General features: G+C 37.1%; 3 protein-coding genes across 3 annotated transcripts; 1 reads left to right on the top strand and 2 right to left on the bottom strand.

The window, feature by feature from the left end:
- Positions 1-5270: 5270 nt before the first annotated feature.
- On the bottom strand, positions 5271-40122 carry LOC137958951 (probable histone-arginine methyltransferase CARM1). Its single transcript, XM_068806175.1, has 15 exons — positions 39794-40122; positions 39346-39414; positions 37626-37734; positions 37298-37441; positions 35828-35931; positions 35625-35723; positions 35451-35520; positions 29595-29691; positions 28433-28487; positions 27978-28061; positions 27660-27737; positions 27269-27372; positions 12078-12250; positions 11835-11986; positions 5271-5837 (listed from the first exon to the last, which is right to left on the bottom strand). Exons 1-15 carry the CDS (start codon positions 39995-39997, stop codon positions 5769-5771), a joined length of 1611 nt encoding a protein of 536 aa, XP_068662276.1. The 5' UTR covers positions 39998-40122; the 3' UTR covers positions 5271-5768.
- An 18065-nt stretch (positions 40123-58187) lies between these two features.
- LOC137959369 (uncharacterized mitochondrial protein AtMg00820-like) lies at positions 58188-59885 on the bottom strand. Its single transcript, XM_068806768.1, has 2 exons — positions 59800-59885; positions 58188-58542 (listed from the first exon to the last, which is right to left on the bottom strand). The coding sequence occupies exons 1-2, from the start codon at positions 59883-59885 to the stop codon at positions 58188-58190; spliced, it is 441 nt and encodes a 146-aa protein (XP_068662869.1).
- Positions 59886-61827: 1942 nt separating this feature from the next.
- On the top strand, positions 61828-62268 carry LOC137959370 (uncharacterized mitochondrial protein AtMg00810-like). Its single transcript, XM_068806769.1, has one exon. The coding sequence runs from the start codon at positions 61828-61830 to the stop codon at positions 62266-62268; it is 441 nt and encodes a 146-aa protein (XP_068662870.1).
- Positions 62269-72089: the final 9821 nt, after the last annotated feature.

Genomic DNA, 72089 nt, shown 5'->3' on the forward strand with positions numbered 1-72089 from the left:
ATTGGTTATTGTTCATGATAATCATCAGGATCCGATTATTCAAGCACAACCAATAGTTGAAGAACCATCTCATCTTGAGGATACTCCTAAATATCCAGTTACTCAATATTCTCAACCTGAAAATGTTGAAGTACCATTAAGGATATCTTCAAGAGTTAAGAAACCTGCAATTTCTTCAGAGTATGAAGTGCACCTTCAAAAGTCTGACATGGACATTTGTGCTGAAGATTATCCTAATACATTTCCACATGCCATGAGTGGGCATAAATCCACATTATGGAATGATGCCTAAAGGGGTTTTTGCTGTAAATGGGTTTTTAAAAAAAAAAATTTAGGGAATATTAATATATATGGCAAGACTTGTAGCCAAAGGATTTACTCAACAAGAAGGAATTGATTATCATGATACCTTCTCTCCAGTTTCAAAGAAAGATTAATTTCGGATAATCATGGCATTAGTAGCTCATTATGATATAGAGTTACATCAAATGGATGTGAAAATGGTTTTTCTCAATGGAGACCTAGAAGAAGAGGTTTACATGAAATAACCTGTAGGTTTCATTTAAGAGTGGAATGATCACTTGGTTTGTAGACTTAAGAAATCTATATATGGACTAAAACAAGCCTCTTGTCAATGGTATTTCTTCATTTGGTTGTACAGAGAATATCATGGATCAATATATATACCATAAGGTTAGTGGGAACAAAATAATTTTCTTAGTCCTATATGTAGATGACATTCTACTTGCTTCAAGTTATTTAGGATTACTTCATGAGGTCAAACGATTTCTCTCGATGAAATTTGATATGAAAGATATGGGTGAAGCTTCTTATGTCATAGGCATAAAGATTGATAGAGACAGATCCAAGGGACATTAGGATTGTCTCGAGAAACCTATCAACAAAATTCTAGAGAGATATCGTATGAATAATTGTTCGTCTAGTGTTGCACCTATTGCCAAAGGTGACAAATTAAATTTGGAACAAGGTCCACGAAATAATTTAGAGATGGAACAAATGAAAAACATTCCATATGCTTCCGTCTTTGGGAGTTCAATGTATGCTCAGATTTGCACATGACCTGACATAGGATATGCAGTGAGAATGTTGGCAGATATCAAAGTAATCCCGATTTGGACCATTGGAAAGCTACAAAGAAAGTCATGTGATACCTTTAGGGGACTAAAGATTACAAGCTTACATATAGTCGATCTGATCATTTGGAAGTGATTGGATATTAAGACTTTGATTTTACTAACTTCCTTGATTAGAGAAAGTCGACATCAGGATAAGTCTTCTTATTAGATGGAGGAGCAATTTCTTGGAGAAGTGAAAAGCAATCTTTCATTGTTACTTCTACCACAGAAGCAGAGTTTGTAGCATATTTTGAAACGTCATCACATGCTATATGGTTGAGGAGTTTTATTTTAGGGCTTGAAATTGTTGACATAATTTCTAAGCCATTAAGGATTTATTGCGACGGTTTTGCAGTAGTGTTTTGGCCAAGAAAAATAAGAGCAGAAGTCGTAGTAAGCATATTGACATAAAGTTTTTAGCTATTCGAGAATGTGTCAAAGCAAACAAAGTGGGTCTACCACACGTTGCATGTAAGGGACATGTTGAACATGTGAAATTCAGTTCTATTAAGTAATTTATGTAATTGAGATTCCCTTTATGTTTTTATTGCAAATTGTCAATTGAAAAACTCCATTAAGTTCATTTGTGTCTTCTCTTATTTGGTTGTATACATAAAGTTTAGAGAATGACAATATAAGATGATCCTGAATGAGTATTATGAAAGTTCATTCATAAATAAATGTGTTACATAAGGTTCTCATTCAAAGGGGACTGTTGCATTGTAATACGTGGAAGGTAATACTTGCTCTAAAGGGCTTACCGCCATGATTCATGTAATTTAATTTTCTTTGTTTGAGTATAAGGATATTATATATATGGGGAACATTCTTTAATATGTACCAATAATCAATGATACATATTAAGTATGCGCATGGATCAAGTGGGAGAATGTTAGACGATTCACAAACCATCACCTAAGTGACCCATCGTCGTTCCCCTTCTGGGTGGTCGCCGATAGAAAGTGTCTGGTCTAGTAGAGGCAAATTTGAACGTTGCCATCGACGAGCCTCTACGATAAATGAGACACTATGTTCACTAGGCACGATAGACAAGGCACTCTATTTACCGGAAATTGACGACATGTTAGAAGGTACGTTCTTCATGAGTTTTATTTACGTTTTAATGAGAAAGTCATGATATGAGTAATCCTTCAGAAGCAACCTTGCTTTCACCATGATGAAGTAGATAACGCATTTAATAGAAGTTTAGCAACAGAAGCAGCATTTAGAAATGAATGAACACTTCGTTTTGCATAGCACTTTGTCATGATGTGGATGTTGCCTCAATTAGAATGGTAACAAAATGGCTAATCAAGATAGCAACAAAACGAAAATAATCACAGCAGTAACAGAACATAATTCTTGACGATCCCATGAAGATAGTAATCCCAAGAAGTAGCAAATTCACAAGGAAGCCTTGTCATATTGACATGGGTTTTTTCCTTAAACCATAAATGTAACCATAAAAAAATTGATCAACCATTGAGTAATAGCAAGTTTGGAATTGATAACTATGAGTCTTGAAAATTAATCACTGCTTTGATACCATGTTGATTTTCAAGACTTCATAGATTACATCTTGGGTAAAGAAGTGAACACACATTGGGGAGAAAAGAGGAGGAAGAATGGAGTTATGAGCTTATTCCAAACTCTCCCCCTTAAACTATATTATAGATGTTAAAAATACCAATATTATAATTATACGCTTCACCCTAGTAAGAGTGAAAAAAGAGACAAGAAACATAAACTAATTTACATCCATGACACTCTAATTACATCATATCTTCCAACTGAGAGATAGAAGTTTGACTCTCTATTTTAAATCCAAGATCTTCTTCTCGAAAGCAAGTCTTCTATCAATCCACTTTGTGTGGCTTTCATTTGCCTCCTTCAAGACAATTACCTCTTTCTTGAGCTTAGAAATCTCATATAGTTGAGCATTACATTTTTTCTTTATACTTATTTAGACTATGAATGGATTTTTGAAAAGTAATTCAAGTTCATGTTCATAGTCTGAGTCACTTACCTTTTAAAAAGTTGTAGACTCGTTATCAATGTCTTCAATAGCCATGAGTCCATCGTCACTTTCTTCTTCTTTCGAGTGGCTAGACTTTTTTTCCAATGCATCCCAAGCTGAGATCAAAACTTTTTTCTTCTTGTTCTTGGGATCTTTGCTTGAGGATGGGCTTCTTTCTTCTAACGTAGGACATTTGCTCCTTCTATGTCTTGGTTTACCACACTCAAAACACACATCAATTTTCTTTTGAGATTTGTCATTTTGTGTTCTAGATCGGCCTTTTCTGAACTTCTTCTTCTTCTTATAGACTCTTTGGAGATGTCTAGTGATGAAACTCACTTCATCTGAACTCTCGTTACTAGAGTCACTTTCAACACATGTTTTGGCCTTAAGAGCAATGTTCTTCTCCTTAGATTGCTCTTCCTCTACATCTTTTGGTTTTGTTTCATATGTGAAAAGGATTCCTAGTAGCTCTTCTGAACTTATAATTCTAAAGTTAGCATTCTGATGAATGGTTGTCTTCCTCATGTCTCATGACCTTGGAAGAGCCTTGAGAAGCTTGACATTTTGTCTATATAAGGAAATATCTTCTCGTAAAATGTTCAACTCATTTATTATATGAGTGAACCTTGAATTCATCTCAGTAATTGACCCACCTAGTTTCATTTTAAATTCATCATATTGGGTTATCAATAAACTAATTCTAGAGTCTTTAACTCTAGTGGTTCTTTCATGTGTGACGTCAAGTTTTCCCCAAATTTCTTTAGCGATCTTACATGTGGAGAGCCTATAGAACTCATTTGGTCCTGAGGCACATAAGAAGAGGTTTATGGTCTTGGAGTTTGTTTTGAGTTTCTCCTTGTCTTCCCTAGTCAGCTCACTAAATTCTTTTACAATCGATATGCCATTTTCAAGCTTTGGCTTCAAAGGGGTCATTCTTGATTACATGCCAAATGACCCAATCTATGGATTGAAGGAAGAATTCTATTCTTACCTTCAAATATTCATAATTTGTTTTATTGAATAAAGTTGGGTGGTTGGCAGATTGTCCTTCGAGAAGGAGCAATTTATCTTTGGATGTCATTTATCTTTTTCAAAATCAAGGAAATTTTGAGTTTAATGAAGTTCTTGACCTGCTCTGATGTCAATTGTTAGCTCAGGTGGCTTCTCAACATGAGGGTGAATTAAGGTATTCAAATTAAAAATAATTAAAAAGTCATACATAAAAGCAATTTAAAGGAAAGAATAACATTCACACACCACATGGAAAAATTAATTTTTTTCTTATCGATATTCCCCGAGTGGTAGTCACCACCCAAAAACCCTTGGAAAAATTCTACTATTAAGCTCTAATAGCTGGAAAATTACAAAAGAAACTCCTACCCTCTTTGGCCACATGTAGTTTCATACACGATTTAACACAATGTCACTCCCCTCCCGAGAGATTGCTACTAAATTCTAGCTCTAGCTAGGTTTTTCTATCTAGATTAACAAATTCTAGATGAACCTTCATAAATTCATAAAAAGAAAGGGAAAAATACACTCTTACTTAGAGAGAAGTTCCTCCGTGAGAGATTCAAGTTGCCTCTTCCTTTGTAGCATATTGTGAAATGATCATGAAGCTTGTACTGTGATGAATGCAAAGATGATTGAAATAGAATAAAGTTTTTTTAAATGTGTGGTTTTCTTTCTTTCACTCTAGAACACTTTTGATGGGAATGTATTCATAATATATTTTTTCTCATGTACTACATTAAATAATCAAAATATATTTTTTCATTCATTATGTATAAATAACGAGATCCTTTCAAATTACTTCTCCATTATCAATATTAAAATTAATCTCCCACTCTTTTGCATCTATATTGTATTGTTAAGTTGATCAATTTGATTGCATTTTCTTTGAGGGTCCACAATATATCAGAGCAACGACGACCATAACACAAATCAGGTACCATATTAAACGTTAAAATCCAATACTATACTCTCAAGACATACAACGTATACATTGATGCTGTATCAAAAAATATTTCAAGTAAACCAAGGGATTGAAACATCAAAATCTAAAACATAATTTCATTAACATCGCATTATTACCTTATAATATGGTAAAAAAAACATATAAAAATGTATTCCAAGGGGTAAAAAACAGAATTGTAAAGTTAGACGTAGGATCGATTCTGACTTGTGTAAATTTTTTTATGTAAAAGAGGCATAATAAGCATGGTAACATGGGTAGACTGATCCATCGAGTCCCACATAAACTGAGCCATTTCAGCTCATACAACAATTAACTTATGCTATGATTAATCAACACCATAACGATTGAATAATAATATTGAGCAAGGAAGCTACTCCGGAATCAAATGGATCAACCGAGGGAGATGTAACGACTAAGAGCTGCTTATGACCAAAACCGTCAAACTGATTTCCCTGCCCCTTCTAATGCCACTCCACCACTGCTTAAATAGTTTCTAATATACAATGGAGGGCAGTGTATTTGAAGGAATTTGAATGAAGATAACAAACCGCACAGCAACTCTCGCCTAGGTCGATGCATTTTATATGTTACAGAACGATAATCACAGTTGCTACTTGTGCTATATATCATTGCTCTATCCGTTCAACTGAGTTCCCACACCGTGTCCTTGTTGACTCCCTTCTTGAGACTGAAGGCCGACTTCCTGTTCCATATTAAACCAAGTCAGAACTCTTCTTTGAAGGAGACAAAAGTACAAACCCATCAAACGGTCAAATACAAATACAAGCAAACCCAATAATAACACTAGTAATCAAATTTAATAATGGGAAGTACGAACACAACATCTGCACCAGCACAATAGAATACATTCACCATTCAATAAGTATGACAGCCATGCTGCACAGGAAACACTAAATACCAGTGCTGCCAATAAATTTAGCTCATTATTGAGAGAGTATTGTAAGTTTGTTTCAATAAAATGAGCTCATTTAGAAGTTATGTTTCAATTTTCAGATAATTCTGTGAAGTATTGGGAGAGCTATGAGAGTTTGTATATTCACTTGAGGGTTTTATAAACAGGGATTAGGCTCGTTTTTTGAATCTGAAGGAAGGCAGCGACTGTTTGGCTGCTTCATTTCCCATCTTTTTCCTCATTTCTTCTTTTAAACCACTATCTATCTCCCATTTTCACATGGTATGAGAGCTGTGACACTCCATTTTGGAGGCTTAGCACATTTTCTCAAGGTCATTCTCTGATTTCACACGCCTAGAGGCCTCACAAGAGTTGAATCTCTGCCTGGTATGGTAAAAAAATACAAATTTCTTCATATACTACCACAACCTCTTGGTTGGTGGCCCTTACTGCTGATTAACAGCAGTATATGTGCTACTGCCCTCTTTGAAAGGCTTATTATGGATCCTCCTTGCCTATGCAGCCATTACTGGACTGTGCTGTCTTCCATTTTGCCTGCATCTCTGGTATGATGTGCGTAATACCTCCGTCAATGTGCTTGCTTTTGAGCATGCCGTGAGTATATTGAAGTGATTTTTCTGTATTAGTTGATTCAGCAAGGAGAATCTACCCCTTTTTGTTAGTGTGGGACCCACGTGACCAGCTTTGAGTGACTGTTCTTTAATTTGTAGCCCTGGGATTTCAGAACTGATCTCTTGCATACAATTGGAGTGTGTTTGACTGATTGCATGGTGGATTCCAGCAAGCAAGCTGCTGACCTCAAACTTGTTGAGAGCTCTGAAAGTAAGGAATCAAGCTTGGTTCAGATTACTTCCATAAGATTGAATGGAGCTAATAACATAAATGGGTTCCATTCAATTCTCATGTTTCTAAAGGCTAAAAGGCAGGTAAAGTACATTCGAGATGATCCTCCCTACCCTATAGATGAAGACTGGAAATCTGAGGACAACCAAGTCATGACTGGGTTAGTGAACAGTATGGAATCCAGATCTAGTGATCAAATCATTAGCTATGGGAAAGCAAAGAAGATATGGAATACTTTAGCCTCTATTCTATCACATGAGAGTAATCTGTCCCATATATATGAGTTATGTGTTCGGTACTTTAATATGCCGAAAGGTGACTGGATGGTTACAGATTATTTTACAGAGATGAGAGGGGTTCTATAAGAAATAAACACCTTTCACCCCTTTACAACAGGTGCTGAGAAGATTAGGAAGGAAAAGAACCAAGTCCAGATGGCTTAATTTCTTGATGGTTTGGGATCCAAGTATGAAGTAATACGAGCTCAACTTCTAGCAAATGATGATGTGACTACCCTTGAACAAGCATGTAACCGGGTCATCCGAGCAAAGAGTATAGTAGCAGGCAAGGGTGAAAAGGATACATGACTTACCAGTGCTAGCTCTCTCAACTTCCATTCGCCATATAGTAAGCCTGAGACCTAAGGCCAAGGGAGTAACAACAATCGGGATCATGGATGAGACATGTATGCCTAAGGCTGAGGTCACAGTGACAAAGAAGATAGGAAATGTGTCCATTGTGGGAAGACAAATCATTTATCTAAAAAATGTTGCAAAATTTTTGGAAAGCCAACTTGGACTAATTTTTCTGTGAATAGTGGTGGTTCCACCTCTTATTATGGTCCTCAAGAGGAGATTTAGCAGTTATTGCAGAGACTTGGTCAGTTGACCACTACTGCGACACCTCCTACTACCATTGATCAGGATACCTCAACCTCAGCGAATGCCACAATGGCAAGTCCAGGTATACCTCCACTAAATGGGTCTCTCTCCTTCCTAGATCAAAGATTCAAGGACATCTACCCATATGTAAGGTATGGCTTCTTTATTTCAGTCCATTGGTCCCTCTTAAGTCCTATCATCATGTTACATTGGTTGATGGTTCTTCTTCTCCTATTCGGGGGGAAGGTAATATTCAATCCACACCAGATATATTATTACAATCCGTTATATTTGTTATTAATTTTCCTATGAATTTTTTGTCTATATAGTCACTTCACTAAGTCTCTTAATTGTTCAGTACCCTTCTCTTTGACATCAAGTGTCTCTCAGGACTTGAAAACGAAGATGAAGATTGGTTCAGAACATGAGCAAGGGGGTCTTTATTTTTTGGACAGTATCTGTACTTCACAGCCTATGGCACTAGCGGCTACAAAATCTCCTTTTCTATGGCAGTTACGATTGGGGCATCCATCACCAGCGAAACTCCATCAATCTTTTTTATCCTTGCCACCTGATGTTTCACTTGAGTGTGAGTCATGTCAATTGGGAAAACATCATAGAAATAGTTTTCGATTAGTACTAGTCGTAGTTATCACATTTTAGAGTTGATTCATTCTAATTTATGGGTCCTCATAGTCCCCAATCCTTTTGGTTTTAAGTACTTTATGTCCTTTATTGATGACTTCAATCGAGTCACATGGTTGTATCTTTACATGAAAAATACAAGGTCTTTGATGTATTTATGAACTCCTTTAAAGAAATAAAAAATCAGTTTGATGCACTTGTCTATGCTTTGCGTATTGATAATGAGTTGAATTTCTAAATCAGAAATTTAGTAATTTTTGTGCATCTGATGGAATTACTCATCAAACTTCATGCGTGTACTCACCCCAACAGAATGGGGTAGCTGAGCATAAAAACAAGCATCTCCTACAAGTAACCCATACTTTATTATTTCATATGAAGGTTCCCAAATCTATTTGGGGAGATGCAGTTTTAACAGTTTGTTAGTTAAATAATCGGATGACCTCTTTTGTGTTATAAGGACAAGTCCCTCTGCATGTCTTAAAACCTCAATATAAATTATTTGATGTAGTGCCTCGTATTTTTAGATGTACTTGTTTCGTCCTTCTACAGACAAATTATCTCCTCAAGCTGTGAAGTGTATTTTCTTAGTTACTCTCGTCATCAGCAAGGATATAGATTTTATGATCCAGTCACACGGAAAAAATATGTATCCTTTGATGTTATCTTATTTGAAAATACACCTTATTTTTCTTCTTCTTCCAAGTCGTTTTCCTCTGATTTTTCTATGGATCACCCAATTCCTATTGTTGTTATGGTTGCACCTCCTACAGGAATCACTCCACTTCAGGTATATAGTCGTCGTTGTCATCATCTATGGGTTTGCGCTAGTACCACCTGATGACCTCTAGCAAATGAACTCACCACTTAAGACCTGCTTTCCTCCTCTTCACCTCCAAATCCAAGAATGTCTGAGTTATATCTCCCTATCAACCTTCTAAAAGGTAAACATTCTTGTAACTCTCATCCTATATCTAAATTTGTTTGTCTTGACTCTTTATCTCCGTCCTACAAATCCTTTGCTATGTCCTTGTCTATGTCTTTTGCACCCCATTCAGTGCAGGAGGCTATGGTTTTGCCTAAGTGGAAACATAGCAAAGGGTAGGGTGTCGTTGGGCCTACACTGTTAAATACAATGTTGATGATACTATAGAGCAGTATAAGGCTAGATTAGTAGACAAGTGTTATACACAGACATTTAGACTTGATGTTTTTGAACTTTCTAGCATGTAGCCCGCATTACTTCAATACGTATTTTAATTTCTATGGCAATGAATCGAGGGTGGCCCCTTTTATAGCTTGATGTCAAAAAAGTGTTCTTATATGGGAAGTTGAAAGAAGAAGTGTATATGAAACAATCTCCAGGGTATGTTATTCAGGGGGAGAAAGTCAAAGTGTGTAAATTGAATAAAGCTATTTATGGATTTAAACAAAGTCCTAAAGCATAGTTTGAGAAATTTAGTAATGTTGTGGAGTTTGGTTTTTATAGGAGTCACTGTGACCATTCCATGTTTATATGAAAGAGGAGCACAGGTATTGTTATCTTAATTGTGTATGTTGATGATATTGTTTTAACTAGGAGTCATTTGGCAAGACTTGAAGTGAAAACTTATTTGGCCACACAATTTCAGACAAAGGATTTGGGACAGTTAAAATATTTCTTTGGTATTGAAGTGGCTAAGAGTAAGAAAGGGATAGCTTTATCTCAAAGAAAATATGATATTGGTATGCTATAGGAATACAGTCTCTTGGGTGCTAAGCCAGTAAATACTCCTATGGAAGTTAATGTCCATCGTTAAGATTCACTCAGTCCTGTACTTAAAGACAAGACCCAGTATAGACATCCAATGGGGAAGTTGATCTATGCTACAATTACTAGATCTAATATTTCGTTTGCAGTGGGTGTAGCGAGCCAGATTATGGAAAACGTGAGGTTGATACATTTAGAGGCAGCACAAAGGATTTTAATATACTTGAAATGAAAAGATTGATTTAGTGGGATATTCTGATGCAGACTATGTTGGATGCAAGATAGATGATCAACCACTGGTTACCGCTATTTTGTTGGAGGTAAATTGGTAAGCTGGAAGAGCAAGAAACAAACTATAGTGGCAAAATCAAGTGCCAAGGTAGAGTACCGGGCAATGGCTCACACAATTAGTGAGCTTATGTGGGTAAAATTTGTACTAGTTAAGAGTTTGGATTCCCTATTTCTAAACCTATGCTAATGAAGTGTGTTAACCAGGCAACTATATTCATAGCTATAATCCTATTTTTCATGAAAGAACCAAACACATAGAGGTGGATTGTCATTTCATAAGAGATGCAATGATGCAAGGGAAAGTGCTGACACCCTATGTCAAGTAAAAGCAAGTTGGAGATGTGTTCACTAAACCACTTGGGAGACGTGACTAGTTGTTTTTATGTGGCAAGCTGGGCCTATTTGACATCTATGCTCCAGCTTGAGGGGGGTGTTGAAATTCTGAGATAGGGACATTTAGGTCATTTGACCAACATGTATTTATGTTAGTATGTTCCAGCATGCTAGGTTTCCAGAATAGAAGCTATGTCTCAATTTTCAGATAATTTTGTAAAGTATTGAGAGAGTTATGAGAGTTTGTATATGTAAGGGCATTTCTGTCATTTTGTGTAAATATTCACTTAAAGGGTTTTATAAACAGAGATTAGGCTCGTTTTTTAGTCTGAGGGAAGGCAGCGGCTGTTTGGCTGCTTCATTTCCCATCTTTTTCCTCATTCCTTCTAAATCACTATCTATCTTCCACTTTCACAAATGTAATGCAGACCATCAAAGGATTAGTAGTTCAAAAGCAACTTCTCAACAGTATATCCCAAAAACATCTAGTAGCAGAAAAATCAGAACCTCAGGCTCACTATCTGCTGCTAATATGAAAGGTAAGTCACCAGCATGAGATACTCTTGGGGACAAAAAATTTGTCTCCTAGTGGATCTCAAACCTTTGCAAGCAATCCTAGTAGAAGATTGGGCAAAAGAGAGAAAATACTTTCTTAATAAGACACTGAATCTTTTACCTTTTGCCCTTATAGCACTTGGAAGGTACAACTTTTGGGGAATAAACAAGCCACTAGTCACAGTTCCAGCTAATGAGAACAAGTAGCTCTTGCATTTTTATATAGGATTTGCAAACGAAAACATTCTCCTGAGTATTTCTTTTTCTTTTTTGACTGATTATAATCTTACACTTATATATGAATAAGCTACAATGAAGCACGGAGAAAACTATAACAGACAATATTCCTAGAAGTTTGTGAAAGTTGTCCACTGACATTTTTCCTAATATGAAGAAAGCTACAAGGGGATAATGAACGGATCAAGAGCAAGCAAGTAGATAAAAAATCCTAAAAATTCTTGTAGATACCTGGGGGTTCATTAACTGATGTGGCTGTTGATCTTGTGCCCATGTGTAGCCCTGTGGTTGAGACATTCGATAATATGGCTCTTTAAGATCGAGCTTACCCGTAGAGCTTTGGATTATACCTCCTTGTTCAGCTCCAGCACCCCACATTTTAGCTACAAGATAAATAATTTGGAAACAGCCAGAGTTCAAGTTACCTTTCATTAATAACAGCCATAACAACGAGAAAATGGTTTAAAAGCTGACCTGAGAGAGTAAGGTTCATTGTATAGCTCTGAGCATGGTGCGCAACCATGTGAAGACGACCTGTAATTTCTTGTCCAGCCATCACATATAAAGGTTGAGAGAGAACACAACGAAGTTGGTACCAGTGTGTTGTGGGAGCTCCTGGTGCAGTGGTAAGCCACCGATGAACAGAACTACAGAGTATCATTCCAAGACATTCTTGCATCAGAAAACAGTCAATTTCAAAAAATATTGTGATATAGATTTCATTCTTTTCCAGAAATTTTAAACTCAATGGATTTTAGCTGAATTTTCACTAATTCCAACTTAGTAAGTTCACATTTTTCATAGGCTTTCAGTTAAGTCCAAATGATCATACTGTTCATGAAATCAACCCAAGCCCAGAAAAAGAAGTCCAAAATCTGGAGCACAGATTTCAAAAATGTCCACTTTGACTTTATCTCTTGATCAACTCTTGTATTTATTTAAGTCAACATGGTATATATTATTAATCAGGGATACTTCAGTCATTACACACATGTTAATTCAAATATAGAGGAGTTAAGAATGTCTTAGAAGGGCCAAAGATGTAATTTTTCTTTTGTTTTCTGCCCTTCTTATACTGCAGAACACGTTCAATTATGAGGGGCATTTTGGTCCTATTGTATTTTTCACTTAAGTGAGAATAACAAAAGAATTAGTAGTCAACCTTGGACTCCTAACGTGAGTGCTGCACATTGCAGCTTCTCTCATTCCTCTTTTTTTTTTTTAAACTTTCTCTCATTCCTCCTCTCTCTTATTTCTTCTTCTTTCTTCTTCTCCTTAATTTTCCAACTTTCCATGGTATTAGAACGATCCAATCTATAGAGGGAGGCCTAAGGTCTGCTAATTTCTCTTCCTGAAGTCTGCAACCTCTCTCCAGGTTGGGTTGTTTCAATCTTTCCGCTGATAGAACTTAAAAATTAGTGTTTTATCCCTTTTTTATGTCTTAACCTAAGGGTTAAATGGTTTGTGCTACCATCTAAAGCTTTATCCCCTTTTTGTGTCTTAACCTAAGTGTTAACGGCTTGTGCTACAATCTAAAGCAATTATTATGTACTTCTGATTCTGTAAGATCAAATGAAGTTTTGAAGAGTGGTCTGGAAGACTTGTACCTGCATCACCCATTCTGGTGCACAGAAGCACCTACACAGACTTGATTGGGTACATATATGCTTGTAATTGATGCATTTTGAAGACTGCCGAGTACTAACTTTGGGCTGTCTATAAACCCTATTGAGTTTTGTGGGTTGTGGGGCCCGCAACAGTCCGTGAACAGTATTTCATGAGGAAGAATGAAAATTGAGAGGAAGAAAGTTGGAGAAGCAGCAGCACTGTTCTGCGTCGGAATTAGGCTCAAAATTCAAGCCCAACCCCTTTTATCATTTCACTTAAGTGGATTTCTAATAAAAGGACAATAATGCCCGTAAGTACAAAAACCATAATAACTCACTTAAGACACATCAGAATTCAATGAGACTTTAAACATAATATGATAAGTAGTCTAAGTTACTGGAAATAAATAAAATTCATACGAGAGGATGAAATGACCAAAATACCCATGTACCATGATTCTAAGACTCCTGTTTAAGCTGGAGAGTAAATGTAAAAAAGTCTCAGCTTGTTACAAAATATTAGGTATTCACATCTTCCAAGGGGTCTTGTGACACCTCTCCAAATTGCTCTGAGGACCTCACATAAGGAGTGACCACTTTTCCTTGCATGATAATATCTCTATTGAAATGACAATCAACCTCTATATATTTAGTTCTTTCATGTATACTGGGTTATTTGCTACGCAGCTTGATTGTCGCACTTAATAAACATAGGTATTGGGCGGGAAATCCAAACTCAACAAAAACGGACTTTACCCACATGAGTTCACTAACTGCGTGAGCCGTTGCCCTGTATTCTGCCTCAGCACTAGATCTACCCACTATAGTTTGTTTTTTACTCTTTCAGCTCACCAAGTTACCTCCAACAAAACAGCAATAACCAATGGTAAATCTCCTATCCATTTTGCACCCAACATAATCTGCATCAGAATATCCCAATACATCAATATTCTCATTCCGAGTATACAATAAGCCTTTTCCAGGAGCACATTTCAAATATTTTAAAATTCTTTGTGCCACTTCTAAATGTAACATTCTTAGGCTTCCCATGAACTAACTCACTACTACTACAAAGGATCAATCAGGCCTAGTGACTGTAACATAAAACAAATTCCTTACTAGGTGTTTATATTAGGTCTTGTCCTCGAGTACACGAGTATGAGAAAAACCAACCTTGAGCAGACGATGTTCCCCCGATATCGATGATATACCCCCGATAGTTGAAATGAAACCTTGTGCAAATACGATAGACGGGAATGAAAAAAATCCATTGTCGAAATCAAGGCAATGCGAACATAGCCATTGGTATTCGAGAGACCAACACTCCTTGAGCAAGTGATAGACCCCAAATTCGTTTTACTTACTCTAGAAGGAGTAAGCAGCAGCTGAAGGATAATTAGAATAATTAGCAGTTGATTAATGAGGACGGGTATTTTTGGAATTTTATAGTTTTAAGTGGTTAAGGGGATCGTGGGGGAATATAGAGGGACAACAGAGAGAAATAAGGGGGATTTTTCTGATATGCGCTTAAAGCTTGCTTAGGGAGAGTGCTGGTCTCTCGAATACCAGTGGCTATATTCGCATTGCCTTGATTTCGACAATGGATTTTTTGCATTCCCATCTATCATATTCGCACAAGGTTTCATTTCAACTATCGGGGGTACATCATCGATATCGGGGGAACATCGTCTGCTCAAGGTTGGTATTTCTCACGATTTCAACAGTGATTGTGCAACGTTTCTTTCCCTTTTTACTGGAAAACTTTTATTATTGTATCGGGGTATATCATCTGGTATCAAAGCATCTAGTCGATCCTCATGGCTACTACCAGAATGGAGTCGAGAGTGGATTCAGTGGAGGGAATCGTGAGTTCAATAAGGGAGGAGGTGAGCTCGATGAAGGAGGAGGTTCGGAAGATTCCGGCCATGGAGCAAGGGTTGACGACGTTGATAGGGCGAGTTGAACAACTCTTGCGCACCCAAGAGGAACTCACCCGGAATCTGGTTGCGTAGAGTAAGTCGGCGACGAGGAAACAGGGGCTGAACTCGGCTATGGGCAATAACTCAATCCAGAGAGGTATCGGCAACGAACGAGGCGGTGGCGAGGTTGACCGGAATATGCAGGGTCGATTTGAAGTGCGACCCAAGAATTGCCAATTTTTAAGGGAGAAGACCCCAATGACTGAATTTACAAAGTTGAACGCTATTTCTCGCTAAACCGAGTATCTCACGGTGAAAAACTGGAAGTTGTCGTAGTATGTCTGGAAGGGGAGGCGTAAAAATGGTTCAAGTATGAAAATAACAAGAGGGAGATCATGAACTGGGAAGAATTTCAGTCCTTATTGCTAAAACGATTCTGAAGTTCCGAAGACGGCTCTCCTTATGAGAAATTTCTGGCATTGAAGTAGGAGACCACCGTGAGAGATTACAGAAGGCTGTTTGAGGATTTGGCTTCCACGTTGGAAGATATTCCAGAGAAGGTGTTGGAGTTCAACTTTGTTAATGGGCTTAAGCCAGAAATTCGGGCCGAGGTGAGGGTGTTGGAGCCCAATAGGTTGGGAAGAACCGTGGAGTTGGCCCAAAAGTTGAAAGAGAAAAATAAAGTTATTAAGCAGACTCGATTTGGGCTGGGTACTCGAAAACCACTGGGGACCATAGTTGGGGGTAATGGGATGACCACGACAATGGCAGAAACAACGAAACATGGGATGGAGAAGAGGGCGCCATTCAGGAAATGCACGAAACCCGAAATCCAATACCGGAGAGAGCGTGGTTTGTGCTATCGTTGTGATGAAAAATTCTCAGTTGGGCATAGATGTAAAACAAAGATCTATAAGTGCTGATTTTACAAGAGCTGGAAGAAGAAGATATGGAGGATGGCGACGACGGAAAGTGTGAACAGTAGGAAGAAGAGGTTAGGCGGCTGCTCAAATAGTTGAGGTGTCGTTGAATTCGGTAGTTGGATTAACCCTTCCAAAGACTATCAAGATTGAGGGAAGCATCGGAGAACAACCAGTCGTCGTGCTCATTGATGGAGGAGCAACCCATAATTTTATTTCCACTACAGTGGTAGAAAAACTGCACCTGCTTTTATCTCCAACAACAAAGTATGGCGTTCAATTGGGCACAGGTGCGGCACTACCCAGGGAAGGAATTTGTAAAGGGGTTCAATTAACTATTCAAGGAATAGAGATCGTGGAGGATTTTCTGCCTTTGGAATTGGGAAGCACCGATGTTATTTTGGGTGTACAATGGTTAGGAGGAACGTATACGAATTGGAAAACCCATGTTATGAAGTTTCAATTGGGTAATGAGACAGTGATGTTATAGGCCGATACCTCCTTGCACAAAACTTTGGTTTCACTCAAGGCGATGAAGCGTACTATTAAGCATGAGGGCCATGGGGTTCTTGTGGAGTTGGGAAGTACCACAGTGGCAGCGTCACAACCGAAGGAGGACACGACAGCAATGGTGAAGAGCATTTTGACGAAGTTTAGGGATGTTTTTGCTATGCCCCGCAAGTTACCACCAAAACGGGAAAAGGAACATGCCATAACTTTGAAGGATGGAGCTTCACCGGTAAGTGTTCGTCCATATCGGTTGGTGGAAATAGAGAGATTGGTGGGAGAAATGTTGGTTGTTGGAATAATACAGCCTAGCACTAGCCCTTCTTCAAACCCCGTGCAATTAGTCAAGAAGAAAGACGAAAGTTGGAGATTTTGTGTGGACTATAGAGCCCTTAACAAGGAAACTATTTTGGATAAGTTTCCCATTCCAGTGATCGATGAGTTGTTAGATGAGCTTCATGGAGCACAAGTTTTTTCGGAGCTGGACTTGAAGTTAGGATACCACCAAATCAGAATGAAAGCAGCTGATATGCACAAGACAACTTTCCGGACTCATGAAGGACACTACGAATTCTTGGTCATGCCTTTTAGGCTTACCAATGCACCGGCTACATTTCAATCCCTTATGAATGAGGTATTCAAACCTTTTCTCCGGCAATTCGTATTGGTATTCTTCGATGATATTCTAATATATAGTCTAAATTGGAGTGCTCACTGTGATCATTTAGTGGTTGTTTTGGAGAAATTAAAAGAACACAGTTTGTATGCTAACTCTATGAAGTGTTCTTTTGGGAGAGAACAGATAGAATACTTGGGACATATCATCTCTAGAGAGGGGGTGTCAGTTGATCCTAGTAAGATACAGGTTATGGTTGATTGGTCAGCACCAACCACACTTAAGGAATTAAGGGTTTTCCTTGGTCTTAAAGGATACAACCGGAAATTTGTTTCGGTATATGAAGATATTACTAGACCCTTGATGGATCAATTAAAACAAGATAGATTTGGGTGGTCAGATGAAGCAACCGAGGCGTTTGAGCGCTTGAAGGAAGCCATGACTACAGTACCAGTTTTGGCTCTACCAGATTTTTCGAAGTTGTTAATTGTGGAGACTGACGCTTCTGGATATGGGCTAGGGGTTGTTCTACTGCAAGATCAACGGTCGGTTGCATTTTTTAGTCAAGTATTGAGTGAACGAGCCCAACTGAAGTCTTTCTATGAAAAACAACTAATGGCCATTGTGTTGGCTATTCAAAAATGGCGTCCTTACCTGCTTTGAAGGAGGTTTTTGGTGCGAACTGACCAGCAAAGTTTAAAATTCTTGCTGGAACAATGTCTCTAAGTGTTGAATATCAACGCTGGTTGGTGAAATTGATGGGCTATGACTTTGACATTCAATATCGACCGAGTGCAAGTAATAGAGTGGCGGATGCACTCTCTCGCAAACCTGACATGATGAATATAGCTGCAGTTTCTAGGGTGCAATGGATGGATATGGATGTTTTACAACAAGAAGTGGCAGCAGACTCATTCGTACAACAAATTCTCACACAGTTGGTAGTTGTTGACAAAGTAGTAGGGTTTCCAATTGACCATGGGCAGCTCTTTTACAATGGTAGGTTGGTTTATCTGTGACTTTTGCCTTAATTCCAACCTTATTGCGTGAATACCACTGCACACTTATTGGGGGCCATTCGGGAGAGGTTAAAACATATAGAATAATGACTACCGATTTACATTGGCCGGGTATGAAGAAAAAAGTGATTGAATTCGTTCAGAATTGTGAGGTTTGCCAAAAGAACAAACACTTGGCAAGGTCCCCAACTGGTCTTCTACAACCTATTGACTTACCAAAGCTGGTTTGGGAGGGTCTGACCATGGACTTTATTGAAGGGTTGCCAAGGTCAGAGGGTGTTGATACTATTATGGTGGTAGTGGATAGGTTGAGCAAGTATGCTCACTTTTGGGTGTTGAGGCACCCATTTATAGCCAAAACCGTGGCTGATTTATTTGTGAGACAGGTGATTCGACTGCATGAGGTGCCCAAGTCTATGATTTCGGATCAGGACAAGGTGTTTATAAGTCATTTTTGGCAGGAACTCTTTCATCTCCAAGGGACTGATTTGAGACACAACACCGCCTACCACCCTCAAACAGATGGTCAATCTGAAGTGGTTAACAGGTGTTTGGAGACCTATCTTCAATGTTTCGCTTCTGAAAGACCAAAAACTTGGGCGGAATATTGGTATAACACCAGTTTCCATTCTTCTATGGGTACCACTCCATTTCGAGTCTTATATGAACATTACCCTCCGTCCTTATTGCACTATAAGTCTGGGACAGCTGCAATTTCTGAAGTCGAACAGATTTTAGAGGAACGGGATGCGTAACTTAAAGATTTGAAGATGCAATTACTGCAGGCTCAGCAGAGAATGAAGGCCACGACTGATCTTAAAAGGATGAATGAAGAGTTTCAGGTTGGGGATCGTGTGTTTGTAAAACTCCGGCCCTATCGGCAACACTCCTTGGCCACTCGGCGCACTGAGAAATTGGCAGCACGTTTTTATAGACCTTTTGAGGTGGTGTCACGAGTTGGAAGAGTTGCTTACAAACTGCAACTCCCACCAGAGTCCTCCGTGCATCCGGGGTTTCATGTCTCCCAACTTTGTCGAGCAAAAGGAATATCACATTCATCTTCAATTCTTCCTTCACAATTGACTGCTGAATTAGAGATGTTGATTGAACCTGCTGCCATTTTGAATATACGAAGACTGAAAAAAAATGGATAGCAACAGTTGGAGGTTTTGGTGCAATGGAAGGACCTCCCAGAGTTTGAAGCCACTTGGGAGGATTTTGAGGCAATTAGGCTCTAGTTTCCAGCTTTTCACCTTGAGGGCAAGGTGAAAGTTTGGACGGGGGCCAATGATAGACCCCAAATTCGTTTTACTAACTCTAGAAGGAGTAAGCAGCAGCTGAAGGATAATTAAAAGAATTAACAGTTGATTAATGAGGACAGGGGTATTTTTGGAATTTTATAGTTTTAAGTGGTTAAGGGGATCATGGGAGAATATAGAGGGACAGCAGAGAGAGAGAAGGGGGATTTTTCTGATTTGCGCTTAGAGCTTGATCGGGGAGAGTGCTGGTCTCTTGAATACCACTGGCTATGTTCGCATTGCCTTGATTTCGACAGTGGATTTTTTGCATTCCCGTCTATCGTATTCACACAAGTTTCATTTCAACTATCGGGGGTACATCATCGATATCAAGGGAACATCGTCTGCTCAAGGTTGGTATTTCTCATGATTTCGACACTGATTGTGCAGCGTTTCTTTCCCTTTTTATTGGAAAACTTTCATTACTGTATCGCGGTATATCAGTCTTGTCCTCGAATACAGGACTATGAGAGTCATGAAGATTAGCATTTATTTCCATGGGAGTTTCTACTGGTTTGGCACCCAAAAGACCATACTCCTGCAATACTTCTATGATATACTTCCTCTGAGAAAAACAACACCCTTCTACTTAGATGTTGTTCCACAAAATCAATATGCTAAACTTAATGTTGCGACTGGAGTCCCTTCTTTTGCATTTACAATTGGGTCATCGATCTCCACTGAAGCTCCATCAGTTTATTCCTCCTTATTTTCAAATTTATCATTTGAATGTAGATCGTGTCAACTTGAAAGCAGTATAGAAGTTCATTTGCATTGAATAGAAGTCAAAATCAGAGTGCATTTGAGTTAGTACATTCTGATATTTGGGGTCCATGCCAGACACTTCCAAATTATTTGTTTTAGTTGAATTTTTGGAAAAGAAAAATGCTTCACTAACTTGTTGTAATCTGAGTACATGAGCCCCTATTTATAATAGAGGAAAGTAGTAGACTCCAATTACAATTAAACTACCATTGTCCCAATTACACCAAAAGTCTAACAATTAAAGATAGGTCCAAGCATAATTAAACCACTCAACATAAATAGAAGAGTAATATAACCAAAACACTTTTAAACTGAGACTCTTCTGTAAGACTTGTAAGACTCCATATTAATTTTGGCTCTGTGAAACTTCTTACTATGAGAGTCATGTAAGAGCCTTCCATATCTTCTCTTCAACACTCTCCCTCAAGCTGGAGTTTATAACTTCAGCTTGCAATGAAAGGATTTTTGGTATTCAATTTTTTTCGACACAAAAAATTCTTCATAGATCCAAAAACTTCATCTTTTGTGTTCCCCCTTTCTTGAAATGTGGAACAAAATACCTTTCTTGTACTTCTCCCCCTCAAGTTGGGGATAAAAAGGACATAGAGACCCAACTTGAACAAAACACAATATGGGAGAAGAAAACCACTCCTAGTCGTACGACAAAGCTCCATACACTAGTCAAAACGGTCAGTCTAAAACAACTCTATTTTAAAGGCAGAAAATTAGTCCAACTTTAGGGCTTAAAAAATAGACTACTCACTTTTTAAGGATAGCTCAAACACAAATCACCTCTTGGGTGAAAAATAAAAGACTTGACTCAAGGTGGATGTTGGGCACGCTCCTCTACTTTTTAGGTCGTGGATCTAGGCATTGTTTTGAAATGATAAAAACACAAAATGATAAATTGAAGAAATACTTGAGAAAAACAACTTTAATGGAAAGGAGGCGACTATGCAACACTCATACTTCCAAAGTAACCTTTTTCTTTATTTTGGAAAATTAGGAGAGACTATAACAATAGAAATTAATAAACATGACCAAGTAATCACAATTTTTTGGAGTTAACTATTCGAAAGATATAAACCAAGTAACAAAAACACAAAACTTGAAAACAACATTGATGCAAGATATTACATATCTTGAATGAGCACATCATACAGTGAATAAGTTGGATCAAAACTCTCTGATTAGAAGACAAATTTGGCTAAAAAACTTGAATTTTAGGAGGAAAGGAAACTTAAATCACGTCAATGCCTAGAGAGATAATAGGAGAGAAAATAGGGGAAAAGGAGAGATCTTCGGCAGAACTGACCTTTCATACTTCTGATGTCAATATCTCCAAAATTATAGCTCAGAATCACAAACGGTTTGTTGTTGAAGAAATTAGACTCAAATATCTTTAACTTGATCTCTTATTTAACATAAAAATATTCATTCTTGAATCTTTTATGACGTCTTGATTCTCTTTATTCAATATCTAGACCCTTGCCGACTCCAATACGAATATCTCCTTAAATATAGATCACATTGATATGAAATTCTCCTTCTTAAACTAGACTTCAATAAGTTTCATAAAAGTATAACTTCTCTTCAAAAAATATACTTCTTTTGAGATAAAGAATCTGATAGATTTCGAAATCTGTAATCTGGCCGAACTGAGTACTCTTCTTTTGCCAGCATAACCATTGAATAGGTTGAATAGGTAAGAAAATAGACTTACAGATATGTCTTTGGATATATAATTCTCCCTATAAAGTCTCATTCTTGATGGCATAAGATGACTCAAAATTTGAAGCTTTCTGCTACAACTCGAACCTCTCTTACAGTTTGACCTTTCCTGCTTATCGATTTCTCTTTGTAAAAAACTCTGATTGCAAAAATTCGTTTTGCATTAGAAAGTAGACTCGAAGATCTTCCTGTTAATATATAATTTGCAATATAAAAAGCTCATTGTGGAGGTGAAAAATCCAGGAAAACATGGGGTACTGAGACTGAAAAGAGAGAAAAATATAGAATACGAACCTAAACTACTAGAGATGATAGATCGGAAAATGATCACATTATCTGTGGGTTGAGCAAGTCAACTCACAGAACCTGCTCTGATACCATGTTGAATTTCTGGAAAAGAAAAAAAACTTCATTGACTTGTTATAGTCTGAGTACATGAGCCCCTATTTATAATAGAGGAAAATAGTAGAGTCCAATTACAATTAAAATACCCTTGTCCCAATTACACCCAAAGCCTAACACTTAAAGATAAGTCCAAACATAATTAAACAACTCAACATAAATAAAAAAACTAACATAACTAAAACACCTTTAAACTGAGACTCTTTTGTGAATCTTGAAAGACTCCACCAAATTAATTTTGGCTCTATGAGACTTCTTACTGTGAGAGTCATGTTTCAATAGTTTTAACCTTCATAGATAATTATTGTAGAGTGATGTGGGTGTAACTCCTTCGGGAGAAATAAAAAAATTATTTTTCAAATATTTCAATGAAATAAGAACTCAATTTAGTGCTTCCATTCGCATTTTTTGTTCAAATAATGGTATTGAATTTATGAATCAACAATGTTCATCATTTTGTGTTTTACATAGAATTATTAATCAATCTTCATGTGTTTATAGCCCACAATAGAATGGGGTTATACAACGTAAAAACCAACATCTTTTAGAAGTGGCACTTATTCTTTTATTCCAAATGAATATTCCAAGTATCCTTGGGGAGATGTAGTCCTAACATCTTGTTATTTCATTAACAGAATACTCTCTTCAGTCAGGGAAAGGGGGAGGGGGGCCTATGCAAGTACTTAAACCTACTTGCACATTGTTTGAAGTAACACCTCGAGTGTTTGGCTCGCCACGCTTTGTCCACTCGGTTCCAATAATGATGAGTTGTCTCCTCATTCTACTCGATGCCTTTTTTCTTGGTTATCCTCACACTAAGAAGGGATATCGATGTTATGATCCCAATAACAAGAAGGTTTATATTGCAACAAATGTTATGATCCCAATAACAAGAAGGTTTATATTGCAACAAATGTCACATGAACATACACCTTTCTACATTTTTTGAGTCGTCGACTATTCCTCTTGAGTCTCCTTTACCCCTTCCTATAATGGATAGCCCTACCATCTTTGCCACTTGTTCTCCAGATAAATCATTACAGGTATATCAACGCAAGAAGACATGGATGAAGCAATCTAGCAGCAGTTCTCGGCATTCGATACATAATCCAATAACAATTGTCGTGTTTGAACAATCTTCCTACAAATCTGTGACACCTATCTTTGATGACTTTGATCCTCCTATAGCCAAAAGGAAAGGTACAAGATATTCTATCCCCACTTATATTTTGTTCATATTTGCCACCTCAATTCCGTTCCTTTACAGTCTCTTTGTCTAGAGTTTCCCCTCTTACTAGAGTGCAAGATGCCTTATGTTCCCTTGAGTGGAAAAAGTGTTAAAAGACGCCCACGTATGTAGGGGTGGCATGGCTAGCAAATAAGAAGAAGTTTCATAGAGATGGCATAGAGTTGTAATTATGTAAGCTGGTGTATGTACTCATAAAGCTTTTTCCTTTTGAATCATGTAGCCCTAAGGGAAGTGTCGTCATTGTTAACATTTTTCTACAACTATAAATACAACCTCAAGGCATGGGGTAGAGTATTCAAGCCTCTTCCTCTTGGCTCAAATTTGTCAATACACCTCTCTCTCTTTTCCTCTTCTTGGTCTTCCTTAGTTTGTTCTCTCCTCTCTCCCAAGAGCTAGAGTTCCTCTCTTCTCTCCTTCCCTTAAAATCTCTTGGGTTTAGGTGTTAGTCCTAGAAATCAACAAAAAGGATATGAATGATGAATTGGATGCGCTGCAGACTCAACATACTTGGATGTTAGTTGATCCTCCTAAGGATGCGGCAATAGGGTCCAGTAGGTGTATAGTATTAAGTACAATACAAATGAAACAATTAAACGGTATAAGGTATGATTGGTGGCTAAAGGTTATAACCAAACTTAGGAAGTAGACTTTTTAGACACTTTTTCTCCAATGGCTGATGTACTATTCATATTTTAATTTCTATTGCAATCAATAAGGGCTGCCCACTGTTTCAATTAGACATAAAAAATGTTTTCTTATATGGTGATTTGCATAGGAAACCTATATGGTGCAACCTACAATATGTGTTGCTTAGGGGGAGAATGTGAAGCTATGTGAAATAATTGCATTTATGGCTTAAAACAAAGTCTAGGGGCTTGGTTTGATAAATTTAGTACAGTAGTTACAACCTCGATTTTGTACAAAATCACTACAATTATTCCTTATTTGTTTTATATCGATCAACTAGACTTGTGGTACTTGTGATGTATGTAAATGATATTGTATCGTTGGGAAGTGACACTAAGGGAACTGAACTAAAGACATATCTTACAACACATTTTCAGACCGAGGATCTTGGTTCCTTAAAATATTTTTTGGGAATTGAAGTTGCTAAGCATAAGGAAGGTGTGGTATTGTCTCAAGTATGGGTTATAGGAGCTAAACCAGTAGAGACACCTATGGGAAGTGGCCAAAATATGTTTGATGAAGAGAGCCCTTTATTGAGAGACAAGACCATGTACATAAGATGGGTTGGGGAATTGATCTACGCAACAGTGACAAGACCAAACATTTTTTTTCAAATAGTGTTGTGATTCATTCATGGAAAATACTCGCAAGATTCATCTTAAAGCCACTCAGAGAATTATGTTATTTGAAGGGAGCCCTAGAAAAGGACTATTATATACACCCCATGAACACTTAAAGGTTAAAAGGTACGCAAATGCAGACTATGCAAGATCTAAAATGCATAGGAAATCTACTACAGGATTTTGCATATTTGTTGGAAGAAATCTCAGAAGTTGGAACAGCAAGAAGCAGAATGTTGTAACTCGTTCATGTGTCAAGGCAGAGTATTGTTTTATGACCCACACAGCAAGTGAGCTTATGTGGGTAAACTCAATGTTAAAAAGGTTAATATTAGCCTCTGAAGATCTAATGGTGTAGAAGTGTGATAAAGAAGCAGCCATTTTTTATTGCAAGTAACCCTGCCTTGTATGAAAGTACTCAGCATATAGAGATATATCTTCATTTTGTTAGAAATACAGTGATATGGGGGAAAATAGTTACTCCCTAAGTACCAAAACGCTTGGAATATAAGATTTCAGTAATTTGTGTACCAAGTTGGGGCTACTTGAAAGATATAGCCCAGATTGAGAGAGGGGGGGGGGGGGGGGGGGGGGTGGATGGGAGGTTAGAGATTAGGAGTATTTCAATCATTACAGAAGTGCTTAATTAAAACAGAGGAGTTAAGAATGTCCAAAAATAGGGTGTTTAGAAGGGCCGAAGATGTAACTTTTCTTTTGTTTTCTGCTGTACATGTCCACCTATGAGGGGCATTTTGATCCTTATGTATTTTCCACTTAAATGATATCAATAAAAGAATTAGGTTTTGATCTTTGACCACTAATGTGAGTGCTGCGCAACGCATATTCTTTCATTCCTCTTCTCTCCCTTATTTCTTCTTTTTGCTTCAATTTCTCTGTAATCATCCAACTTTTCAATATGCACATATATGATGTTAAGGTACCATTAAGAAGCTCATCACAAATTAACAAGTAATTTTGTGGATACACATTTGCATGAGTAATTTGGTGGATACTCGTCCGCAAGAGTAATTTGGTGAATACTCATTTCCTGGATACCTTCGACTACAAACTTTTCTACATCTAGTTTCTCTTCTGCTTCACGCCTTTCGTATCAAAGAACAAACCTAGTGTTAAGTTGTGGAGCCTAATCAACGCTTTATGCTGAGTCTGTACGTGGATCAACCTTAAGGGCAGAGTAATTTCCACGATATATTGACCGTTGTTTTATTAAGGGCAGTTTGGGAATTTCACTCTTGTAAAGTGGTTGCCCTAGTTTTCTCTTCATAATGGGGGGGAGGGGGGGCGCTATTAGGGTTTTGTCATCATCACAAAGAAGAACTTTGACTTGCAATCTGAGAGAGGTTACAGAAAAACACATGTAAGTGTGTGCAATTTCTCTTTGTAAGTTATTTCATCTTCAACAGCGAAAGACAGGAGAAAGTCTCACCTTGAAGCGAACCTATATAAATCTTGTTGTATTTTCATGTTTCCTTTTCCTTTCTTTCGCAATTATTATTATTGCTCTCGTTAGTTTGGAATTAAGGCGTCTAATTCCTAACACCTAGGTTGGGCTTTTTAGCTCTCACTGACTACACAATACATTAGGGCTCCACAATCTTAACAAATCATATTTATCTTTTAAGTATTACTTGGTCGTTCCCTGGTTACTTAAGAAGCAAGCAAATCATACATCAGTATCATAAGAACGGAGTCTTCCGAAAGGATACCTTCGACTACAGAGTTTTCTACATCTGGTTTCTCTTCTGTTTCACAACTTTGTATCAAAGAACAAAACTAGTTTGGGGTTTTTAGCTCTCACTGGCTACACACTACATTAGGGCTTCACAATATTAACAAATATTCTAGTGAGCGCAATAGTATCATGCACAAGCAGACCCGCTAGCAACAAACTTGGTCAAATTTTTAACGCAAATAGTTATGAGAGGCCTGTAACAGAAGCAAATAATCAACTAGACCATGAACAGGTAGGTCCTCTAGACCTATAAATGGGTCTACATTCAATCTATGATGAAATTTCATGACAAAATCATTATTTCTGTACCATGGAGTTCTTATCAAGCTTTGTCTAACTAAAACTGCATTTATAAAGTTAAAAAGTACAATTTAAAGCGAGAGACACAAACTCCATAAAACAGTGTAAAGACTTCAACTGCCCCAAACCTAAGTAGCCGAGAGAGACCTCAGGGAAGTTGCCACGTGGATTACATAGAATAGACAAACTTTCCAAGTAATATAGTAACTGGAAGAAGCCACATCCAATTGAGAAAGAAGCAAATAATATTTACAGTCATCTGCAAAGCTTACCTCCCATTGAACAAGACATCAAACCAACATGCAAGCCCATGTATCCTAGTCCCAACAGCAGCTTTGAAACTTAAGGGGATGTCAAATTCATATAGCTCCTCTTCCTAAAAAGAAAAAGATGATGTGTATATTTAAGAGAGAGAGAGAGAGAGAGAATCTTAGATAGATCAGGTAATAGTTCATTGTTCTTAATGAAATATAACGCAACAGCCAGATACAGAAACGAAAAACCATTCACATAATCTAGGTTACCATGAACATTAAGGTAGATTATATGTCATTGTAATTTCAACTAAGTTATAGATGCACTAAAATTGTTTATCAAATGGGATCATTAAGCATATGCCTAATGTCATTGCCTCAAATATGTAAGACATGTTTCGTGACTTACCTTCAGAGTCATGAAATCTAATGTATGGGTAACTGCTGGAGCCACCAACAATCTTGGATCAAAAGCATCTACTACAGGCTGCATATAAACCCAACTTCATACATCTCATCCAATTAACAGGTGCAGTAAAAGGCAATTAAATGCAGCATTAGTAAAAACATAAAATACTGTCAAAGTTTTAGATTGTATTATCAAAACAGGAAGATCAGCCATTTACAATCAGCGCAAAACATCAGTTCCAAATTATGGTAGGACAATTTATAAAAAGACTCGCCAATTCATGAAAATTCTAACAGATATACAAGCAATCAGACAAACCTGAGAAAAATATCCCTGAAATGCAGATCCATGTAAAGGGGTAAGATCAACCCCATAGTAATTATGCTGCTGCCAAAAGAGGGACTGGAACAATAAAAAGAAAAGAAAAGAATAAAATTTAGTTAAGATGCCTTAAACAAAGCCAGCCAAAAATTCACCACATTTTGCATGGTAAAATTGCTGATACATAAAACACTTAATACCATACTATAAACCAGACAGTTGTGAAAGTGTAGTGCGAAAGTCAGCATAGCTTGGTTCCAAAAACATGGGAATGATATGAATCTTTTTATTATCATCACATCCGAGAAGCACAAAATGGAAATGATCTCACTGTCAAAGCTAAACTAATAGTTTAGTGCCATAACATACAACTCTATGGCATACATCATGAAAAATGCATCATGTTAAGATATCAGAAGAAACAAAATGGACAGACAATCTCCAGAAGGTACCTTGTTTGCTATTTCAACATACAAGAATTCATCACTGAAGGGAGCCAAGTGTATCCTAGAAGAATGACCAATTTAGGGAGTCAGGCTAGCATCTGTGAGTTGTAGGAACAAAAAAATAATACAAGCACTATTTTCAAAAAACAACAATAATAATAACAGCATACAATTTAACACCACAAATCCAGGGAAAACACATTTAAAAAACCAGGAAACAATCTATGCATAAAGTAACAATGAAGCAGCAGAATAGAATGGATAATAAATCATCAATGAGCACACAGAGATCAAATCCATGTAAAGTTACTAAATTTTTAACAATACATTAAATAATACTGAAGACTGAAAAAAATGTTATATTTTAATAAAAGTAACAAGGAACAGAAAAGTAAGAAAATCCAAGATCAAGGAGACCGAAGCAAAACTTGACAGACCTTCAAGGTTTAAAAAGGTAACACAAGCTTCTCATATAAATAACATAGATGATAACTCAAGCACATTTAATCCTTGATTACAACTCATCTCACTTTATCACGGAGGTCGAAGGGAGAATTTATGTGGCCGACTCCAAAAGCACTGAGACCTTCAAGGTTTAAAAAGGTAACACATGCTTCTCATATAAATAACATAGATGATAACTCAAGCATACTTAATCCTTGATTACAATGCATTCCATTTTAGCATGGAGGTTAAAGGGGAGAATTCATGTGGCCTACTCCAAAAGCACTGATAATGAAGAAATAAAGGAGAAATAAAGGAGCAGGTGGGAAGGGGTACAATTTACAAAAATAAAAAGCAGGACTTTGAAACTAAGCATGAAAAAAAGGACGCTAATTGATAAGGAGACACAACAAAGTGCTTGTTCATCACCAAAAATTGAAGTGTGCAAATAAAGCTACAAGTGGTTTCTTTTCTAATTGATTGGTGACTAACAGTTTATCACACAAGCTGTGGCTATTTGCTTCACATTATCACCACCAACACTTAAATTTTCTAGTAAAGCTTTAAGTAATTTCTTTTTCTATTTGACTGGTGATTTACCACACAAGATAAGGCCATTGAAGAGTTCCTAGCCAAAAAATATCCACCAGAAGCACCTTTTTCCCTCAAAATGAATAAAGATGTAAAATAAGAATATAGAAAGATCAAGTCAAGGTTGCATCACCGCCCAATTGTTGGAAACATTTTCCCATTGGGAACAAGAAACCGATCTCTTGCAATTACATATGACTCTAGCATTCTTTCATTGACAAGTAAAGTGCCTGAAGAAAACTAAAAAAAGTGAATTAGTTGCACAAGGTAAAAAATCAGCTTTCCTATTAAGTAAACAAGAAAATGGTATACACAGAATAAAAATGATAAGCCTTGTAGGCACAACAATAATATACATACATTGTTCAAAATACAAAGAAAAGAGATTAGATACACAAGGAATAATACAAAGCAAACAAATACTAATAAAATGTGCAGCACAAACTGGTGATAAACTGAGATGTCTCTACCTATAAACATTTCCACAAACTTGGGCCACTCACTAGAAATCCAGCAGATCACCAATGGCACAGTCCACATCACATTTTGGAACTATACTATTAATGTTGGGCAGGTTCTTTTCAAATTGACTAGGCAAATTTAGGAAGTGTCTTTTCGCAAAAGATCTTTCCAAATGTAGATTAGGCCATGGGCTCGAGGGCCACATTGGGGGTTCCTAATGTCAGGTCTTGAGTTCAACTCTCACCAGGGGAAAAGGCTGTAGTGTGTATAATAAACATTCAAAAAGAAAAAAAGGAACGATCCTCCCAAGAGCAAAGCAACACTTCAATGTATGGGCAAACGATTTTCCCATAATCAAGTAACTAGCCTAAGATGTGGAATACATGTACTCCCAAAGTACGGTGGGCCTTTGGCCCTCAAACATATACAAAACTATATCTTGAAACCAAATGGTTAATTACAAGGATGCCTACGTACTCAAAATGATATTACAGCTTCCTTGATTAGATTGGAAGTCTTCAAATTGTATTACAAGTGTTTTTTTTCTATAATATTGGTAATGATTTGTTCACAGTTGAAAATTGATCACACAAGATATAGTTATAGTACAAGGTGTGCACAACTTGAGAATATCCACGACAAGCTTTTCTAAGTTTCAGAAAGTTTTTTCGTTTTCAAAACAATCTAAACATATACATATCTAAAACAACAGTATAGGAAGGTCAATGTCATAATAGTTTCATCTCCTATTTGTTGGAAATATTTTTCCACTGGGAACAAGCAACAAATAACAAGCAAAAGAAACTACATCTGAAGGTCAAACTAATAATACAATAAGATGACTCTCCTAGCCAGCGGTTTTCTCCCAAGCATTAATTAGGATAAGAGAAGTTTTCAATAAAAAAAAAAAAAAAACCTTCACCCAGATAATCACTGGAAGACCCAGCATAAAGTATCAACAATAGAGAAGCTTGTCAAACCAAAGAAGAAAGAGTACAAGAATCAATACATTCCCATTGGTGTGGATTCAAAACAAATTGAACAAGCCACCCAATTGGAATAACAAAATTCCAATTATAATGGTATGTTTTAAAGGGAACACCAAAATAATGTCAATTCAAATTGTGGATCTCTAAAAGCATAGTATTGGTCTCAAGATCCACATTAGGTTAATTTTAATAATAACAAACACTTAGCAAGTGACGGACAAGTTTGATTGAGCTTAAATGGCAAAAAAAGTTTTAGACAAAAAGTTGGCAGAACATTCATTCAACTAGGCAGGAACTGGCCATAGAAAAAGGCTATCCAAACGCCTACCTTCAGCCATCTGACCGATAAAGAGAGAGAAAACTCTTTGTTGTGTTCTGTCCACCAAAATGTCTAAACGGCTAACCCAAGGAAGGTTAGAAGAGAAAAGAAGGAAACACTGCACTGCCAAGAACACCATTCAAACAAACAAGCATCCTTCCAAACTACCTAGAGAGAGATAAGTCTTTGTAAGAGTTCACTCGCCCAAGCATCTGAACAACCAATCCAAAGAAGTCAATAGACCAAAAGAAAGAAAAGTCATTGTAAAGAACCTTTCAACCAAGCGTCCGAACAGTATCCCCCCCCATTGAAGTCAACATTTTTTAATGGCCTAATAGAAGAAAAAGTATATGTTTAAACCTCAAAAAGGCCTTGTATGAGTTAAAACAAGCACCTAGAGTCTGGTATGATAGACTGAGTCAAACTATGATTGAAATTGAATTTTCTAGAAGAAAGGTGGATACCACACTGCTTTTTTTTTTTGAAGAAGTGTGTAAATAGATTAAAAGAGAAGAGTAAGTACAAACAAACCTAGGACGGAGGGTTTTCCTCCACAACAAGGTGTTGGAGTGAAATGCCTGCCTTGGCCTGGGTGTCTGCCAAGTGATTGGCAGAGCGAGAAATGTGCTTCAAATTACAATTCAAATGAGAAATTAAATTACAAATTTCCGAATGCATCACCCAATGACGCCACGGGGGCCTGATGGATTTTGCACACCAGTTGAGGACCACCTTTGAGTCACCTTCAATGCAAAGTGGACCCGAGAGATGATTTGAAAAAAATTTGATTCCGTTTAGCAGTCCTAATAATTCAGTTGTTGTGGAATCAAAGTTTCCAAGGGGGGCCTGCATAAGAGAAGAGGGGATCGTCGTTTGCATTGTGTACAACTCCTTTGTAGCCCGCAAGATCAGGGCAACCAAGAGCACTCCCATCAAAGTTACAGCTTGAAGTGTCCCAGTGTTGGTGGGGTCCAAATAGCCATGACCGGTGGGCGAGAGGGCTGAGAGAGACCTGCAACTAACTGCCAATTTTCCCTGAAGTTGGTGCCGCTAAAAATTTCTGAATTCTTTTCGGATAAGGAGCCAAATAAATACTTGGCCCTATATTGCTCAGTCAGAACTTCAACTAGGGAATTTCCTCATGTTTCTTTCTTTCCATAGTACCCATAGGATATGACCAATACCACATGATATAATCATTTTTCCTAACTTTGGGAGTCTGGAATCAATAAGTGAGAGGATAGTAGCTGATAGATTTGTTGCAGCACAGTTTTGGAGCCCAATTTTATTTAAAAGAGAGGTCCAGACCGAATGACACAATGGCATGATAGGAGAATGTGGTTGGCTGTTTCTGCAGCAACTTTACAAAAAGAGCAAAGTGGATCTTGGATTTGGGCACCCCTCCAGATTAAAGAATCAAATGTAAGGATTTTATTTCTGCAGGCAGTCCAAATGAAAAATTTTGCACATGGCGGGCCAAAGAGGTTCCAGGCTGAGGCCACAGGGTGTTTTGGATGGGTTTTGGATGTGTTGTATAGGAAGTTGTAGGCGAGTGTTTATTAAGAAGTTTGGAAAAAACAAAATTTGACAAGTTTAAAAAAAAAAAAAAAAATATATATATATATATATATATATATATATATATATATATATATAATGATTGGAGTAAATGGGAAAAAGAACAAGGGAGCTCAAGAGAAGGAAGTTCAAGAAGAGGTCACAATCTCTAAGCTAAAGAGGAAGGTAGAGAAAGGAGGACAACCCATATCACTGTAGTAAGAGAGGAAAGGATTCACGAGTACCAATAATGCTTCTTCCACACCAATGACATTGGCACATTTTGAGATGATCCACATTTAGAGAGGACATAGTCATTGGGCCAAAGCCAACAAACAGCATGGTAATAGGAAAGATGAAGAAGAAGAAAAATGAAGAAAATGAGAAATCCCAGGAAGAAAAAGAAGAGTAAAATTTAGAAGTAAAGAAGGATGATGAAGATGGGAGATCATCTGGATTTGTGCCCCCTATGAGCAGCCTTTAGGTAGATGAGAACTTAGAAAGTGATAAGATAGAGAAAGAAACAGAAAAAGAAGTGGAGCCAAATGTCGAACTACGAAAGGAAGAGGAGTAGAAAAGAGTGAGAAAGATGGGGCAACAAATGAAGAGAATGAAACAAGAAAGGCACTAAAAGAGGTAGTAGAAATGGACATGGATAACAAAGAAATTGGCAAAGAAGAGGATACAAAAGAAGGAAAAGAAAATGAGGAAGGCAAGGCATAAAAGGATATTGGAAAGGGAAGTGAAAAGGAAAAGGACAGATGGGAGTAATTGATATAATGAGAGTGACAAACAAACCCAAGTGGAGGTTGAACCAACTAAAGGGAGAATCCTACTAGGGCCATTATACCATATCGACCACTAGTTTTTCCATTCTGAAAGCCAGTATTAGATAAGGAGATTCCACCTCAGAGGGGACTCCATCACATAAAAGAGCATCTAGTAAATCCACAATTCATTCCCCCTCTTGTAGTTGATTCATCGAAGGGAATGACCTCTGACAGCAAGAAGAGGAGAACAGCAACCGCCACCTTTACCAAGTTCATTGCTGGTCATGTCGCCCACATGGAGCAAACATGTCGACCAGGCAAGAACTGTCGAAACGCCCCATTAAAGGATAAACGGTAGCTCAAGACCGAAGGTAGACCACTACCTTTAACCCTCTAACCGATCAAGAGAGAGAGAAAGCTCCATCTGAAATTCCATCCACTAGAACATCCCAACGACCAGCCTAGGAAATGCTAGAAGAGAAAAGAAGGAAAAGTTATTGCTAAGAATACCATTCGAATGAACAAGCATATGTCTAAACGACCAAGAGAAACAAAAGTCTCTACACAGGTCCATTCACCCAAGCATTTGAACGACCAATTCAAAGAACCAACAATTCAAAAGAAAGAAAAGCCACTATGAAGAGCCGTTCGAATTGTCCAAAGAGGCCGAATGACCAAAGCAAAAATAAAAAAAGGACATGTCCTAAGACTCTTCAGACGAACAAGAAACATTTAGGGGTGTCAACGGATCCAGATTTGATCCATATCTGAATCCGAAATTACGGACATTCGAATTTTTTATTTTTTTGGACTGAATTCTGATATACAAAAGACATTCGATTTAAATTTGAAAAGCCACCAAGAAGAACCGTTCGACAAAGTGCTTCTATCCAAAGAAGCTGAACAACCAAAGCAAAAAAATAAATAAATAAATGTCCTAAGACTCTTCAAATGGACTAGAAACATTTAGGGGTGTCAACGGATCCGGATTTGATCCAGATCTGAATCCGGAATTTCGGATAAATTTGATTTTTTTTTTGGACTGAATTCAGATATACAAAAGACTCGATTTAAATTTGAATCGGAATCGGAATGGATGGATCGAATCCGGTAAATATCCAGATCCGAAATATTACATTCATTTCAGAAGAAATTATCCTCTATAAACATGCACAAAGGATCCAACAAAGTAATTCAAGTAACATAATTGCCTCATAATCAGAAGCCCTGAGTTCTGTCCTGCACAAAATCAATTTTCCTTTACACAACAGCCTGATTTGCTACTTCTAAATCTACTACAAATGTAGCACAACCTCACACAATAATATGCTTACATAGGCATGTCAGAGTGGTTCCGTCCACTCTTGTTAGAGTTTGTGTTCTGAGTTAGATACTTGGTTTTCCGCACCTTAAACGATTAGTCTTTTCGGGTTGTATTGGTTAGGTATTTGACTCAGAACTTCGTAGTTAAGCGAGCCTGGGCGAGAGTAATTCTAGGATGGGTAACCTCCTGGGATGTACTCTTGCCTAGGACTTTGACATGGTATCAGAGCTAGGCACGCCACGGCCCGCGTTCGTATCCCATGAGAAGCGGCTCCAGAATGGGCGGGGTGGGTGTCAGAGTGGTTCCGTCCACTCTTGTTAGAGTTTGTGGTATGAGTTAGGTACATGGTTTTCCGCACCTTAAACGGCTAGTCTTTTCGGGTTGTATTGGCTAAGTATCTGACTCAGAACTTCGTAGTTAAGCGAGCCTAGGCGAGAGTAATTCTAGGATGGGTGACCTCCTAGGAAGTACTCTTGCCTAGGACTTTGACAAGGCAAAGAAAAGAATTCGGATAGGCTCATTGGACACAAGCACAAATCCTTTAAGAAAGAAATGAGACACTGCGTACCCATGGGCTCTGAAATGAGTATATCTGCTTTTTCAGGCAGCTCGACATCCTCAACTTTGCCTTTGATAATCTGTGGTTTCAAGAACAAAAGATCTCAAATGTATAAATATAGAAAAGGTTATGCCTGCACTAAAATCAAGTAGTTAACCATGAAATGAAAGAACAACACAAGACCGTTATTCTTTGTCCCAATGATGGATTTCCTGCTATCAGTCTGCGTGCATGTTCAGCCATTTCAGATGCCTCCACAGCATAAACATGTCGTGCACCAGCCTAGATTGACAAGAAGACAACTTTCCTCAACAGCACTTCAAGATGAAAATGGCCTCCAGAAAATATGAGATAGTATCCTCAGTAAACAGCACGCCCTTACATACCTGAGCTGCAAATAATGAAAGAATACCACTACCAGCACCAACGTCAACAACAACACGATCATGGAAATCTGAACGGTTCTCAATTACTGCAGCATAATAGGTTCCTGGAAATTTATAAAAGAACACAAATAAATTGTTAATTTACGGAAATATTCGAAAATTTTCATATAAATGTCCTTTGGTATAGTAAAATACCATTACTTGATTCTTATCATTGACTGCTTAGAGATAGATGAAGTAACAGCCAGATGAACACCCTATTTTAAGAGCTCTACTTAGATGCCCACCAATTAGTGTTTCTTTACTCATTACACATATCAGGCCCAACAAAACATTTGACACTATCCACTATTTTTTGTTTTTGGTTGTATCTATCTTTGATACCCTATATGAACAAGTTTCAGCTGATGAACCAAGACTATAGAAAGGAACAAAAGATTATAATATTAACAGCAGAACATTTACCATGGTCATCTTGTTTTTAACACCAAGGTTAACTTTGGTCCTCAATAGGATTTTTTTGCATCACTCATTCACCAAGACAACCAAGAGGGAAGTGTCCTAGAACTGAATTGTGATAGAGGTCAATACACATGGTTGGGCCAATAACAATTGGGTTTAACAAAGAAAAAGAATTAGAGATACCTAGAGGTATACTTCACTACCGGCTAATATGATAAAATATGTCTATTGTTCATAAATAACAGTATGAGTGCAGCATTGGCAGGAATTCATGCTAGAGACTTAAGACTGCAGAACACAAATAAATTCTAAACTGAGGCTACTCCACAGTGTTAGTTTATGTGTTAGCACATGATTCCATGTCGTGATAACATAGACCACTGGTACTTCCAGTTACTCGATGAGATCTGCAGTTATCTCAGAAGCCCAGGCCCAGTTGCATGGCTACGAATGTTTAACCCTTGACAAACAGATAATGTAATGGGGATCTCCCTCGTCTATTAGAGCACATCAGATACGACACTACAAAAAGTCTAGAAATGCAGTTTTTGAGCTCTGTAGAATTCTGCAAGGTGATTGAATGGCATGAGAATCATCTTGCCTTGTCCACTATTAAGCCACCAGACCTTACCCAAACTAGGCCAATATTAAGTCTTAAAAAATACATAAGTTACTTGTTTAAGGGGCAGACACTTGTCCAAATTTGCACATTCAATCTATATAATAGTAATAATAATAATAATAATAACAATAATAATAATAATATCAGAGAATTATGTAATTTTTGCTACACTCAGTTCAAGTATGCTTCCTTAGACAAGTTAGGGCGGTTGCTAACAAGCATAATTCACATTGCCAGTGCGTGCATTTAACTTCATGGCACAGATTAGATTTAACTTCAGAGAACCGCAATATATTTTAATTATACATTGAGATTAGCATGTCTCAAAACTATGACCACTTACTAAACAAAGCTCATTATAAATACCAGCAGTCAGATAATATAACCTGTCCTCACATAATCCTGTAACATATTTTGCTGATGTAGAAGCTGGCCATAGTAATGGAAGTACATTTTAGCAGAAGCAGCCTCTATTTTATCATCAAATTTGCTCTTGGAAAGCAGTAGTGATCCATTTTCCAGCTTCGCCCCTGGAATAAATGTAAAAAATGCAATGTATTTAATGTGAAAAAATGTTGATTCTGCTAATAACTAGTACTAGAAAATGCAAATGGTCAAACATCAATGAGGAAGATGCTAAATCAGTATCTCACACTCAAAACATAAGTAGCATAGTTCATGTCACTAGATGAGGCTAATGCAATGCTAACATACCAGCTCTTGCACCAGTAACTTCTTTCTTCCAGTATTCAAATGCTTGATGGAAAGCTTTACTTTCATCCTCTGTCCTAAATCTAATAGTGATTGCCCTCGAATAAGATTTCTGGTGCAAAAAGAAAAATTTTTAAAAAAAAGGAATCGTGAGACTTGAAATTCCTACATACTGATGACCCTTAGAAAGAAAAAAATATCATTGAAATATCTATCAGATAACAATCAGTGTAACAATCATTGTTCCTACACTCACCACACAAACTGGAGTATGCAAACCGATTAGCAAGAATTTCAAAATAAGAGCTAGGCAAATATGCATTGTTGAACCCATGGACACCAATGACCTTGAAAGATATTCATTTTCCATATAACACTAAAAAAGTGTTCATTGACCAAATAAATAAGAAGTGTGAAAACTTAAAAAATATATCCTTTCAAAAAAATGAAAAAAATAAATAAAAGTACATATAAGCAAAATCTACAATATTGCCCACACACAGAAAATAAACTTTTAAGCAATATACCAGCACTAAAAAACCTAATATGCTCCTTAGTAAATCCTTACTTTACTATTTTCACACTACCAAAGGCAGGAAAATTACTAAATATTGAATCACACTGAAGAAAAGTACAGAGATGTAAACAACCAAATAAAGAGAAAAAGGTAGCAGCAATCTCATAGTTGATCAATCTAATAGGAATCACAGGCACCTCTAAGATTAAGAGTCTGTTAAACTTCTCAGCCGACTGCTATTCTGCCCCAAATTGGTATATCAGTGCTTTACTTGGCAACTCACCAGGCAAAAGTGGTGGCACAACTATTTCTTATGAACGATAAAAGTGGCCAGATTACTTTTTTTATTAATAAAAGTGGCAATACTAGTTACAGTGCTATTCCTAACAACCTATAATATTTCAGTTCACAACGCCTTTCCACTTTTTGTTAAAGGCTTTCCCTATAGTACTAGGTAGCCCTTTTCATAAGTCTCTCCCTCAAAAATCTAAGCAAGATTTAGAATCTATATTATACTAAACATTAAGTACCTACTGAAGATGGTAAAAGCTCCAAACATAAACCTATCCAATACTAGGCAAGCCCAACCGGCATATTATGCCTCATGGATGAGTCACGTGTTCTCTTTCAGTGTGATATCAGCCCCCCTTTAGTCCTGATCTTTTCAAGATTATGAGTTTAAATGCCACCAGTAGGTACTTCTAGTGAGCACTGTGATTTTTATTTTATATAAAAGCAAGAACTGTTTTCCTTTTTCTTTCCATTTTTGACAAAGCTTTCCCTTTCCTGAAAGGAGGCAGCAGCATAAAACCCAAACGGGTACAGTCAATTACACATACAACCACATGTCGTCACAAAGATAGTAGAAATGGAAATGGTTTGACACAATAACAAAACCCTGGGATCAATAACTTACTGGCTCATTTCCATGCTATTGGGACAAAAAAAAAGTGAAACAAATTATTACCTTTCAACCATCATAACCAAACTTATTCATATCAAAAGACATGATCTTAAAATTTATCAACAGCAATCTGGACCAGCTTTACTAGTTTGGGATGACAGGCATTGAATACTATCTTTTTGTTCAAGGACAAATGTTCCTCACTGCTGATCATGTCCTAACGGCATTTCCCCCTGAGTTCATATTCCAAATGCAATAAAACCGGATCAAGAAAATAAATAAATATAAATAAAAATGCATACCTCATCTTTTCTTTTGAGATTTGAATCTTCACAGACGCACAAAGATTCAACTGGGCCTAGCTTAAAAAGCTGAAGAGCCAAGGAAAGAAACAGTCACTGCTTACTGATGCAGCATCGGGATTCAAGTAATATGTACCAATTAAACATTATACGAGATCGTGAATTCATGAAACTAAGTAGAGAATAATATAACCTAATTTGGATCGTTAATATATAACATAAGTTTAATAATAAAAGCACAAAATAAAATTTCCTCCAAATTACAAACCCCCAAAAAACAATTTTTAAATTTGAAACAGAGAATGAGTTGCCATGCATATTGTTCCGGAACACAATGTACGTTATGCCACATAATTCAGACAAACTACTGCAAACGTCACGTCAAAATTAGACGGTCAAACTACTTATAAAGAGTACCGGTTCCTAGTAGATGAAAATGTTCGCACACCTGAGAGCTATGAAGATCGACACCAACAGAACCAACTTCGCCGCACTCGTGAAACTGCAGCTGAGCGCTCCCAGAGTCAGCGGAGAAACGACCAAAGACTCTTCCTTCTTTTGCTGAAGTGACTGGACCAGAGGAAGAACACGTCGATATGGAGAGGCAGGGAAAGTCCTGAGGTTCCTGTTGGTCCGCCACAGGATTCTCCATTAGTTAGGCAGGTGAACAGAACTAGGGTATTGCACAGGGAAGATTTAGGGTTTTGGGCGCTGTAGGAAGCAAGAGCGGGAAGATTGGAATCTAAGCCGCCAACAAAGGTGCAGAATACTTCGGAAGGTCGCTTTCGAGAAGATGGCAACAATTTATAGTGAGGAGCCGAAAGGTGCAGTAGGAAACCATTACGTGCGCGTCTGTATCCATCTCCAGAGTTGAGGCAACTCTACTCGCTTTGCGCCGAGCAACCCTACTAGCTTCGCGCCGAGCAACTCTAAAGCCGCGAGGGTACTAAGCCGGTCTGGGACATGAGCGAGCCAGCAACCCAGCCAGACTTCTCAACTCGGCGGCCTGCAGCGTGTATGTGGGTGTAAGTTGTATCAGTTTTTTAGTTTTAAAAACTAGGCAAAAGGACACATACTTGACTTATTAAATATAACATAAAATATTATTATAAAATTATTATTACTATTTTATTTTTATTATCTGACTCGGATCTTGTATTTAATTTTTTAATTATTTTTATAATAAATTTTCTAGATGGCATGTGCAATTATACTGTTGATAATTACTCTATTGGGCCTATTAGGTGATAATTATTTAGATTAACTAATATTTTATTTTATATTTATTGAAAAATTATGGACCTAATTCATATTCATCGTTATCATATTATAAAATTCTAATTATAACATGTCCTGTCATAGATGGTAGGATTGTTTGTCGATATAAATAAATTAGATGTCATGTAAATAAATTATAATTGTTGATAATAATAAAAAAAATTGAGTAATTTAAATATTTACCTATGTAACACCTTTTGAAAGTTTTCAAGGATTTTTAAGGATGAGGGTTGAGTCGGTGCGAGGGATTTTTCTTTGAATTTCACCACATTTGTTTATCTTATAATTCTTAGAGAGTCTGAATAAACCTTGAGCTTGTCAAAGGATTCTTCTTTGAATAAACCAATTTTTTTTTCTAACTTTTAGAGAGTTTTACTTCCATGTAAGTCTTTATAACATGCTATGTAAACTATGTGACTCACTTGAGGATAAGAATTTGACCAATTTAAATCTTAATTTTTATTTTTATTATTTTATATTATTCTTAAAAAGTCTCTCTATATAAAATTTTGATTTTTTTAAGCTTGTAGAGTTGTTAGAGCACAATAAGATTGGTATTTGAAGTCCCAAAAAAGTTTATGTTTTACTAATACTAATTTATGTGTAGTTAAGTTATATTTATTTATAATATTTAAATAAATATATCTTAAGGCTTGAATTCACTCATGTGGGATTGTAATAATTTTAGATTTTGTTTTTGAGTTAGGTCAAGTCTTGTCTTGACAATCACAAGTTGATCTTAAGTGGACCTTGAGTTGGCTTCATATTTCATGTGTTTTGCTTTGTACGAGGAATTAGCTGGAGTTCTTATTCTACAAATTCTTTTATTCTTCAAATGAGTCAAAAACAATTGATAAAAAATATTTTAGAGAAAAATGCATCAGTCTCGAATCATTCAATAAAACTCCAACGTGAAAATCTATAAATTTCATCACTCCAAGTCTCAAAGAGTTCATTATTTATTTTTCTTGGCTACAAAAACCTGTAAGTTTCATTGCTTGATTTGTAACTTTTATTTTAAATTTATTTTGTATTCAAGTGGTTGACCAACATTGTGTAACAAAAACAAGTGAAAGTTTTCTTTGGGAGTTTTTTAGAGATAGACTTATTAGAGCTTTATGGTTTATGAATAGTTGTATTTAAGTCTTGTAAACCCTATAATTGAAAGGGCCTTATAAAAATATCTTGTATATAGTATTTGTTTTTTTATATCATGTCCATGAATATGCCAATGTTGCATGGGTAACATGTTCCCCCTAAAAAATAATCTAACTTGAGCACTAAAACTTTAAAATAATCTTTAAAATCATGAGCACTCACTCTACCTATCTTGAGACCCCTCTAGGCTGACATATGTCATGGATGACAATCTAGTAACGTGAGTTATTTTTATTGGATACCATTAACTAATGTGACAAACTTACTTGACTGACTGAAATAGGAATTTTGAAAGTAAATGTTTTGATCCTGACATACATTAAGAAGTTCCTAAATCAATGGCAATGTGTAGGGAAAGGAATAACAAATAAACCAAAAGTGTGGAGGCTCCAAAAGTGTGGAGGCTAATGTTACACTAGAGAAGAAAGGAAGAAAACTATTAGCCTTTCATTCTTTAAAAGATCTCAAAATCAAATTATTTCCCTTTTGTAGATTATTACATGAGAGTAGAGATCTCTGCTTCATTTTCCAAAACCCCCCATACCTGATTTGGTTTAATATTGTAGATTTGATGTAGTGACCAACATATATCAATTTTATAGTTAATGTCACCACAATGTTTGTATTGTTATTTAAACAGTCTCAACAATCATGCCTTTGTATCCATCTATAATAAGAGGCAAATTTTGCCCTTGTTATTGTTCTCATTGCCTCACAAAGCAATTGCATACATTGCCAAATTATCTGCTATTACAACTATAGAGTTTTTTTAAAATTTATTTAGGCTTTTGATTTAGTGACTAAGATATATCATTTTGGAGGTTTATGTTGTTAAATTGTGGAGCCTAATTAACACCTTATGCCTTACATGGATATTGATTGTTGCTTCATTAAGGGTAGTTTGGAGATTTTACACTTGTAATTTGGTTGTCTTAATTTTCTCTTTATATTTGGGGGCGCCGATGTTAGGGTTAATCATCGAGGAGAATCATCAGTTAGGAATGAGAGAGGTTAGAGAAAAACACAAGTGTGTGTGATTTTTCTTGTAAACTATTTTATCTTCATAGTGGATTACTGTAGCGACGAAAGACAGGATATAGTCTCACCTTGAGGCGAATCCGTATAAATCTTGTTGTTTTTTCGTGCTTGCTATTTCTTATTTTGTGATTATTATTGCTCTCGCTAGTTTTGAATTAGGGTAGTTAATACCTAACACATGTCACTACAATGTGTTATTTGAATAGTCTCAACAATCATGCCCTTGTCTCCATCAATAAGAAGAGTCAATTTTTTAGTTAAATAAACACTAATGGTATATCTTATAATTAAATGGTTGAGTGGTATACCTTATAATTACTAACTTTTTTTTGGTATTGTTTACCTTTATCATGTATTAGGCTTTCTACCTAATTCTATAAATAAGAACCCTAGAGAAGATGAGCTCATAACTGGAGCTCCTCTCCTTTGGCCTAAACATCTCCTTCCCACACGGGTTCTTCTCTTCCCTTTCTTCCACTTTTTCTTACCTCTTCTCCTCTTCAACACCTAAAATTCTCAAATATGAAACCTTATAATCTAACAAGGTATCAGAGCAAAAGTTCTAGAGTTAAAACAAACTGCTCTAAGTTAAGTTAAGCTTAGAGGACATCCAAATGCAACCTTTTGTGGAGGACGAAGTTACTAAAAAAAATTCAAGAAACACTCTCAATTGGTTAAGGTCTATTCATCCCCATCCATTGTGTGGCTTTTTCTTTTGTCCTTCAAATACCAGCTTTCAGTCTTTTAATTGGGAGTGTTCAAAGGAAGGAAAATTTTTCTCAAAAAATCGTGTTTTTTTCCTGAAATAAAAGGCTATGTGTTGGTCTAATTTATGGGTTACTGAAATCTCTTTCATCAGGCCCTTAAATGGATGCCAAAAATTCCCTCATGTGAAATAAAAAACTCCTCTAGATGCTGGATTAAGAGTCCTTGATTTGAAATTTTTAATTGACTCTTACAGTTCAAGAAACCATAAGTTAGGATCTGTAGAAAATTGTTGAAGCAAAGTTACTTGTTTTAAGTTATTTTTCAACCTTTATTCAAGTTAGTATTTTCATGGGATTTTCTAGAAATATTTACTCCATTCAATTGTTGTGTAGTCCCTTGGTAATCCAATTTAATTCATACTTGTTGGGTTATGGAAAAACTACTTGTATCAGTCATTTCTAAGGGTAATTTTTTAGCACTTGATTACTAGCTATTATTCTAGTGTTGATCCTTATTCTTGACTTCATAAGTTTGTTTGATTCATCACTACCTTGAGTATTAAAAAGTAGTCTCTCTTTGGCTGTTTAAGATCGCTAAAAGTTCAAATATGTTGAAGAAGTATTAGTAGCATAAGTTGTAATTAAGTATATGAGTGACACAACTTATAATTATGAAGTACTTTAAGTTTTTCCCCCTCATGTACTAGGGTTTCGAACCCTCAACTATAAATAAGAAGTAAGGGGGAGGATATACTCATATACGAGCTCCCTGTCAACCCATTTTTGTTTTTCTTGTTGGAAGATGGGCCTAAAGCCCGCACGACCAAGGATGGCTTACACGTACAAGTGTGTGGAAGATAGACTCAAGCCCATAGACCAAGGAGAAGGTCTACAAGCCCACACAATGGTGGCATAATGGTAAATAAAGAGTCATCTCATGAAGATAGGGTTTCTTATTTACTCTTACTAGGGTGAATGGTATTCTTATAATATTAGTACTTTTGATATCTATAAATACAATTTAAGGGGGAGGGTTTGGACAAGTCCATAACCCTATTTTTCCTCCTCTTTTCTCCAAATTCGTCACTCTTCCTCTTCTCCTCCTAAAACCTTCTCTCCATAACTTTTCTTCTTCTTCTCACCTCTTAATCCTCTTCTATTGTGATTATATGTCATGGAATCCTAATTTTCAACATGGTATTAGAGCAGGGAAAGATTTGAGACAGAAAAGGAGGAATAAGCACAATAAGAATAAAAAAGAAATAAGAGGAGTTTCTTGTTTTTCCTTTAATCTTCTTTCCTAATTTATGTGCTTCATTGGATATTTAACTCTTTTACCATATGTTTCATATATCAAATTACATATCATTAGAAATATATTTGATTCTATTTTTCAACTAAAAAAGAATTATTAAAATCATATTTTTCTAAAAAGGGAAATTAAAATCTGAAGCAGCAAAGGTTAAGCAACAAAAAAGTTTCTGCAACGACAAAAAATTTCAACTTTTGAGCCATTTTATGTCATCTAGAATGATACTTTATATGGATAATTCTATATAAAAAAAATCTATAAGTCTAGTTTCTTACCTATTCAACCAATTCCCATTCTAAGTTTTTTAGATGGTAATATATATCTCAGGAGAGTTAATGGTCATGCTAGCCAAAGAAGAAAGAGTACTCAGTTCGGCCATATTATAGAGTCCGAAATCTATTAGATTATGTATCTCAAAAGATGTATATTTTATGAACATAAGTTATACTTAGTTGAAAGATATGTAAGTCTAGTATCAAAAGGAGAAACTTTTATGTCAATCTGACCGATATTTAAGGAGATATTCACATTGGAAAAATCAAAGGTCGTGATGGAATACTATTGCATGCAAAGATTCGGATTTAAGCCCTTTTTTTTGCTTAAATTTTTTAGTTGTTGTTATTGATCAAGAATATCACGAAAGTATCTCATGATATATCCTTGGAAAGTTTCTACTTGTTAACTAACAATATTTGAAAAGAATCTTTAGAAGATCATCTTATTCTTAGAAACTTTCTTTGATTTATTTGTCAAAGATTGCCTTGCCTATTATTTCAAGAAAAAAAAGCATGAAAAAATGTCTTCTTTGATTACTAAGTTGGCCCCAATTGAAGGAGGAAACTATCTTATTTAGAATATTTTTCTAGCCACAAATTTTGTGAGATTTTGTAGTTATTTGAAAGATTACATAGAATTTGATTAGGTATCCTTGCATAAAAAATGAAGGCAAGAAAAGATTGAAATATTTGGCTTGGCATTAGTTACTTGGTTTACAATATTTGAGCTAATGAAGTTGTTGATACCAGCCTTCTTTTACATGATCATACAAGAGGTGGACTAACACTTGAGCTTGCAAAATATTTGTTGACTTCAAGCTGGGATCATTGACATTATCTCCCAGCTTAAAGGGGATAATAGAAGGAGAAGTATGAAGGATGATCACATTGGAGATTGTTTGATTTATTAATTATCAACAACACTTGATTCAACTAATTATTGGTAGTCTATTACTCGGCTTGACTCACTCACTCACTGTCAAAGCTACTATTTGTTATTTGCTATATACTACCGGCTTGACTTCGGCTTGATTATTACTTGGATTATCTTTAGTTTATTACTTGGTGCATATCTTACTTATTCAAGGATGGACTTACTGTAGATTATCTTATGTGTCCTTATTGTTCTTAAGGACTTTACTACCTACTGGTTATCCGCTGCTATATAGTTGCCTATTTGGTACGTGTTATTTGGGCCCAGGCCCATTTCAGTACTGCTATTGTGTCTCTTTGGTTGAGACATTATTATTATGATTGTTGTTAGTACATGGTGGCCCCAAAATATTATCTTCCAGTGATTACCTTTTACCCCTTATATAGCAGTTTTACTCCTACGATTTGAGAGTCGGTGCCCTGTGGAGGGACACTGTGATGGAGGAGTTTATTACTACACTTCTGAGCAATGCCTATAGACTCACTACCTATAGAGGATAGGAGTGTGCCCAACATCTAGCATGAGTCAAGTCTATTATTCATCCAAGAGGTATTTTTTGGGCAATCCTGAGAAAGTGGGTAGACTGTATCCCATAGTAGGGCTACTTTTTCGTCTATGAAATTGAGCGGAAAGTAGTTTTGACTATGACCATTTGATTGGAGTATAGAGCGATGTCTTACAGCAAGGATTGATTTTACTCTCTCTTATATTATGCCAGTTGAGTCTCTTGAAAAAGAATAAAGAGACCATCAGTTTGAGGGGGAGTGTTTGAAGATACGATGGACTATCATTTTATACGGGAAAATCCTATACACCATTTCCAATAAGCTAGGTGTTCATGATGTTCTTTCACCCCCAACATGAGGGGAAGTGTTGGAAGATGGGCCCAAACCCACACGACCAAGGAAGGCCCACACGTCCAAGTGAGTGAAAGATGGGCTCAAGTCCACAACCTGAGGAGAAGGCCCATAGCCCCACACAGTGGTGGCATGATGGTAAATAAAGAGTCATCTCATAAAGATGACACGGATGTAATTAGTTTATGATTTATGTCTCTTATTCACTCATATTAGGGTGAAGGGTATTCTTATAATATTAGTACTTTTGATATTAATAAATACAAGCTTAAGGGGGAGGGTTTGGACAAGTCCATAACCCTATTCTTCCTCCTCTTTTCTCCAAATTCGTCGCTCTTCCTCTTCTCCTCCTAAAACCTTATCTCCACAACTTTTCTTCTTCTTCTCACCCCTTAATCCTCTTTTACTGTGATTATACATCATGAAATCCTAATTTTCAACACGCCTCAAACTTGTGCACTCTATACTCCTCTCCTTCTCTTCCTCTTCTCTTATTTTCTTTTCTCCTTCTTCTCTCTTACTCTAAATATTTTAAACCATGAAACACTAGAATCTAACATGGTATCAAAGTAGGGATTCTAGGGTTTTATTTTGTTGCTCTAAAGTTCTACAAGAAACCATTGGAGAAAACAAGTGCTGGAAAAAAAAATCTAGCAAGTGACCTCGATCAAGTCCAAGTTTTTATGTCCTATTTCTATTGTGTTTCTAGATCACTAAAATCACAATTTTAAGTCCTCTTTCTAGTCCCTCAATTCAAGTTTGTTTCAGCCCTTAAAAAAATCGTTTTTTGGGCTTATATGAGGGCTAGAAAGTATGTTTTGATCACATGGATATAGTCTTTTAAAAATTTATTTTTTGGCAGCCATAATCCCTTCCTAAAATGTTGAAAATTCCATGTGTGTTATCAGTTTAACTGGATTGTATTTGAGTTTTTTCTTGTCTCCTAAAAGTCCTTAAAACCAAACCCTAGATTAGGGTTTAGAGTTAATGGCTAAATGAAAAGCCTTGTGTCTAAAGTGTTTTGATTCCTCTAAGGCACAAATTTTTTTTGTGGGAATATACTACCTGAATTGAGGTTTAATCTACTCCATCCATTGCCTATTTCATTGTAAGTCCACGTATGTGTTTGAATCATGCACATTGGTATATATGTGAGTGTTTTTTTTTGGAGGTTTGTTTCAGCCACTTATTGTTGTTTGTTTGAAAGTGGTTGATTCTTCTACATAAAAATTCAAGTTGTGATTAGTATCTTATTCCCTTGAGCACTACAATTATTTGTATTTTGTGGTTGGTTTATAATGGCTGAAAATTCACAAAAGTCCTCTTTCTATATTGAATTTAGACAACATGACTTTTTAAGAATTACCATTATTCCTCTAAAGGGCCTAAGTAATTTTTTTTATCATGGTCTCAATTAGTAAAAATATTTCTAATTACAAGAGATCTTGCTAGACACTTGACTCAAACATCTCTCAATGAAGATCATCCTTCATATTAAAAGTGGTTGAAGGAAGACACCTTAATCATAAGTGTTGACTCCCTTCTTGATTTTGATAATGACAAAACTTAATAGCGCTAACAATTGTAAATCTAGTATTTCCAATACTTTTGCTTCAAGAGACATTAATTTCAAGGTCTAAAACATTGAATTGATAAAAGCATTTTAAAGACCTCAAGCATCATGGAAAGTCAAGAATTCCTGAAGAAGTACCCTCTCAAAATGAAGATAAATTGAACACTAAAGTTTTAGGAATCATTTAGAAATGACAAAATTTCAGTCTATATAAAGAGATCCACTCCTTCTTAAACTTGAGGTCCAATGCAAACTTGGAGCTTGAGGACATATTTTACATCTAAACATGTTTTCACGAATACATAATACACATTTCATACATGTTAGGATTACTTAGGACCATTCATTCCCATGCTTTAAAAGTTTATAATGGTTTGGCACTGGAATGATCGATCAACATCTGCTAATGATCGATCAATCAAAAGTACATATGTCAAAAATATAAAGCATGATCGATCAACCAAGGTCAACTGCTCAATCATCCAGAACATGGCCAATCTGTGCTATAAAGCATGATTGGTCAACCCATTTAGACTGATTGATCAACATTGTCCAGGTAAAACAAATTCTTGTTGATTGATTGACCAACCTCTGAGACTGATCAATCATACAAAATTTTGCTAGTTAGGGACAAAGCATTGTTGGAAGACACCTCGATGTGGCATTAAAGTAAATACCTTCCCTACATCAAAGAGGTGGCAAAGGATATAAATCTTCTCATAAGGATGACACAAGAGTGTAATTAAAGAAGATGAAGTTTGTCTACTTATGTATTTTCTTTTTGAGTGCTTGTAGCCATATGGGCATTGTAGTTATTGTAAACTTTCTTCCTCAAATATAAATAGAGGCTCAAGGCATGGGGTAGATAATTATGTCTCCACTCTTCTCTCTCAAATTCGTCTTTAGACTTTTCTCCCAAACTCTCTCTCTCTCTCTCTCTCTCTCTCCATCCCTTTAGCCGTTCCTCTCTCTCCTTTATCCTCTCTTCTTTCTTCCTCTCTTCTTTCTTCCTCTCTTTTATTATCCTCTCCCTTTTTCTTTCCTCTCTCACCATCTTGGTTGAGGTCCTTATCATGGGATCCTAAATCCAACATGGTATCAAAGCTTTGGATTTAAGATCCCAATGTTAAGGCGGTGATTAAGTTAGTTTATCAAGCTTCATGTGATTTTGTTGGTAAAGCAAAGACTCGACAAGCAAAGATAAGTTTTGTTTTTGTTTCTCTACATTTCATGAGATTTTTTTATGATGTCAAGATGATTACTGGTTGATTCCTCTCATCTGGATAGAAGATAAGTATTACGTCTCGCAAAAGATTTCTTATGCTTGGTTTGGTTTTAATCTTGCAAGATGATAAACAGAACGTTAAATGCTCGGTTTAAGCATGGAAGTTCGATTTATCTCCTTGAAAAACGAATGTTGGATGAAGATTTTCTTATCCTTTTGTTGTATATGTGGATTATTATGATCAAAGGATGATTAAATTCGTTCAAGACTAGTTTATGTTGATGTTTGTATGTTCACTCTCTAAAAAGAGCTCAATGAAGGCTGTTTTGATTACTGAGAGGAGTTTTTTTTACCTTCCATTAGTTGTGTTATCCTTTGGATTATCTTACCTAGGGGTGGCATCGAATCGAGCCAAGCCCGAACCTACTTATGTTCGAGCCGGGTTTGATTTAAATATTTCAAACTCAAGCTCAAGCCAAGCCTAGCCTCTAGCCTAAAATTGTAATCGAGATCGAGCCCAATAATTTTAACTGAGTTCGAGCTCGAGCTTGAGTTCGAGCTCTAACCTACATTTAAAAAATTGCATAAAATACATGTCAAATAAACTCTATAAAATCATGCATAAATTTTACTTAAAATTAGACATAACCTCTACATAAAAACATAAACCCTGCATAAAATTGGGTCTATTGAACGTCAATCATGTTGATTAGTATGAACATGACCACCAAGCAATGCCTTGACACTCCCACAAAGAGAATTGAGAGTCTTACCCCCCCTCCCCCACCCTGAAGACTTAAAAAACCTATTGACCTGCCTAGTATTTACATTTTTGTACAACGACCCTCACTACAACAATAATTCAACAATAATTCAACACTTAAAAACTTTCTTGATGCCAAACTAGGAGAAGAGAATGCATTCAACCTCCTCTCCTTATGGTTTTGTAGTATAGGAATCCTACAAGCAGAATCTCCATCTCTAAAAATTCACAGAGAATCTGTTTTGGCCAACTTGAAAACTATAACAGATTTCAAAATATCCTAAAAAATAAAAAAATCATACTACCCACAAGAACCGTAATCCATCAATTGTTGTCTTTCCCATAGTCTTCAAACTACATATCACTAAAGTCTAAATCAAACAATGGTTGGTCTCCACCCAATTTGTAATTCAACATCGACTCATTCTCCTATTTGGGTTTGAGAAAATCATAACCATAATTAACACATACTGGAGTCCATATGTAGCAGACAACCCAACAAGAGGGTGATTGGTGACACCCATGGCAGCTGACCACTACCTAGATGCAACCAATAACTGCCTATATTGTTGTTGTAGTTAGTGTCCATGCTCAACCCGAGTTCATTTCCTCTGTTTGCTATATAAAAGTTAAAGATTTCTGTGTATGTATAAACATTTTTAAATAAAGCGACCAATCTGAATCAATCTTGATGGACATTGACTTTCCAACAACATGAAGATCACAATTTAATTAACAAATAACCTAATATGTTGCATACACATATTCTACTATACACTTTATACGAGAATATAAAATTTATGGCAGTGTTTATACATTGATAAATTTCCAAGAAGACACATCCAATAAACCGCGATGATTAGTGTCCAAAATAGTTTTCAAAATTATTTCACACTGATACTAAAATTGTTCAGTGAAATGAAACTCTATCATCATTTGACACTTCTAGAGACACCAATTTTGAGAACTCTAAGAAAATAGCCTACAAGACAAAGAAGTATAACTTTCAAAATTAACTTCAAAATATCAATCACATCATTCAACTTAAGATTAGATCAATTCCACATGAACAAGTACGAATTGCTAGAACATTAATAGCAAAGATATTTTCTCACTCAAGGAAGTACAAAAAAAAAAATCTACAAAGCCTAAATTTCTTCGATGATAAAACTTCAGCGAATAGAAAGAAAGTACATCACAGGACAACCAAATCCTCAAAAAATATTTAGAGATTTGTAAACAAACAAGAATCGAAAGGCTATGCATCAAATCCTCAAACCCTTAAATTAAAAAAGAAAAATTAATGACAGACACATGGTTGAGATTCGTTAAAGTGTTTCCAATGCCTTAGATGAGATTGAAAATGCACTTCGATCTTGTCAACGAAAAGATTTTAACTTAAAAGACAAGTAGACATAGCCAAAAAAAAAGATTATTAAAACAAATACATAAATTTAGAACAAAGAGAAATCTAAACTTTACAAAATGAAAAAATCATACCCTCACTATAGGGTCTGAAGCCTAATAAACCTTGCTCATGCATCTAAAATAAGAGTTGTAATGGAAATGATTTTAACGGAAACTCCATATAAAGGGTACGCAGAATCGATGACAAAAACCACACAATAGAGCCATCATTTCTTCCCAAAAGATTGAGGATCCCTAATGGAGACAGGAAGACGTTGTCCCTGGGAAGTGCTACCAGTTGATTGAAGAGGCTGTTGAAAAAATAGGGCACTGTTGAAATAGGGTATCCCTCCAGGTCTAAGAGTTTTCTTACTCTCTCGATTTGTTAGAGAAGATGAGAGAAGTGGATAGGAGAGGAGGCGAGAGCGGTGATTTTTTCGTCCTGTCTCTGCAACTCGAAGAGGACTGAAGACTGAAGACCCCAATAGCCAAAAAATTTAAGTTATGGAGCTAGCTTGAGAACTCGCGAACCGAGCTGAGGCTTGGTGGATCATGTAACTTAACGAACGCAACCTATAACTCAAATTCGGTTTGAGTATGGGATTGATTGAGCCGAACTGAGCTAGGATTGAGCTGAACTCAAACTGTTCATGAATTGGCACGGTTCAATGCCAACCCTAATCTTTTTTAGGAATTAAATGCCCTAATTCCAAACTAACGAGAATAATAATAGTAATCGTAGAAGAAAAGAAAATCAAACACGAAAACAAACAAGAAGATTTATATAGGTTCGCCTCAATGTGAGACTACGTCCTATCTTCCGTCGCTGTTGTAATCCACTATGAAGATGAAATAGTTTACAAGAGAGATCGCACACTTACAGGTGTTTCTCTCTAACCTCTCAGGCTGCAACTTGAGATGCTGCTCAGATTAAGATGATTAAACCCTAATAGCGGAGCCCCTCAATTATAAAGAGAAAATTAGGGCAATCGTGATACAAGAGTAAAATTCCCAAACTGCCCTTAATGAAACAACAATCAATATATTGTGGATCGGATGGGGGCTCCGCCCCCACACGACCGTGAGGGGGGCTTTCCATACCCTTCCAACCCCCAAGACGACCTAACCCCGCAGGTTGATCCACAACCAACTCAGCATAGGGCGTTAATTAGGCTCCACAACTTAACAAATCTTACCCAAAAAAATCATGTAGAAATGGTAAGATCAAGTTATGATTTAATCACAAAGTTGGCACACTTTGTATAGAAGGAAAATTTCTTTCTTCTAGAGCTCACCAAGAGGAAAGTTGGAAAAAAAGAAAGTGTTGTGATTTATCTACTTCAAGGTTTCCTATTTTAGATTATTTTTTGGAATTTCTTTCCTAAATTATTTAAGGAACAAAGGAAGTCAAGAATTGTGATCTTATATTGATAGTTGGTGCAAGTGATACAGAAGGAAAGTTTCTTTATTTAGAAGATCCTCTAAGTTGTTCAAGATCCCTTGAGATTTCACTTAGCTTTATAATTCTTTATTATTTGAGAAAGATATGGAATCAATATTATATGATTTGGATTAGCAGTTAGAGTAAAAATCTCTTTGATTATGTCCATGAATAAGGCCTTGGTTTGGTTTGGCTTGGTTTGAATTGTTGATTGACTTTACCTCGGTTTGGTTCAGATTGGCTTGTTTGGTTTCCTCTCTTCTAGTCTTGGTTGGTTGATATAGTACATTGAATATTCATTAGTGATGGTGAAGAATATATGAATATGAGTGGTAAAAGTGACATACTTAAGATTACCACTATACCCTTAAGATGTTATCAAATTACTTAAGTTAGGCCCTGTCGGTTAAAAGATTCTTTATCACTAGAGATCTCTTAGAACATTGGATTATACCAGCTTCACCCATAGATGAAGATGACAATTCCTATATTAAATGGCTCAAGAATGACACACTTGTCATCAGTTGGCTCATTAAAAATATGGAGGAACATGTGACCAATAATGTTGTCCACCTTGAGATGGCAAAGCATATATGAGACACTTTTTCCAAGTTGTATTCGAGCACCGAGAATTTATAGAAATTATATGATGTGTTTCAGAACATGATAAATACAAAACAAGGAGAGAACTTGCATGAGTACTTTGGTTGGTTTAGAGGGCTGATTCAGACGTGGAAAATTGTTCAACCCTATTGCACCGATATATTAGTTCAATAAAAGTAATAGGAGACCTTAGCAACTGCTATTTGCTTGCTGAATATCAAGCCATATCTTAAAGTTACCAAAACCCAACACCTTATCTCCTTTGCACTTCCATCATTCAGTGACATAAGTAAAACATTACTTCGGATACTAGATCCTTCCTCCACCTCTCATACTAAAGTATCATCTGCTATGTACTCAGGAAATAGTGGTACATCTTTTACCACCTGAGGGCGTGGTAGAGATGATAGAGGATCCCAAACAAAAAGTGGTAGAATTGGCTCTGGTTCTTCAATATCAGAACACTGGGTGTGTACTCACTGTGGTGAACTGAACCATCTGATGGATACCTACGTTTCTTTTTTTTGGTTGACCCATTATCAGGTAGTTTCCCTTAGATGTAGGAATAGTGGGATAATTGTAACTGCTAATCAGTTCCAACTTCTCCTTTTTGATTGGAAAGAAGGTTTGAGAAGTTGTATGTAAAAAAAAGATGTGGTCTAGCAAAGAAACATGTGTTCTCCATGAATAGGACTTTGGATAGACTAGACAAGCTTTTCTAGAAATTCCTAGAAATTGTCTGCCATGGCTGGAGGTATGTACCTGAGCTTCCCTTTTTCAGTTTTATAAATTTCATACATGTTTTTTAGAAATCCTGTTTACATTTGGTATCAAAGCATAATCTCTAGTCTGGCTTTCCATTACATTAAAATCTCTAGAATCAGTCGTTTTAGTTGGTTTATTTGAGTAATTTACATTGGGCGAATGAGGGTCTTATGTCTATTCCCTCCATCCCAACGCCAACCTCATTAGATGCCGAGAAGCCTAACGACTTAGACGACCGAGTGGGGCTGTCAAGGAGGCTAGAACTTCCTGAGGCTGACGCGCTTGAACCAAGGGGGGGGGGGGGGGGGGGGGGTTTCTAGAGAGGCATCACTTTTTCATCGTCTAAGTTTCAGTGACACAATTTAAGGACTATTGAGGACGATGGGCTACAAGCTCGTAGGAGGTGAATGTCAATTGCCAGCTATCAGCTGTTGTTTTGGTTGGCATACAAGATCATCGAAGAGGGGAGCCAAATGACGGTGCTCGTTGTGTGCACTAGAGTCGAACTATTGATGCCCTGTGCACATTTTCTACCCAACTCTCTGTTAGTCCCACTCACATCTCGAAGTCGCTTGCAGACTAGCATTGCGCAACACTGATCCTCGATAGAGAGATGCTGATAGCAACATAGACTAGGAAATTTGTGCTCGAGCCTAGAGCTCTCCCATTGCACCAAATTGTGGATGGAGAGCATGGAAGAGGTTGTCTTGCTGACGGGTGGTTATGAGCACTAGGTGGTGCGACAAAGCGAAGCTACGACTGGCGTTGGGTGCATCGGTATCGAGTGCACAATGAACGATGTTGTTTGGACTTCCTTTGTCTGACACATCCTTGGCTCTACAGCAGGTTGGAACACAATGAAAGCAGACTTTGGGTGCATTGGCATCGATATCACGATGGTGGCCTGCGTCAAAATGTAGCAAGGCCGACACTGGGTGTGCATGCGTCGAGATTACGACGGTGGCACAAGTGTTGTGCCCACACATTGTGCATGGCCTGGAGGTTGAAGACAACCTCCAACATGCTTAAATTATGTATATATACTTTTACATTGTGTCGCATTTCTATGATATAGGAGTGTTGTGTCACTTTCCTGCAAAGAAATTTGTGATTAAAAAAAATTGGTGTTGAGAGTGGGATTGGAACCCACAACCTCAACTTGAACTTGGGCCTTAGACAACTCATGCAAACCAACTCGTGTGTTTTGAATGAAAAAACATTTATAAATAATGGGAAAATCAATATATTTGTTTTTCTTGCTTTTTTTATTCACTGCATATGAATTAGAAAGTTATACATGCATATATGAATTTATAATATGCTTATTTTTGCTATATTTCTATTTTTAAAAAAATATTTAGGTTTTATGCATACTTAATTTTCTATGCATATTTTTTGTTGACCTAAATATAAGGAATTAATAATTGGCATAAATTTTACTCAAATATTTTGATGTCATATTTTGTTTACATTTGAATAATTAAGTTATAGCCACAACATTCTTAATTATGAAAATGTTAGAAGATGGGCTCAAGCCCACATGAGTATGTTGAAGGCCCACACGTCCAAGGTGCGTGGCATGATAGTAAATAAGGTGTCATCTTATAAAGGTAGCACAAATGTGTTATTAGTCAAGGAGAACATGTCTGCTTATGTAAAACTTGTAACCCTAAGGGCATTATAGACATTGTAACTGTTGAATTTAGGATCCCTTTTCCAATATTCCAAGCAAGGGAAGAGAGAAAGAAAAAAAAAGGAGAAAAGGGGAAGAAGGCTCTCGGGTAGCGAGAAGAAGAGAAGAGGAACAAGGTGTGTGCCAAGAAAAAAGAGAGAAATTTACTCAAGAGAAAATTGTAGAACTTGATTAATTCCGAATTACAACATCTCTATTAATAGAAGAGGAAGTGATATAGTCCTTATACAATTAACCTTTAAATCTCCTAATTTCATTCCAACTCTAACTCTCTAAGATAAGTCTATCTTGGAAGGTTAACACAATCAAATAGAGTTCTATTATTAGTTGAACATAATTCTTTTTCGATAACATGGAAATAAGGGAGGAGGTGAGTTTGTTGCCTTATCCTTGTGGGTCCACGTGATCTTCCAGCTCATATTGATAAGATTCCAACTCGTGGTATCTTTGTGGGTCCCACTTGATTTTCATGTCTTCTAACTCATTTAAGCTTGTGCTTCTTATCTTCTTAACTCATGCTAGCTTGGATGAGGACTCTTCTTGGCATCCCTCGTCCTCATGGTGGGTCCCACCAGCTTGTGTATCATGGTGGGTCCCACATTGTAACACTCCCCCTCAAGTTGATGGTGGAAAAATATCCTAGATGCCTAGCTTGCTGCAGATGGTAGATATAATCTTGTGAGTGACCGGCTTGGTGAGAATATCTGCAACTTGACTTTGTGATGTTATATGCTTTAGAGATAAAAGACCCGCTTGGAACTTTTCTTGTATGAAATGGTAGTCCACTTCAATATGCTTTGTTCTTTCATGGAAGACTGGATTCGATGTAATGTGTATAGCTGCTTGATTATCACAATATAGATCCATTAGAGCTTCTTTGTAGAATCCCATTTTAGTGAGAAAAGATCTTATCCATAGGGGTTCACTAACAGTGTGTGCCATGGCTTGTATTCTGCTTCTACACAAGACCGTGCTACTACATTTTGCTTCTTGCTTCTCCATGTAACCAAATTTCCTCCAACCATTGTACAAAATCCCAAAGTAGATTTCCTATCATCTGGGTATTCGGGCCAGTCTACATCTGCGAATCCTTTGATGTTGAAGTGACCATGATTTTTATAGAGAAGCCCTCTTCCTGGAGCTCCTTTCAGATATCGTAATATCCTTTCAAGTGCTTGCCAATGACTAAGTTGTGGTTTGCGCATATATTGACTCACCACACTTACTGCATATGATATATCTAGCCTTGTTACACATAGGTAAATAAGTCTTCCCCCTAGTCTCTGATATTTTTCGATATCTACATCTTCTTCAGTACCTGCACATAATTTTGTATTTGAGTGCACTGGAGTGTTTGCTGGTTTGCATCCCTGCATTCCAGTCTCCTCAAGAAGATCAAGGGCATACTTCCTTTGGGATAGCACAATCCCATGTTTGGATTGTAATACTTCAATACCCATAAAATATTTGAGTAGTCCAAAATCCTTTGTCTTAAATTCAGCACATATTTTTTCTTTTGTTTCTTGGATGCCCTCGAAATCACTACTAGTTAAAATGATATCATCAACATATACTGCCATAATTACCTTGCCTCTAGGTGTGTTTTTAATAAAAACTGAGTGATCTCCAGAGCCTCTGTAAAATCCTGCCCGTATGAGGGCTTGACTAAATTTCTCAAACCATGCACGAGGGGACTGTTTTAGACCATACAAATTTTTTTTAGTTGATATACTGATTCCCTCTCAACCACATACCTAGGTGGTTGTTGCATATAAATTTCTTCTTTGATGTCTCCATTCAAAAAAGGCATTTTTCACATAAAGTTGATATAGCTCCAGGAAGAGTTAGCTGCCAGAGATAATAACACATGTATCGAGTTCATTTTTGCCACTGGAGAGAAGGTTTCCTCATAATCAATTCCATAACATTGTGTATAGCCCTTAGCCACGAGGAGAGCCTTCAGCTGAGCCACATAACCATCCGAATTGTCTTTCATAGTAAACACCCATTTGCAACCGACAGGTTTCTTATTTAATGGAAGTGGGACTAGAGCCCATGTCTTATTTTCATAAAGGGCCTGCATTTCTTCATCTATTGCTGGTACTAAAGATAAACCTGGAGGTAGATTATCAGAATAGTATGGAGAGTCTTCAAAAAATATGACATTCCTGGACACAAGTAAACATTGAAGAGTGAGATTATAACAAACATAACCCTTTTGTGTATGAGAGTATCTTAGAAAGATACACAATAGATTTAGGATCAAGTTTAGTGTGTTTTGGGGAGGAAATATGGACAAAACATTGACACTCGAAGATTTTCAAGGGCAGTGAAAATGGATCATCATTCGGTAACAATGTAGAGTAAGGAGATTTATTACCAAGAATGGAAGATGGTAGACGATTTTCAAGAAAACATGCAGTCAGGATTGCATGAGGCCAATAAAAGTATGGAACTTGAATGACATATAATAAACCTCGGGCCACCTGAAGAATATGACGATTTTTCCATTCGGCTACACCATTTTTTTTGAGGAGTGTAGGCAAATGATGTTTGATGGATAATGCTATTGTCTTTACAAAAGAGTCAAGTTCTTTGGAAATGTATTCTTTGGCATTATCAAACCGAAGTATTTTTATGTTATCACCAAACTGAGTGAGTACCATAGAATGAAAAGACTTAAAAATCAATGGTATCTCAAAACACTCCTTAAATAGAAACAACCAAGTGGAACGAGTGAAATCATCAATAAATGTAATAAAATACCTGACTTGAGCAATATTTGAGATGCTCAAGGGTCCTCATACATCGGTATGAATTAATAAAAACGGAGTAATACTTTTGACTTTTGGACGAGGTGAGTATGTGCTCCTTTGATGTTTACTCAGTTGACAAACTTCACAATGAAACTCAGACCTGACTTTAAGAGTAGGAAACATATAATGAAGAGATTGTGAAGATGGATGTCCCAACCGGTTGTGTCATAGCCTTGTCTCATTTTCACTAGTGGAAATTGTATTTATTTTTGGCACATCTAGGTAGTATAGCCCCCCTTGTTCACGGCCTCCACCTATCACCTGCTTCATTATAAGATCCTAAAATACACACGAAGTGGGTGAGAAGGTGATAGAGCAATTAAAATAGTTTGTCAGCTGATTAACAGATAACAGATTCAAAGGGAAGGTAGGAACAAATAGAATATCAGTGAGCGGAAGTGATGGTGTAACAAATTCATTATCTATCGAGCTCGAGCCGAGCATGTGTTTTGAAATCGGTTTCATTTTACCTTAAAGAGCTGAGCTCGACTGAAGCCAGGTTCGGTTCGTCGGCTCATGAGCCGGCTCGAGGTGAGTCGGGATTGGTATCGGGTTGGGAGCGGGAGCGTGAGCGTAAGCGAGAGTGAGGGGGGAAAAGTTTTTCCTCACCTCGTCACCATCGAGCCCCTCCCGTCGGCTGTTGTCACCGCCTCTACAGCCGTCGACAGTTGCTCTCCGGCTGCCTCTGTGACCATCTGTTCGATTTCTTCCTCTCCTCGCCGTGACCACTTTTTCTGTCGTCACCACTTTCGTCGCCTTCGTCGCAGCCGTCATCCCCGACGATAGGTCCTCCCTGGCATCGTAACCCCCTTCCCTCCACGTCGTCTCAGCGAAAAACCTGAACCAGTAAGTTCAAGGGATAAATAATCTCCCCCCTCCCCCGCGCCAAGATGATTTTGCACGTGCGAAAAGTAACAAAAAAAAAAACTTTTCCTTAAACTCTCCTTCCTCATAGCTCTTGAAAAAATTAAAAATACATTTTATAGAAATAAGTTTCTTTGAACTATTAGTGTCTCATGTTAATTTTAAACATTTTTCTTTCTGAAAATTCTTATTAAAAATCTTATAATTTTCTTAGTAAGATTTTCCTACCAAGATGGGGTAGAAAACTGTATAGAAATTTTTTGAATAAGTATTTAACATTTAATGTTGTAATACTTTTAGCAAGATGCAATTTTCATTGCAATTTTGTGTTTGACATTTTATTTGATTAAAATTTTATCGATAAGTATAATAATATATTAGATTGATTTTTAATTTTTATTTATTTCCCAAGAAGAGGCCATTAAAGGTCCATTTATCTTTCCTAAGAAAATTTTAAAATATTTCCTGTAATTTTCTAATAAGTCACTAATTGTAAAAGGATTTTATTTAAAGGTTTTTTTGGGAGGCCATAGTAAATTTATGGCCAGATTCAAAAATTAAAAAAAAAGCTAGACAAACGATTGAAGTAAAATAGATTAATATTGGTGCATTTTAATCTATTATTGAAATTCAATCCTGAACCTCCCTTATCATTATTTTTTTTAAATGTATGCATAATTTTATATATTATTTATTCGAAGCCACCCCTACATGCGAGATCATAAAGAAGGAAAAAAAAAAACTCTTTGTCCCTTCCTCATGGCTCTTGAAGAAATTGATAAGATATTTTAGTAGAAATACTTTTCTAGAGACTAGTAGTGGTTTTTTTCAATAAATGTTGAAAAGACATTTTTAGTAGAAATATAGGGACCATTAGTGCCTCATGTTTTTTGAAAATATTTTTCTAATTATAAATTCTTGTTAAAAAATCATATAATTTTCTAAGTAAGATTTTCTTGCCAAGATGGGCTAGAAAACCGTATGGAAAATTTTTGAATAAGTATTTGACAGTTGATGATATAATCCTTTTAGCATGAGGCAATTTTCATAGCAATTTTGTGTTTGTGATTTTATTTGATTAAAAAAATTATCAATAAGTATAATAATATATTAGATTAATTTTTAATTTTTATTTATTTCCTTAGAAAAAGTAATAAGAGGTCCATTTAACTTTCCTAAGAGAAATTTAAAATATTTCTTGTAATTTTCTAGTAAGTCTCTAATAGTAATAGGATTTTATTTAAAGGATTTGTAGTTTTTATTTGGGTGATTATAAATTGATAGTGATATTTCATTTAATTTTGTTGTGTTTGATTATTATATGGACTTTATTCAAAATGTTATGCATTGTATGAAGTGTATGGAGTATATAAACAATTTCGTGGAGTGTTTATGGAATGTATAGACAATTTTATGGAGTGCTTATGGAATGTTTATGCTGGTATTATGTATATAGATTATGCTCAATTTTAAGTAGAGGTCATGATGAATTTTATATAAGAGTTATATACATAGATTATCCTCAATTTTAAGTAGAGGTCATACCAAATATTATACATGTATTATATATATATAGGGTATGACCAATTTTATGTAGAGGTCATACCAAATTTTATGTAAAATATATGCATAATTATATATATATTTTTTGAAAAGTTTTAAATGTATGTTGAAGCTCGAGCTCGGCTCGAACTCGGTTAAAATTTTTAGGCTCGAGCTTGATAAAAATTTTAGGCTCGAGACGAGGTTCGGCTCGAAGCTCGGTTCGAAATAATGGAGGTCAATGTCAAATACAGGAAAGATGAAGGGACTCTTCTTGATGATCCTACTATCTATCAACGACTAGTTGGGAGTCTCATATACTTGACTACTACTCGCCCAGACATCTCCTTCGACAGTTTATGTCATCTCCTAGACACCTTCATCTTGCGGCGGTTCAACACATCATCAACTATCTGTGGGTTATTCTTTCCTTTAGGCTCCGTACTACGTCTGGTTGCCTACAGTGATGCAGATTGGGTTGGATGCCCAGATACTCGTCGATCTACTCTAGGTTGGTGTATGTTTTTAGGGGATGCGTTGATTTCTTGGAAATGTAAGAAACATGACCGGATGTCCCAATCATCCATCGAGGCTGAGTATCGTTCCATGTCTACTGCCTGTTCTGAAGTTATCTGGCTCTGCGGCCTTCTTACCGAGCTCCAGTTTCCTTAGACCTCCGCTACACCACTTCATGCGGATAATACGAGTGCAATTCAGATTGCGGCCAACCCTGTTTTCTATGAGCGCACCAAGCACATTGAGGTGGACTCTCACTCTATCCGTGACACTTTGGAGCGTCGGGTAATATCTTTTCCGTACGTTTCTTCGGATCTTCAAGTGGCTGATATCTTCACCAAAGCATTGTCTCATCCACGACATAATTTTCTAGTTGGCAAATTGTTGCTGGTTGATTCACCAGTATCAATTTGAGGGGGGATGTTACGATATTGTGGAATGTATATTTGGTATAACTTATGCTTGTTGTATGTTGTATTATGTACATAGCTTAATGGGCTGGGTGGGATTATGGTGGGCCCATGGGCTGATATATATTATGTGATAAACCTAAGTATAAATAAGAAAGAAAAGAGAGGGAAGGGGCATTGCACTCCCATCCTCAAGCGTTTCACCTTCTCTCCTCACAATCGTCTATCCAAGAAACGAGAGCGTGAGGCTCTCTATCAGGTCTATTCTGTCAGTCCCCGGAGGTCTTGGTGGTTCCGTCCACCGTCAACAAAGTTTAGTGGTCTCGGAACGTGAGGAGCTGGAAGCCTTGCAGTGTGGTGTTTCATCCCCGAGAAGACCAATGCGTGGACACTGGTCTCGGCTGATTCGTCGGCCCTCGTTCTTGAAGAATACATGGGTTAACAGTAGAGGGAGAAGCATTTGGAATACAGAGAATTGTAGCACATACATCATCAAATGTGGGAACCCCGGAAGAGCTAAGAAGGTGAGTCTTAGCAACTTCAAGATGCAGTGTAATGTTAGCAAGGCATATGACAGTTATCAAAGCCTCTTTCTATTTATCTTGGAAAGAGATATCTATAGAGGTTGGTTGGATAAGTTTCCATTCTTGAAAAAAACCTCGAAAGCGGGCCAAATATTCATGTATATTGTCTCCACTTTTGGTGGTAAGCATCCATTGTAAAATATCATATGGCTTTTGTAAGTTGTCGGAGCTTGAATACAACTTGGAGCATGTCTCCCAAATTTGTTTAGCCGTCTCTAAATGAATGACATTATTGGAGACATTTTCTTCCATACTATTGATAAGTCAACTAATAACCAATGTACCCTCCTTTAACCATTTGGTATAGAATATATCATCTTCATCAATATGTGGTCCACGGTTGGTGAGATGACCAACTAGGTCATTTGTGATAAGAAATCAATGAACCAATGTGGACTAGTTCATAAAATTTGATACCCCCCCCCCCCCCCCCCCCCCCCCCCCCCCCCCCCCCCCCCCCCCCCCTGCAAGGGTACAATGGTGATTCTAAATATGTTAGTCTTGTGACTCATATTATCTTCAGCCATAGTAGGAAAATCAAGTAAAATAGTTCTCCAATCAAGTAATCAAAATATGACCAAGTTGAAGGCTTTAACCAACTCGTTTAATGGAGATGCTTTGCATAAATGATAAGTAATTAATTTTAATGGATAATGACTCACAAACGGCTCAAAATCATCCTTCTTTATCCTGGAATCTTGTTCCCACAAATTTATAAAAAAAATCCAATATCCATTGGTCTCGGTCAAAGTATTGTGCAAACCGATAAAAACTGCCTTCATAATATCTTCTAATCAAAGATAATCAAATATGCATATATTATCATAATTTCATAAGATGAAAAAATGCATAAGGACATCTCTAAACCACCTCTTAATACCAAAAACTAGTAGCATAAATTTAATAATATAAAAAATAAATACTTATCACACTTGCTTGATGAATTCCGAGTTACAAACACCTTTATTTATAGTTGAGCAGGTGATAGAGTCCATGTACAAGTAATTTTAGGACTCCTAATTACATTCCAGCTAGAACTCTCCAAGATAAGCCTATCTTGATAAGATTACATTTTCTATTTAAGAGACTTAATTTAACTCAACTACAAACTCCTTCTTTAAGGAAGTGAATCAAGCTAGAGAGCCAGCTCTTGGTCTTATCTTGTGGGTCCCACATGATCTTCCAGCTCATGTAGATAGAGATATCAGCTCATGGTATCTTTGTGGGTCACACTTGATCTTCAAATCTTCTATTTAATTCCAACACATGTTCCTTATCTCTTAGCTAGAGCAACTTTGTATGAGGACTCTTGTTGACACCTCTCGAGCTCCTTGTGGGTCCCACCAGTTTGTGGGGCCATGGTGGGTCCCACATTGTAACATCTTCTCACCCATTTCTTGTGTGTTTCAGGATCTAACAATGAATCAGGTGATTGGTGGAGGCCATGAATATGGGGGGCTCTACTACTTGGACTTGCTTCAAATAAATGCAATCTCAACCAAGCAAACCGAGGCAATATTATGGCACAATCAGTTGGGACATCCTCAACACCATCTCTTTAACTTCTCTTTCCAACATCTAAAATTTTGTCAAATTTGAATTGTGAAGTGTGTCAAGTGAGTAAACACCAAAGGACCACATATTCTCCTCAGACTGAACATAAAGGTGTTATAGCCTTTTCCTTGATCCACATAGACATGTGGGACCATTGAGTGTCTCAAACTTTTCCATATTTAAGTACTTTATTACCTTTATTGATGATTTTACTCGTGTCACACGGATATTCTTCTTTAAAGAGACGAAATTTTATGCATTATAAAGTCCTTTTATGCTATGATGGCCACTCAATTTGGTAAGAAAATAAAAGTACTTTGCTATGATAATGCCAAAGAATATCTCTCTAGTGACCTTGTCTCTTTTTGTCAGGAAAATGGCATTGTCTATCAGACGTCTTGTGTCTACACCCCTCAACTGAATGGTGTAGTGAAACGAAAGAACCGCCATCTCCTAGAAGTAGCATGTGACTTATTGTACTCCATAAAAGTACCATACTTCTACTGGCCACATGCCATACTTATTGCATCCTTTCTCAATAATAGGTTACCCTCATCCGTCCTCGGTCACAAATTCCCATACTAGTTATTATTTCCAAATGATGAACCTTTTTTTATTCCTTTACGAGTCTTCGAGTGTACTTATTTTGTTCATGTTACATCACCTCAACGATGTAAAATATATCCAAAATCTATCAAGTGTATCTTCTTAGGATACTCTAGCACACATAAGGGTTATGTTTGTTATAATCCTACTCTTCGGAGTTTTCTAGGTATGTGACTGTCTTTGAAGATACTTCATACTACTCTATCAAAAATGCTCCTCTAGGTCTCTCATATGTGCAAGCCTCTCCTCGACCAGTTGTGCCTCGTGATACGAAAACTTTTCAACCCCCTGAAGCATTGGTCGATACCACACCTAAGGAGTTCACGGATCTCACTGAGGTAAGTTCTTATCCAACTACTCCTGTTCCTTTTGGATCATGTTAGAAAAGTGGGCTCAAGCCCACACGTCCAAGAAAACAAAGCTAACACATCTAAGAGGTGGCATATGGGTAAATAAGAAGACTTCACATAAAGATGGCATGAAGTTGTAATTACTTGTCTTTTTTTATGTCTCTTCTATTATAATGTTGTAGCCCTAAAAGGGCATTGTAAAAACTATAAATAGAGGCTTTGGCTAAGAGGAGAACATTCAAGCTCTCGTCTTCCCCTAAGTTCGTCTCTCTCCCTTGGTAGGCGCTCTCCTTCTTCTCCTCCATGCAAGCTCTCTCCCATGGTGATTGATCTCTTCTCTCTCTCTCTTCTCCATCTCCTTCTTAGTTTTGCTGAAGTTGATCCTAAATTCTACATGGTATCAGAGCATAGAGTTTAAGATCCCTTTGATGAAGTATACGAAAAAATATTTATGAAGATCTTGCCATGACATTACTCATGAAGGAAAGAGTCCAGCCAAGAAGAGATAAGTCATTTCTAGTTATTATTTACACATTTTCCATGCTATATGTTGAGGATTTTATATCTGGATTACATCAAGATAAGATGATCTTTGTTACAATGTGGGAACCACTGTGGTTGCATGAGCTGGTGGGACCCACCATGAGGACGTGAGAAGCCAAGATGAGTCAACACAAGCTGGCATGAGTTCGATTACGAGCTGGAATAAGTTGGTAGAATTGAAGATTTAGTGGGACCCACAAAGATACCAAAAGTTGACACCTTTATCTTATGAGCTAGAAGATCTAATGGGACCCACAAGAATATAGCATGAGCTTACATCCTCAGCTGTTATGGACTCCATAACATCTAGATTAACAAGTAGACGTAGAGGGTAGCTTATGTAATTTCCAACTTTTGCAATTAGTTGGTATTGTTGTAATTTCCTTCAAACTTATGGCCATTTCGTTGGCCTTCGATGGTGTGCGTTCCCTAATCTTTTATAGGGACGTCGGGTGATAAATGAAGGTAAACATTGAATCAAAAATAGTGTAGACGATCAGATTCTCCCTCTCTGAGGTCCAAGGTGCAAGCTTCCTTCGAAAGCTTGGTTATCTCATCTTCCTCTCCATGTCTCCCTACGGGTTTAGGTGGTGGCCTGCCAATGAGTCTCTATATCAGATCCGAGATTCCAAGAACTCCAACCCTTCTCTCAAACGTATTTCAATCAGGAACCGAGAGAAGAACGTTGAGTGAGTCGATCCATCCAAAGGGGGCATACCAACCTGGTATTAGAGCGGACCACCATCGGTGATTCTTCTTCTCTAAACGATTGTCACAAGCAGTTGAGGAATTTTGGGTTGATATACAGACCCAATACGCTGCAACCCACACTGATCTAAAGGAGATCAGGGAGAGTATTCTTCAAATCCTTCTTCGATTTGAAGCATATATCGCTCGGACTTCTACTATTCTGGGTCAGGGTGGTGCTGCAGAAACGAAATCAGAGAAATTAGAGAAGCTCGAACTCAGAGACCCCCTGTTTCTCCAGCGACGGTGACATCCACAATTGGGAAATCCGAATGTCCGAAGTTGACAGGGTATTCAGTACCACCTACATCAGCAAAAATGGAAGGGGATTCACCATCCAAAAATTTCTCACTGGACACTATAGGTCTTCCCGAACAACTGGAAAATCAAATCCGAGAGCTTTCTGTCTCGAAAATGCTCCCCGAACTTCCAAAATTAGATGGCGGGGACTCAGATTTTGGGAAATCGGAAGGCTTTTCCACCAAAATCTCGTCGGAATAGCTTGATTTGGATCGACCTCACAAATCCTCTTCTCAAGGCCAACAGAAAATCTTCCAGCATAGCAGACGGAAGCATTTCAATCTGACTCGGTCACGACGAATCAGTTCGGCCATCCCTCTTCAGTCTCAGAAAATCTACAAACACCGGCAGACACAAGAGTCTATCGGAAAAAGAAGAAGTGCTGTCGGAACCAACTCCGGTGGACCTTTGCTTCCGGATTCTCACTCTCAGTAGCAATCTCGCTCTTGGATCTCCGGTGGGGAACCCTCATCAACGTAATTGGGGGTATGTTTCTAAAACATCATCTATTTTACTGTCAATTCGTTTGTTCCAGGCAGTTGATGGGGCTCCAAGGCCCTGAGTAGCAGCAACACTGCCCTCAAATTAAGGACGACGGGTTTCTGTTCCAAAAAGTAGAACAACATAACATTTTAGCTGGAATTCTAGTTTGCTTATATACAATGCATGATGGACAAATTTTGGGTTTTCTGGCAATAGTAGAGAAAATGCAATGGGTGAAATTTTTTATTAAGGTTGATGAGAACAGAACCAGTGCGTTTGTTCTTTTTCATCTTTCCAGCAATACTAGTCCATCTGCACACCTTGGGGGTTTAATTTTTTGGATCCCATGTATGCTGCTCGGTCACGATTTTTTTTTTTTGGATGTTGTTTTCCTTTTCCACGGCTGAGAACAGCAGCACTGAGCCTCTTCCAATTTCAACTGCACACATGGATGAAAGACATGTTTCATATTCTTTGCTGAAGGGAGATAGAATTCTTTTTGCTAGTCAAATTGACATCGGGGTGCTGAAATTTTGTTTACGGAGGAATTATATCAATTTTTCTGGGACAAACTATCTGGTTGTGGATGCACACTGCACCAGGGTGGCTGTTTCTGGTCAGTGTTCCAGCAGTAACAGTCCGTTTCAACAGGTTGCTTCATTAGGCAATGGACTTCTACAATGTCCTATTATTTTCTTGCAAACTTTTAAGAAGAGGGGCCCTCCATCCATTCAGAGGACAGGTTTGGAGATAAGGGATTCAACCGTGTATATAGCTATGGAAAAGGCTGATGGTACTCATGATAGAATGACGGTGCATTAGTTACTGAGGAACTCCGGAAAGGATCTTGCCATAATTTGGGACATTGTCAAAAAGTTCTATCCCAGACAAGATGTCAACCCTGATCACTATGCAGTTCATGCCTGGGCTTTTATTGCCATGTAGATTTCTTATGGTGTTGTCCGAAAATTAGTGGTTAGCTTGTGTGCTAGAATTCTTTCTGTCTATCATAGTGATGCAATTTCTGGATTTCAGGACCACTTGCAACTTTGGAAGTTGGGTGCTATTGACCTTTTGACAGCTGTTTACACATCAGTGCTGCCTAAACCAGCAATTCTGGCCGAGTATACTGAACCAACGAATATGGGTTTTGCTGCTGCTGAATTGGGGCCTCCACTTATCCCACCTAAGACAATACACGATCCAGATGTTGAGAATCCTGAGGATGGGGATGAGAGAGCTAAGATTCCGGATCCTAGAGCTCTAAAGTCTGACGATTGGGATGAAGTTGCCCCAATTACAATTGAAGATGAGGAGGCCGAGAAGTCGGACGAATGGTTGGTTGGTGAAACCGAGGAGATTGACGACACCAAACCTAAGAAGCCTGTAGATTAGGCTGCTGATGAGGATGGTGCATGGGAGGCACCACCGATTGATAATCCTACGTGTGACTCTGCTCATGGCTGTGCTATTGGAATTGAGATAGGGACGCTATAGGCTGGGGTATTTTTTGACAATATATTCCTAGTGGGGGATGAGAAGACTACTGATTTTGTCAAGGTGACTGCATCGAAGCCTCAGTTTGAATTGGAGACAGAAACGCAGCAGGAAGAGGCAGTTGTCGCATCTGGTGGAATTTCTGGTGTTCATCAGAAGGTCTTTGATGTGATCTACTGGATTGCAGATATTCCTTTCTTCGCAGCATATCATTTCAAGATCATTGATGTCATTGCGATGGGAGGGCGTCAGCCTAACCTTCCTATTGGCATTCTGGTCTCCGTAGTGGTTCTCCTGGTCATAGTCATTTTTTGGGTAATCTTTGGTGGAAAGAAACGAGCTCCTGTTTGAGCACTGCTCAAGGAAAAGAAAAGCTCTGATGCTGGAGGTGACCAACAGGGCACTAGTAGTGGTCAGACAGATGAAAATGAGAAGGAAGATGCTGCTGGCCTTGACCAATAAGATCTAGATGGAACACATAAAACTCCAAGTGGGCGATTTGACATTTTGAGGAGAGTTGGGTAAAAAAAAAAAAGAAAATTGTTTTGCTCCTCTGGTTGGATGATCTGCCTTTGTAGTCCAGAGGGCTAACACAGATACCGCGGTTGCCACTTGTGCATGGATGGAGACGTCGACACGGGCAAACAGACCTACCTTCCAGCTTGAGGGCAAGCTCATTCTCCAGGAGGGGAGTGATGTTATGGACTCCATAGCATCTAGATTAACTAGTAGACATAGAGGGTAGCTTATGTAATTTCCAACTTTTGCAATTAGTAGGTATTTTTGTAATTTCCTTCAAACTTATGGCCCTTTCGTTGGCTTTTGTTGGTGTGCGTTCCCTAATCTTTTATAGGGACATCACATTCTCCCTCTCTGAGGTCCAAGGTGCAAACTTCCTTTGAAAGCTTGGTTATCTCATCTTCCTCTCCATGTCTCCCTACGGGTTCAGGTGGTGGCATGCCAACAAGTCCCTGTATTAGATCCGGGATTCCAAAAACTCCAACCCTTCTTCTCAAACGTATTTCAATCAGGAACTGAGAGAAGAACATCGGGTGAATCGATCCATCTCAAGGGGGCATACCATCAGCCTAGCCATCTCGTGCAGAAGGAATTGGGAAACTTAGAATTTGGGTAAATTAGAATTTGAGTAAGTTCTAAATTGAGTTGAATTATAGTTGGAAAGTGTACATTAGATCACTCCTCCACTATAAATAAAGGAGCTTGTATTCAAGAAAAATCAATCAAAGCAAGGAGTTCTCTCCTCTTTTCTCATTCACATGAAATCTTCTCTTTTCTCTTCTCTTCTCTTTAGTTTTCTTCTTCTCCTCTCTCTACCCGAGAGCTCTATTCCCTCTTATCTTTTTCTCTTCTCTCTCCTCATGCTCAAGTTATTATTCATGGGATCCTAAATTCAACATGGTATTAAAGCAACCAATTTAGGATCCCCCCATCAAAGGAATGCTCTAAGAAGATATGATCATAGAAGACTCTTCCTGAAGCAAGATTGAAGCTCATGAGAGAAGTTTTTCTATTTATGATATTATTGATTTATGCTACTGGATTTTAGATATTAAAAGATGGTTTAGAGATGTTTTTATGCATGTCTTCATCTTATGAGATTATGAAAGTATATGCATCTTGGATTAGAAGAAGTTATCAAGACAATTTTTATTTGGAATTTCTGTTAACCGAGACCAGTCCATGATCAGATTGTTGAAGATTTTTTTTTTTGTGGGAACAAGATTCCCATAATATAGAAGATTGATATTGAGTCTATTATGAATGGTTATTTACTTAGAAAAAAAATCAGAATAATGATTGTTTAGCATCAATGCTAAATTTCTCCATGCACCAAGTTGTTTGAAGAATACTACTTGGATTTTTTTTTTATTGGAGATTCGTTTTTCATTGAAGTTCCTATTATGGTTGACGAAAATTTGAGTAGCAAAGGTGGTATACTTAGAATAACCACTATACCCTTATGAAGGGTATCAAATTTTATGAGTTGGTCCACATCGGTTTTGAGGTTTCTTATAACAAAGGACCTACTTGGTCATCTCATCAACCGTGGACCACCTATTGATGAAGAAGACATTTTTTTTTATAAAAAATGGTTACAAAATGATACCATTGTGATTAGTTGGCTAATCAAAAGTATGGAAAAATTGTGGAAATCATGCACTCATTGTGGGAGATATGGCCACCCTATCGATACATGCTCTTACAAGGAAGACAGTTACTGTGGAAAAAATGGTCACTATGGAGAAATATGTTATAATGCCAATGATAACTCAGACTTGACAATGGATAATCAAGACTTAATAGGTAATACAAAGGATGAACAACCCACCAAATCAACTGAAAAGAGAAATTTTATTGATGAAGAATATGAGTTGTTTCATAAAATGATGGGTTCTTCTCCAAGTTCCTCATTAAATACCGGTGCCACCACTGCTTCTGGTATGCTATCTACCTCATCTTCATCCTGGATAATTGACTCAGGAACCTCCAAGCATCTTATAGGTAACAAAAATTTATTACATTCTGTATCTCCGTGTTTTTCACATAAGTTTGTTACCATAGCTAACGGTTCTCAAACTAAAGTTCAAGGGAAATGACCCACTTCCGTTACACCATCACTTCTGCTCACTGATATTCAATTTGTTCCTTTCTTCCCTATGTTAGTTAGCTGAACAAATATTTTAATTGCTCTATCACCTTCTCACCCACATCGTGTATATTTCAGGATCTTATAACGAAACAGGGGATTGGTGGAGGCCGAGAATAAAGGGGGCTATTCTACATGGATGTGCCAAAAATAAATACCGTTTCCACCAGTGAAAATGAGACAAGGCTATGGCACAACCGATTGGGACATCCATCTACACAATCTCTTCATTATA

The sequence above is a fragment of the Aristolochia californica genome, unplaced genomic scaffold (genome assembly GCF_029961685.1).
Source record: "Aristolochia californica isolate CCGP_79_NKW_82.1479 unplaced genomic scaffold, dmAriCali1.0.hap1 SCAF_3, whole genome shotgun sequence".
Taxonomy (NCBI): Eukaryota; Viridiplantae; Streptophyta; class Magnoliopsida; order Piperales; family Aristolochiaceae; genus Aristolochia; species Aristolochia californica.

Excerpts from the sequence above, each read along its gene's own strand:
- LOC137958951 (XM_068806175.1), bottom strand. The coding sequence starts at position 39,997 with ATGGAGAATCCTGTGGCGGACCAACAGGAACCTCAGGACTTTCCCTGC. Across the intron at positions 29,692-35,450 it reads ACTCATTTCAGAGCCCATGG|GCACTTTACTTGTCAATGAA; the intron begins GTACGCAGTGTC and ends AGTTTTCTTCAG. Across the intron at positions 28,488-29,594 it reads ATGTTTCCAACAATTGGGCG|GATACACTTGGCTCCCTTCA; the intron begins GTGATGCAACCT and ends TCATTCTTCTAG.
- LOC137959369 (XM_068806768.1), bottom strand. The coding sequence starts at position 59,885 with ATGGTCACAGAGGCAGCCGGAGAGCAACTGTCGACGGCTGTAGAGGCG. Across the intron at positions 58,543-59,799 it reads AGGGGCTCGATGGTGACGAG|GAATGTCATATTTTTTGAAG; the intron begins GTGAGGAAAAAC and ends ACTTGTGTCCAG.
- LOC137959370 (XM_068806769.1), top strand. The coding sequence starts at position 61,828 with ATGGAGGTCAATGTCAAATACAGGAAAGATGAAGGGACTCTTCTTGAT.